We start from the raw sequence: 72089 nt of genomic DNA, 5'->3' as shown, positions 1-72089 counted from the left end.
TCCCTAACCTGTCCATCACCTTCCTCTGGTGCTCTGGTGGAAGGGGTGGGCAATTGGGTTCGGGTGGGAGGAAGGGATGGGGAGATTGGGGTGGGGTGGGAGGATGGAATGGAAGAAGTGGGGAGATTGGGGATGGGGAATGGGTGGGGAGATGGGGGTGTGGGAGGATGTGGTGGGAAGGGGTGGAGGGATGGGGAGATTGGGGTGAGCTGAGAGGATGGGATGGGAAGGGGTGGGGAGCTGGGGATGGGGAAGGGGTGGGGAGATGGGGGTGTGGTGGTAGGATGGGATGGGAAGGGGTGGAGGGATGGGGATGAGGAAGGAGTGGGCAGGTGGGGTGGGAGGATGGGATGGATAGGGGTGGAGGGATAGGGTGGGGTGGGACGATGGGATGGGAAGGGGTGGAGGGATGGGGTGAGGTGGGATGGGATGGGAAGGGGTGGAGGAATGGGGAAGGAGTGGGGAGATGGGGGTGGGGTGGGAGGATCTGATGGGATGGGGTGGGGAAGGAGTGGAGGGATGGGGTGAGGTGGGAGGATGGGATGGGAAGGGGTGGAGGGATGGGAAAAAGTGGGAGTATGGAGGTGGCAAAGTGGTGAGGTGTGTTATTTTTTGCAAATCCAGAAACTAATCAATGCATGAGCTTCGATTTACTTTCCCTTAGTGATCTGTGCACATATGACGCAGTGACGTGGTGACAAATGCAATTTACATACTTCTTACATATAATTGTAATGAATTATGTAAACAAACAAAGAATGCTTAATCAAACAATATATTTACAATATTATTCGACAGTAAATTTTAATTTGCCCCATTCAGGCCTAAGGAGTTAAGCACTTGAGGGGTAGTGTCCTTCTTGACAAAGGAGTCACTCTGCTTGCCAGGTGAGACTTGTGGCTGTGAAACAATCTCAGGTTCAGGGTTTTCCTCATGGTGGTTCTAGGAGTTGACTTTGGGACTACAGGAAGTGGTTCTGACTGCTATGGACACCTTTCCTCTCTAACAATTGACTTTGCTCTCCTCAACCGCTGGATGACATCAGATCTCCAGATGACATCAGACACAATCTCCACTGTGTAGGAGAGTGGTCTGGTTCTGTCCTTAATCTTTCCACGTACCCACTTTTGATCATCTCTGTTCCTCACCAGGACAGCTTGTCCAGGAGTGAAACATCAACCTCCTTGTTAGAGTAGCCCTCAATTTTCTCTCAGCTGTTTGTCCTGCATACTGCTTCTGAGATTGGGTTTGAGGAGATCTAAGCATGACAGCCAGGGATGACCCAGGGACAGGATGGCTGGTGAGTTGTTGGTTGTGGAGTGTGTTGCATTGTGATATGCAAAGAGGAAATTGGCGAGCTTCTGATTCAGTGTCAGTGTAGTGTGTTCATCTGACATTGTTCACAGTCTGTTCTTCAGACTCTGGAGAAATCTTTCTGCTGAGTCATTTGTAGCTGGGCATAAAATGGGTGCAGATGTAATATGTCTTATTCCATTCATTTTTAGGAATGACTGAAACTGTTCCACAACAAATTCTGGTCCATTGTCACTGACTAAGTGTTCTCAAACACCAGTCCTTGAGAAAAGGTTTCTCAACCTATCAGCAGAGTGTGAGGCTGTTGTGCAAGCTAGTGGGAAAGCATCTAGCCACTTGGTAGCTGCATCCACTACTACCAAGAAATTTGTGCCCGTAAGTGGCCCTTCAAAATCCACATGAATCCTCTGCCAGAGCAATGCTGGCTATTGGCAGGGATGGAGAGGCTCTGTCCATGGCATCTTCTGGACGTGTTGGCATTCTGCACAGTGTATGGCAAGCTGTTCAATCTGTGCTCTATTCCAGGCTGCCAAACAAAATTTTGAGCCGACCCTTTAATTTTGACCACTTCTAGATGACCGTCTTGTGGCTCCTCCCACACTTTACTTCTCAGCTTGGATGGTACAGCAACTCTCAATCCTCACATAAGGCATCCCCGCCTCCCCCCAATCAAGGATTAGTTTATCTCGTTGCTAGTAAAAGTTGGCGAACTGGGATTTCTGTTGCACATTCTAGTCTTTTTGGGTTGCCATGTAGACCTGAGACACCGTGGGGTATTCTCTAGTTTCCCTTTCAATCATCTCTGGTGTCGTAGGGAGATTTTAGATTTGCATTTGGAAGAATATAAAACCATAACATATAGGAGTGGAATTAGTCCATTTTGCTTTAGTTCAGTATCCTTCAAATGCCATTCAAACTTATTTTGTGGAATGAAGGAAACAGTTAAGCCCATGTCCAATTCTATTTTAATTAATTTGGAGTTCACTTCTGATGTAAGCCATATTGCTTGTCTCTTGCAACACACACACACAAAACACTGGAGGGACTCAGCAGGTCAGGCTGCATCTATGGAAAAGAGTGAACCGTTAATGTTTCGGGCCGAGACCCTTCAACAGGACTGTAAAGGAAGGAGAGACGTCAGAGTAAGAAAGTGAGGGGTAGGGGAGGAAGAAATACAAAGTGGCAGGTGATAGGTGAAACTGGGAGAGGGGGATGGGGTGAAATAAAGAGCTGGGAAGTTGATTGGTGAAAGAGATAAAGGTTGTGAAGAAGGGGGAATCTGACAGGAGAAGACAGAAGACCATGGAAGAAAGGGAAGGGGGGGAGCAACAGAGGGAGGTGATGGACAGGTAAAGAAATAAGGGGAGAGAGGGAAACAGGAATGGGGAATGGTGAGGGAGAGGAGGTGTACAAGTTCGAGAAATCAATGTTCATGCCATTATGTTGGAGGCTACCCAAACAGAATATAAGGTGTTGCTCTTTGAACCTGAGTGTGGCCTCATGATGGCAGCAGAGGAGGCCATGGACTGCGATGTCGGAATGGGAATGGAAAATAGAATTGAAATGGGTGACCAATGAGAAATCCCACTTTTTGTGGCAGACAGAGCAAGGGTGCTCAACGAAGGAGTCTCCTAATCTTCGTCGGGTCCATTACCTCTTTCTTCCCTTTCTTCTATGGTTTTCTCTCCTTTCCTATCAGATTTCCCTTCAGCCCTTTATCTCTTTCACCAATCAGCTTCCCAGCTCTTTACTTATCTCTGTCCCCCTTTCCTGGTTTCACCTATCTGTACATCTTTTTTCCTTACCCCCTTCTGACTCAGACTTCTCTCCTTACTTTCCAGTCCTGCTGAAGAGTCTTGGCCCAAAATGTCGACTGTTTATTCTTTTCCATAGATGCTGTCTGGCTTGCTGAGTTCCTCCAGAATTTTGTGTGTGTTGCTTTGGATTTCCAGCATCTGCAAGTTTTTTTTTTGCTAGTCTCTTATTAGTTTTCACTTTATACTTTGCTAGTCTCTTATTAGTTTTCACTTTATACTCTTTTCAGACTCTCTGACGGTGGTGTCTGAAAAGAGGATGCTGTCCAAGTTGCATGCCATCTTGGACAATGTCTCCCATCTACTACATAATGTACTGGGTGGGCACAGGAGTACATTCAGCCAGAGACTCATTCCACCGAGATGCAACACAGAGCGTCATAGGACGTCATTCCTGCCTGTGGCCATCAAACTTTACAACTCCTCCCTTGGAGGGTCAGACACCCTGAGCCAATAGGCTGGTCCTGGACTTATTTCCTGGCATAATTTACATATTACTATTTAACTATTTAATAACTATTTTATTACTATTTATTATTTATGGTGCAACTGTAACAAAAACCAATTTCCCCCGGGATCAATAAAGTATGACTATACATCTCAAAGCTATACAATTCTGTGTCACTCATCATTAACAGATTTTTCATCAACAACATGCAAACTAGTGCTCTTTTTGAAACTGTAGCTTGACTTTTTATCTTTTTCTCTTCTTCTCTTCCGTGTCCAGTCCATTTATTTTTGTCTGCTCAACATGCTCTTTGTTTGTGTCCTACTTTGTTGCATTTAAACCTGTATTGGTATGTTGTATGTGAGCCTCTGCCACAAAGGTAACACCATTTGTTTTGCCAGGCAGGCTTCTGTTTAGATGTTACAATTTTGTTCACACTCACTTTCATTCCTGACTGCAACTCAATTGTATCTCTGGCTGCTGTTTCTATTGATACCGCGATTTCAAACACACTTTTAAATGTGAGATGGCTTCAGTTAGGAGCCGTTTTTGAATGCTTTCTTGTAAGATTCTGCAAACTAAATGATCTCTCGGCGCATCATTAAACCCATCACCAAAATGACGATGCTCAGACGATTTCATCAATTAAGCTGAAGTGGGCTCCCTTTCCTTTTTATTAGATTAGATTCGACATGAAACCTAAAATATTCTGCAATCAACAATGGTTTCAGTTTAAAATTTCCTGCAATAAATTTCTTGACATCAGCAGAAATCATTTCAGCTGGTTTTGGTTGGAGCAGTTAACATCTGAGCAAACTGTGTGCTCTTCCATTAATTGCATTCAGCAACACTGACACTCGTTTTTCATTGGCTATTTCATTATACTGTTCAACCAATTCAGCATACATCATTCAGTTATTTGTTGTGCAATCAAAGACATCTATTTTTCTGATGTAACCTGAAATTTCTGCTTTTATTTATTTATTTATTATTAACACCCTATACTGTTTATGAACCAGTGAATTAAGTCCATTTTCTGCCTTTTTTTTAATTCATGGGGTCTCACCTCCCTTCTGAAGAAAAAAACTTGTAACTCCTGAAACTAATAAAAAAAAACATGAGCTGGGATGCATGTGTTTAGTTTCACTGCGCGCATATGACATAGTGGCATAATAACGTAAGCCATTCACATACTTAATAACCCATAATGAATTATGTAAGCAAACAAAATATTTATAATATTACTCAAATATTACTGAAATATTAAATGGGTGGGATGGGCTGAGGGAGGGGTGTGTAGGAGAGGGGTGGGGAAGGGAGTTGAGGGGTAGGGAAGGGGTTCGTAGGATGGGAGTGGGGAAGGAATGTGTAGGATGGTGTGGAGAAGAGGTATGTGAGATGGGGCTGGGGGTGGGGAAGGGGTTTGAAGGGTGGGGATGAGGTTGGAGAAAGAGTGGGAATAGGAGTGGGATGGGAGTGGGGACAGGATGATGGCATGAAGGTGATATAGGCATCGAGATGAGGTGGGGACGGGGTGGAGAAAGGGTGGGGTGGATGGGGAAATAATGGAGATGGAGGTGGGTGGGGTGTTGGACTGGGAAAGGGGTGGAGCATGGGGTTGGGATAGGCATAGGGGATGAGGTGGGGAAGGGTGGGGGTGGGGAATATCTAAGCATATCCAATTGCTAAAATGCTGTTTGTGACTTCTCAGAGAAATATGGATGTTTGCTAAACATATCTGATGTGTGTGAAGAAGATGTAAATCAATGGAGACAAATTGGAGAGCAGTAAAAAAGCAGAGTGCTGGAACTAAGAGATGCAGACCGTAGAAAATATCCAGGTCAATGGTCTTGACCAAAAAAATTCACTGTCCATTTCCCTGCACAGGTAGTGCCTGACCCACTCAACTCCTCTAATAGCTTGCTTTTTGCTCCATTTTCCAGTAGGCCAGCAGGCCGAGTAACACCCATGGAGAGGAAAACTGAAGAATTGCAATTTCATGTAACCATTCCAGCTCTGTCTTAAACCGCGTTGAGTGAAAGGAAGTGCAAGTGAATGGCTGCTTTGCCTGGCACATCTCCTTTGCTTTCAGGAAGGTGGTCAGGGAAATGTTGCAACTGCCACAGCTCTCACTGACACGCAGGAAGGGAAGTGGTTGCTGGCAATGGAAGACAGACCACAAACTCTTGTATTATTTTATTTTATTTAGAGGTACAACATGTAACAGGCCTGATGGCACAATGAGCCACCCACTAATTTAATCCTAGCCTAATCACAGGACAATTTACTATGACCAATTAACTGGTATGTCTTTGGACTGTGGGAGGAAACCCATGCAGTCATGGGGAAAATGTACAGACTCCTTACGGACGGTGCTGGAAATGAACTCCAAGCTCCGAACGTCCTGAGCTGTAAAAGCGTTGCGCTAACCGCCACGCTGCCATGGTGACCATCTTTGAAGGAATGGTCCCTCTGGAATACTGGGAGGAAGGGACAAGATATGCCTCGAGGTGGCCACTTGTTGAAGTAGGTCTGTTTTATGTGGAGGATGGGGAACTGTATCCTTGCTCCTGGAGGAAAACAAGGTGTTGGGAAGTAAGTGATGGAAGATTAACTGTATTAGTCGAGAGTAACATACATAAAATACCAGAGGAACTCTGCAGGTCAGGCAGCATCTATGGAAGGGAATGAACAGTCAACATTTCAGGCTGAGACCCTTCTTCAGAACCTGGGTTCCTCTAGCATTTTGAAAATGTTACTGTTAAACAGGGCTCTGTCTGCATCCTCAAATGAACACAGGAAAAATAATGCCCATGTCACTACTCTGAAGCTGAGGAAGAGAATCTCCAGCCCTCTGTAGCTCAGCATGTCTTGGAGTTCTACATATGAGAGAAAAGCTGGAAGTTATGTGCAGGACAGGCACTGAACTCCAATCTGACTCCACAACCTACAGAGTCACGTTCATGGCCTGTACGACTCATGTCCTCGGTATCTTCTGTATTTGCACTATTTGTTTTCTTTTGCACATTGGTTGTTTGTCAGTCTTTGACTTTGAACTGATGCGCCCACCACACCAGACATGGCCACTCAGCGCAGGATTGGAGTGGTGATGTGCTGAGAACAAGGGCCAGTGCACTTTGCATCAGGCCCCAGAGGTTAATGACAAGGAGGCACTGGGGTGATCCTGCCTGCTTCTGTGGCGTCACCAACACTTGGGAACAAGTTAGATGGAGGTAATATTCTCAGTTGACGGAGTCAGAAGGCTCCACAGCCCAGAAACAGGCTCTTTGGCCCAAGTCTTTGCTGACTATCAGGCACTTATTTACACAAATCTCAACGCATCTATGCTAACCTATTAGACCATCTACACTATTCACAATTGTCCATGCTACAACCGTACCCTTCAACTCCTCGTCTTTTCAAGTGCCTGTTCAAATGTTCCTCAACATAGTGATTGTATCTAATTCCACTGTCTCGTCTGGCAGCATGTTTCATGTGTCAGTTGCACACTGTGTTGTACACTTACCCCTCAGGTCTCCTTTAAAACTCTTCCTTAAACTCATTACCTCTTATTTTTTATTCCCTTAATATGGGGAAAATTCTATCTATCTACCTTTTCTATGTATCATATAATTTTATATACAACTGTCAGGTCACCCCCTAAGCCTCCGCTCCAGGGAAAAGAAGCCCAGCCTATCCAATCTCCCATAACTAAAGTCCTCCAATCCAGGCAACGTGCTGGTGAATTTTCTCCATGCTCACTCCAGTGCAAACACATCTTTACTGCGTGCAGTACTCCAAGTGTGGCTAAACCAATATTTTGTAAAATTGCAACATAACATCACAACTGTAATGTTTCATGCCTTTGCTGTATGAAGGCAAACCATATGCCTCCTTCACCCACTATCTATTTGTGTGGGCACTTCCAGGAAATTGTGGACTCGAACCGCAAGCTCATCTGTTCATCAACATTCCTTCCAGCCCTATCAATTACTGTGTCTCTTCTAGCACCTCCCAAAAGGTATCACCTTGCACTTGACAAGATTCAATTCCATCTGCTAATGCTCCACCCAACTTTCTGACTGATATATATCCTGCTGTGGCCTTAGACAAGTTCACAAAATTCATGTCATCTGCAAACTTACTAAACAGACCTCCGACATCTGCAGATGAATTGTTGATATTCCGTACTGAGCAGAAGTCTTACACACACACACACACACTCTCTCTTTCTCTCTCTCTCTCTCTCTCTCTCTCTCTCTCTCTCTCTCTCTCTCTCTCTCTCTCTCTCTCTCTCTCTCTCTCTCTCTCTCTCTCTATATATATATATATATATATATATATATATATATATCTGCACATGTGACAAGAAATGCAGGCTGAAGAAGTATCTTATGTTACTCATTTTCACACAAGTTTCATAAGAGTGAATTCTTATTCTGAGTACCACACTTATTGGTAGTGATTTGTGAATTCTGCAAAAGTGAAATTTTGTTATCCAAAATGCCTAATGTTGGGACGGTGGGGGTCACCTTTATATCATAAACAAGTGGCCCAGAACCAATCCCCAAAGTACATCACTGGTTACAGATTTCAATCAGAAAAACAGCCTCCTACCACCGCCCTGTGCCTCCTATCACCAACCCAATTTTTGGATACAGTGGGCCAATAGCCCTTAGGCCCCATGTGCCTTAAGTGTCAGGACTATTCTATAACGTGGGAACTTGTCAAATGCCTGATTAAAGTCCATTTAGACAATGTCTACATTGTGCCTTCATTAATCTTCTTATTTACCTCCTTATCAAGTCAAATTTGTGAGATTTCCCCTGCACAAAGCCATGCTATCTATCCCTGCGCTCCAAATGCACATACCTTAGGTTAGGCTAAATCCTATCCTTTTAGGTTTTTTTTCATTAATTTTCCCACCACTGAGGCCTGTGGTTACCTGCTTAACCCTGCTGATCTTCTTAAATAAAGGAACAACATTAGCTATTCTCAGTCTGTGGGTGCTTGTTTGTTGCTGGTGAAGAAGTAGACAGAAATTTCTGTCAGAACCCCAGCTAGTTCTTGCTCCAGATTCCCCATGTGACCCTCCATGAACTCACCATCTTCCACATCCTTCTCCCTGGCGAATACAGATGAGAAGTATCCATTTAGGATCTTGCCCGCATCACCTGGTCCCACACACAAATTACCTCTTTAATCTCCAAGGAGACCATTCTTTTCCTGACTATCCTATTGTTCCTGATATACTTATAGAATGCCTTGGCATTCCCATTAATCTTACTTACCAATGATAATCCATAATTCCTTTCTGCCCTCCTGATTTCTTCCTGAAATTCTGGGTCATACATTCCATATTTTTCAAGAGATGCCTACCTCTTCCATGGGCCTCCTTTTTCCCCGAACAAACATTCAAAAGTGTCCTAATCTTGCTATCTTTGCCTTTCAGCTATACTGGAACGTGCAGGTAGTGAATTCTTACTGATTCTCTCTTCAAACAGCTTCCATTTTTCAGCTGATACTTTACCCACAAGTATCGGCTCCTGATCTACTTTCAGCAGGTCCTCTTTTACGCTATTGAGGTCAGTCTTTCCCCATTTAAGATGTTAACTTGAAGACCAATCCTTTCCCTCAGTAAAGAAATCTGGAATTCAAGCTTTGCAGCTGAATGCAAGGCTGCTGTTTGGGGGTAGACGAGCCAGAATTGGAGGCATTTGGTGGAGAGAGTGAAGAGCTGGAAGGCTGATCTGGAAGTGTTTCATTTGGTCGTATGTGTGTAGAGTTTAACAACAATAAACTTGAATTTAAACATGAAAGGGTCCAATTGATCAGGGCAGGAGACAACAGGGAGTCATTTGAAAACAAGAATGAAGATTTTGAAATCAAGGCCTAACTTAAACTAGGAGCCTGTGGTGTCATCAAGCACAGTGAAACGGTGCAACTTAGGTCCCATTGTATTTTGGGTTACCTTGGAGCAAGGAGTTGTCCAGGGCAAGGAGGTTGGAGATAATGAGAGGGGAGGCAGGGGTCGAGGTTTCCACCAACTGATGAGCTGGGGCAGGGGCAGGAGGAGGATATTGGTGGACCGTGTGCTGGAGCTGACCTGTTCATCAAAACTCACACTAAAGTTGGTTCCGATCAATTTTCCTCACGTCCCAATTGACTTTTAACTTTTAATTTAATTTTTTGATTTTATTGAGATACAGCGCGGACTAGACCCTTCTGGCCCTTCGAACTGCGCTGCCCAGCAACCCCCAATTTAATCAGGACACGATTTACATTGACCAACCGGTACATCTTTGGACTGTAGGAGGAAACCAGGGCACCCGGAGGGAACCCATGAGGTCACGAGGGTGGGGGTGGGGGGGGGCGGAATAATATACAAACTCCATACATGCAGCAGCAGGGATTGAACCTGTGTCACTGGTACTGAAAAATGATGTGCTAACCAGTACGCTGCTGACCACTCGAATTGTATCCTGCCCCAGATTGTATCAGTCACAGAAGTGGAAGCACTTTCAATGGCCAATTATCCGAAAAACCCACATGCCATTGGAAGTGGGTTGAAACTGAAGCACCAAGGGAAATGTGCAGACTCTGCGCAGACAGCACCCGAGATCAGGGCTAAACCCGGTCTGCTGGAGCTACGAGTCAGCAGCTCTACTACTATGTCACTCTGCCACCTAACTCCAGGACTCCAAACAAACTGGTTTAATCTCGCGCGGTTTCCAGGGAAGGAGAGGAGTCGGGGTCTGGGGAATGGAGTCTGTGGCGGGGATTGGCGGTGATCATCTCAGTATCCAGTACATCATTACGTAAGCAATATAATAATTGTATGATGACTCACCGTGAGATCCCTCGTTCCTCAGCAAACAGATTCCAAGTGCATACTCTGGATTCAGCTTGTGATTTAAGGAGGCTTATTGTCGCTCTTCAGTGCAGGAGTATAAAGGAGAACAAAACAGTTGGATCCCGAAGCAGCACTGAAAAAACATGAAGGACACAAGAAAAAGAAACAAAAAACACAGTAAGTATAAATATAAAAGCAACCCTGTAAAACACAATGTACAAGTTACATACACAGACTGATTGTATAGACATAAAGTGATGAAACGTCGTGGTGGCGGGTGGATTAAAGGGTTAATCTGCCTCACGCCTTGGAGGAAGAATCCATTGGCAGGGATGGGTGGGGTCTCTCGTGATATCGCTGGCTTTTTCTGGTAACATTTTGCATACATTATCGGTTAATAAAGTGGCCACTGGATGTATGTTCGTGGCCTTCTGCTGCTGCAGCCCATCCACTTCAAGGTCCGACGTGTTGTGCGTTCAGAGATGCTTTTCTGCACACGACTTTGTAACGCACGTCACCTTCCAGCCTTCATGAACCATTCTGGTCATTCTCCTCTGAGCTCTCTCATTAACAAAGTATTTTTGACCTCAGAACTGCTGCTCACTGGATTTTGTTTTTGTTTTTTCACACCATTCTCTGTAAACTCCAGAGACTGTTGTGCAAGAAAATCCCAGAAGATAAGCAGTTTCTGACATACTCAAACCACCCTGTCTGGCACCAACAACCATTCCACGTCAAAGTCACTGAGAACACATTTCTTCCCCTTTCTTATATTCAGTCTGAACAAATGAACCTCTTGACCATGTCTGAATGCTTCTATGCATTGAGTTGCTGCCACATGATTGGCTGATTAGGTATTTGTATTAACGAGCAGGTGCACATAGGTACCTAATAAAGTGGCCACTGTGTGTAACCTCCTTGATGGTGGGTAGGCTGGTGACGGTGATATGTTAGGCAGTTTTAACTACCTGTTGTAGAGCCCTCTTGTCTGCTGCAGAGTAGTTTCCCTACCACACAGAGCATGTTAGGCTGCTCTGCACTGCACATTTGTCAAAGACGATGAGTTTTGCTGTGCGTAGACCGGCTCTCTTCAGCCTCCTCAGAAAATAGAGGCTGTGCAAGGTAGGTATCTTGCCAGTGCATGACAAGAAGGGAGCCGCATTGTCAGACATACTGCCTTTCCATTGAGTTCTTAATCCAAGTCTCTTTCCACCTGCTGAGGAAGTTTCGTTTTGAAGCAGGGCAGCGGGGTTATCTCCAGTGAAACTATATCTAACCCTCAGCTAACGTTACTGAAAGTGCTTATTGGAATGATCGTTGATGACTGGAGCTTGCTCGGTGCACATTAGGTGCCATGCTTCCCCACAAGTGCGACGCTCTTCAAAATATTTACTTAGTTCATCGTAAAGCATTTTGTGAAATCCCAAGGCTGCAAAAGCACTGTCAGAAATGCATGTCTTTTTCCTGGACCCACACAGTCATTCTGGTAGGTCTGAACCTCGCTCATCCCACAGGCTCAGTGCCTTCGGTTTGTCAAGGCACTAACTGCTGAGCAGTTACATACCAAGCTGTGGAAGCAGCTGAACGGTGAACTGAGAGACTGTGTGTAGTGATGGAATGCCCTTAAAGGTTAAAGACACAGGAAGATAAACAGGCCTCTTTCTTTCTGATCTTCAAAAAGAAATGCCTACATATCCCCTTCATACAAATACTGATATACTGTACTCTTCTCCCACAGCCATCTTCGCTCGCGCGCACACACACACACACACACACACACACACACATCTCACATACATACACACCATTTTCTCTCTTGCACACCCACAGACAGACACAACCTTGCACAATCACTCTCTCTCACACATGCACCCAGGCTTCCCCCTGCTGAAGTCCACAGTCAATTGCTTGGTCTTGCTGACATTGAGTGTACGATTGTTGTGACACCACTCAACCACCCGATGCTGCTCACTCTTGTATGCTGCCTCATTGCCACTGAGGTTCTACCAGTGACAGTGGTGTTATCAGTGAATTTATAGATGGTGTCTGAGCTATGCTGAGCTACAGACTCATGAGTGTAGACTAGAGCGATGAAACACTATGCATTCAAGTAGAAGATGGACATACTTGGTCACATATGCTCACTAGGTCTCTCTGACAGGCTTTGTCTCACACACATAAAACCACAAAGACAATGCCATCACTCACACATACAAACCCTCCCTCTCTGTCACTGACATGTATGACCCTCTCTCTCATATGCAGATACACAGATACATATCCACACATTACTCTTGACATGCACACTGCACTCTCAATACCCCCTCTCTCCCACAGTCCCATGCACTCTCTAGCACAAACAAACACACACACTAGCAAGCAGTATCCTTTCTCTCTCACCACCTCCCTTTCATACACCTTTGCTGATGCACACACATCTCAGTCTCTCACACCGAAGTCTTCTCTTACTCATTCAGTAACTCTATTTCTTACACATATCGTTTCACTCTCAGTGGTACTTAGAATCTACTACACTCTCACACTAAGATTTCTTATGCACCTCACACATATATAAAAACACACACCAACCCCTTAATACACACGCTCTCCCTTACACAGTCACACTCTTCGCACTTTCCTTGTTCATTTACCTTCTCTCTCACGGATACATTTACATGACTCCCTTTTACAATCTGTCTTAAACACAACCTCTACTTCCTTAGGAGTCTGTACAGATTTGGCATGACATCTAAAACTCTGACAAACTTCAATAGATGTGTAGTGGAGAGTGTATTGACTGGTTGCATCACAGCCTGCGATTGGAACACCAATGTCTTTGAATGGAAAATCCTGCAAAAGGTAATGGATTCGGCCCATTACACCACAGCAAAGCCCTCCCAACCACTGAGCACATCTACATGAAACACTCTTGTGGAAAAGCAGCATCCATCATCAGAGATCCTCACCACCCAGGCCATGCCCTTTTCTCACTGCTCCCATCAGGTAGAAGGTACAGGAGCCTCAGGACTGGCACCACCAGGTTCAAGAACATTTTCTACCCCTCAACCATCAGGCTCTTGAACAAAAGGAGATAACTACACTCATTCTATTTCTGGTGTTCCCACAGCTGATGGCCTCTCTTTAGGGACTCTATCTCATTATCTCATGTTCTCAATACTGATTGCTATTTATTTATATTTGCATTTGCACAGTTTGTTGTTGTCTGCACTCCGGTTGATCGTTCATTGATCCTGTTATAGTTACTATTCTATAGATCTACCGAGTATGGCCACAGGTCAATGAAAATTGATCGTTTATGGTGACATATACGCACTTTGATAAAATTTACTTTAACTTTCTCAAGTTCAAGGCAAGTTTACTGTCATATGCCCATATAAATCCCAAGAAAATGATCTTTTTTGCAGCAGCAGCACACTACATTACAAACATCACAAACAGAAACTTAAATTAACATGAATTATATCTAACTTACACAACAAAATAAATGTTGCAACACTAGTACTAGTTGAGAGTGGAGAAAGAAATATATATAGAGCTGGTGGTAGAGTTTTTCTGGGTTGATTCATGAACCTGTTGCCAGTAGAAAAGCAGCTATGTTGAACGCTGGGGTGTGGGTCTTCAGGCTTCTGTACCTCCTACCTAATGGTAGCATTGAGGTATGGCATGGCATGAATGGTGGGGGTCCCTGATCATGTTCATCACCCTCCTGGGTCATTGCCTCTTGTAGATGTCCTCAATGGTGGGCAAAGCTGCCCCCATGTTGGAGGAACTCGCTCTCTTACACACGCGCTCTCTCTCTCACACACACACACACACACACACACACACACACACACACACACACACACACACACACACACACACACACATACAGCCACTCTCCTGAGATAACCTGTAGCCGGCTGGCAGTGTTGAGTGAGTCCTTGAAACCGGATGGATCCACTAATGAGTTCCATCCCTCTAACAACTTCTCTTCAGCTGTCCTGATCCTCGTCGCTCAATAACACATGGATTGGACGGCGTTTCTGATATTTAACCGAACCAAAAATACTTGCAGATATTGGAAATCTGGTTGTCTTGTTTCCTTCCCGGGCGCTGTCTATGTGGAGTTTGCACATTCTCCCTGTAACCTTGTGGGTTTCTGTTGGGTTCTCAGGGTTCCTCTCACATCCCAAAGACATCCGGTTTGGTGGTTTAATTTTCATTGTAGATTAACCCTCCATGGCTGGTGGAAGAATCATTGAACAATAGGAGGGCAGGTGAGGGAGAATAGGTCAGAGGGAAATCAGTGCAGGAATGGGACTGATGAGATAGACTCAATGGCCAAATAGACTTCTTCAATATTTAGGAAAACATACTCAACTTCTCTTCCTGCCTCTTTCACATTCCCTGCTTTCCCTTTGCCCTGATCTGACTGCAGGTGTACTGTAAAGAGCATTCTTAACTGGTTGCATCATCACCTGGTCTGGAGAGGTCACTGCACAGGATCAGTAAAAGCTGCAGAAAGTTGCAAACTCAGTCAGCTCCATCGTGGGCACTAGCCTCCCAGCATCAGGGACATCTTCAGTAGCTGATGCCCCGCTAAGGCAGCATCCATCATCAGTGAGGAGCTACAGGAGCCTGAAGGTGCACACTCAAAAGTTTTAGGAACTGCTTCTTAAGACCATAAGACGTAGGACAGAATTAAGCCATCTGGCCCATCGAGTCTGCTCCGTCATTCAATCATGGCTGATCCTTTTTTCTATCTCCTGCTCAACCCCAGTTCCCGGCCTTCTCCCCGTAACTTTTGATGCCCTGTCCAATAAAAAACCTGTCATACTCAGCCTTAAATACAGTCAACAACCTGGCCTTCACAGCTTCACGTGGCAACAAATTCCATAAATTCGCCACCCTCTGGCTAAAGAAATTTCTCTGCATCTCTGTTTTGAAAGGGCGCCTCTCTATCCTGAGGCTGTGCCCTCTTGTCCTAGACTCTCCCACCATGGGAAACATCCTTTCCACATCCACTCTGTCTAGGCCTTTCAACATTCGAAAGGTTTCAATGAGATCCCCCCTCATCCTTCTGAATCCCAGCGAGTACAGACCCAGAGCCATCAAATGTTCCTCGCATGATAACCCTTTCATTCCTGGAATCATCCTTGTGAACCTCCTCTGGATCCTCTCCAATGCCAGCCCAACTTTTCTAAGATGAGGGTCCCAAAACTGTTCATAATACTCAAGCTGAGGCCTCACCGACGCCTTATAAAGCTTCAGTATCACATCCTTGCTCTTGTATTCTAGACCTCTTGAGATGAATGCTAACAAGACATTTGCCTTCCTCACCACTGACTCAACCTGCAAGTGACTCCCAAGTTTGTCTGCATCTCAGATTCCTGGATTTTCCCCCCGTTTAGAAAATAGTCTGCACGTTTATTTCTACTACCAAAGTGCATGGCCATGCATTTTCCAACATTGCCACTTTCTTGATCATTCTCCTGATCTGTCTAAGTCCTTATGCATCCTACCTGTTTCCTCAACACTACCTGCCCCTCCACTGATCTTTTGTATCATCTGTAAACTTGGCAACAAAGCCATCTATTCCATCATCTAAATCATTTATATACGGCATAAGAAGAAGTGGTACCAACACTGACCCCTGCGGAACACCACTAGTCACTGGCAGCCAACCAGAAAAGGATCCTTTTATTCCCACTGCCGCCAGATTTCCGAATGGAGGATGAACCAGCCCATGAATACTACCTCACTGTTTTTGCTCCCTTTTTGGCTACTGACTGTACATACATGTACACATATGGTGGCCATTTTATTCTGTACAGGAGTGGAACCCCGTGTGCTCTTCTGCCATTCACTTCAATGTTCAGCACGTTTCGTTTTCAGAGATGGTCTTCTGCACACCACTGCTGTAACATGATGTAGTTGGTTATTCGAGTTACGGTCACTTTCCTGCCAGCTTGAACCACTGTGGCCATTCTTCCCTGACCTATTTTCCTATTTTATTATTATTTGATGTATTGCATGCAAACTAATCCCTCTAACATGGAGTCTAACAGGAGGCAGATCCAATGGCCTGCAGCGAATATGACTTCACTGTGAAAGCAGTTTGATGAAGATGTTAACCAAATTCTGGAGGCAACGGTGAAGGGAGGGGGTTGATAGACAGGACTGGTCAGCAACTGCCAGCAGGCTGGATGGAGAACGAGTTGTCTCCCAGTGGAGGTTGGTTGTAGGGGATTTGCAGCCCGTTCCTTACAGCCTTCAGCATTTTGGGCATCGAGGAGAGAGGAAGAGGAGAGCCATCCGCAGTACCACCAATGCGGCAGAGAGGGCCTCAAGATGGCTGTGGCTCAAAAGAGGGGAACCATGGAGTCATAAGTAGTTAGCCATCTGGACACAAGCTGGGGTCTAATCAGCCCCGGCTGGGTCACCTGGAGGAGGTCGTATGATGTTGAAAGACCCGAAACACTCGATGATTCCAGGAGCATCACTGAGGATGTGTCCAGAAGCATCAATAGATGTATGTACACAGCATTGTACTGCTTCCACAAAACAACAAAAACTGACGAATAAGGTCAGGGATAATAAACTCGATTCTCATTCTCCACCCTTTGCCCCCCACAGCCTTGCCTGCACCGAACCAACCCCTTCCTTTCCTTTTCGAGGTGGAAGTGAAGCTGAGAATGGACCATTTCGACTCATGAAGACTCTGCTGATTGACAGTGACTCCCTCCCGTCAGTACCACAACCCACTCCTTGCCCCCACAGTCTACCCAACGACCCTCTCTGTTTCGCCAGGGCAAAGCTCTCGGCATTTTCAGGAACCCCCCCCCCCGCCCACCTCCGCGTAAGCAGTCTTTAGCGGTCGAAGTCGGAGGTGATATAAAACAACAGATTTAGTTTCTCTCTCGTTCTGTCGCTCTCTCTCTCTCGCTGTACAGTAGCAGCTTCCTGCTTCAGACCCTGGTGTCGGAGCTGCGAGCCGGGTTTGAAGGAGGCTGCTGCTGTGCAGTCGGAGGCTGCCGGACAGAGAGCGGGAGGGCGGCAACGTCAGGCACCGATAATGTCTTCCAGGACGCGGGAGACCTGTTACTCCTGCGGCGCCTCTCCGCTGCCCCCCCAGCAGAACCACGACACCTCCTTGGCCACCGGGGCTGCGAGCGGCGCTGGCAGGGTGTAAGTGCAGCCGGCTGCAAGCCGTCAGAGATGGGGAAGCCGTGGTGGAGCTGGTCGGCAGCGCCGGCAAGAGGTGTGGGAGCGGACGAAGGAGAGAGCGAGAGGGAGAAGAAATGGGCTGAGCTGTTCCAGCGTTTTGACACGAATAAGGATGGACAGGTGGATATAAAGGAACTGGGAGAAGGCCTCAGAGCCATGGGCATATCGATGGAAGGCAACACTGAGCAGGCACGGTATTTTTCATTTCATGATTCCCTTTGTTTCGGATTTAGACTTGTTCGGTGAATCCAACCGATTTTATTGCTCCCCGTTTCGAGGATAGCGGTCTGGTGCGCAGTCGATATCAGCCCGTCCCACGGCATGGGTCTGTCCGAGTGGGAGGTCCGACGGTGACTGACGGGAGGCGATATGGGGTCAGCATTAGTACAATGCTCTCCGATACTGTCGCTTCCTCTTTCATACACGGGACGTCTCAGAATTAGCTGACCTCACCGGGGCAGAAATCATATGACTGAGACGTCGACTTCTGTTACATAGACACACTGCGAGCTGGGACAGACACATTACACACACACACACACATTTTGTGTAGGACATCCAGTTAGTATTTTGCACACGTGGTCTGTGTGGGACAGTTACACACACGGTCAGTGCTGAGACAGTTCTTTACACACACTGTCAGGGTGATAGAGTTGTGTTGTGTACACGGTCGGTATGGGGACAATTCTGTCATACAAACCGCCAGTGTTGGTTCAGTTGTGTTCACGCACGCTCAGGGCTGAGATATTGGTGTCACACACACAGACGGTTGGGATTATGTTCCACACGGTCAGTGTTGGGCCAGCTCCGTTACACACAGTCAGTGTTGGGCCAGTTCTGTTACACGCGGTCGGTGCGGGACTCTGTTACACGCGGTCGGCGTGGGACTGTCTGTTACACCGCGGTCGGTGTGGGACTGTCACACGCGGTCGTCTTGGGGCTGTCTATCACACGTGGTCGTCGTGGGGCTGTCTGTCACACGCGGTCGTCGTGGCACTGTCTGTTACACACACCAATAATGGCCTCTGATCCACACCCTTCGAAAGTATTTGACATCCTGTGCTTGCTGGACCGAACTCTCCTTCAGCTCGCTGTTTGGAAGAGTAAACTCGTCACCTCCCGTTCTTGCCCCGGACTCTACATACATGCACTGCCTGCAGTCCTATCCCTGACAGCTGTATGACTCACACCCTTGCTCCTGAGCTTGACCTGGAGTTTCGGGTTAGTTATCTGTGTTGTTGCTAAGCTGGCATCGCCCCGTCTCTGTTGCATCTCTGACCAGCCTCCCTTGTTCTCAAGCCCCTGACCAGGAGGCACCTTGATCTCTCTTTCCCAACATCCAGCCCGCCTTCCTTGCATTGTTCATTACCATGGCTGTGTAAGAGGCCTGCAGCATGCCCTGGGATGTGTAATACCTGGACTAATGGTCGTCTCAGTAATAATGCATCAAATGGGGAAGCAGTTTGAGTGTTCTGAGAACTCTGAGTGTTCTCCATCCGGAAGATGACCAGATGGGAAGATCTATTTCTACCGCATCCCCGACATAATTAGAGTCATTTGATGTTGTGGTACTCACTGAGATTGGCAATTAGCTTGCAGATGTTTCATCACCAATCGAAGTGACATCCTGAGGACAAAGTTGTTTGTGTTTCCCTCTGGGAGTGCTCGCGAAGTTATCAGAAGGGAGCTGCATGTCTAACAATTCTCATGCCTGCTTCGTGTTTGCCTGTGCCAGAACCTCTGTGGTGTCCCAGTTAATGTGGTGGTGTTCTTCTCGATCTTCATGTACCAAGACCAGCGACAGTAGATCACGTCTCCGTTCTGCCAGTTGGTGTCCCTGCAGACAAACATGAGCCAAAGAAACAGGAGCCAATAGAATTCAAACGTCAGCTGAAGGGAGACCAATCAGGACCAAGACAAGCGAACGGGGGCCAATATAAATGCAAGCACCTCCAGGGAGAAACACCAACAGTGCCGCACTCGACTGGTGATGAAACGTCTGCAAGGTAATTGCCAAGATTGGCGAACACTGCAACATCAAACGTCTCAGCTCGTTACTAATATTCATCAGCATCCTCAAAAATTAGAGTCAATACATATCAAGTCTGGGTCTGTTGGATTTACTTGTTTTAGAGATAATTCTAGGGCTTCGGCTTCTGCAAGTTGAGCTGTATGATTCCCTAAAGGATATGCATGCAACTCATGTTGTTCAAATTCAGTTTCCAATATAAGGTTTATTCCTCTCTGTTTTGTGGATGTCTACAAAGGATAAGTTTTCAGTTTGTATACTGTATACATCCTCTGATATTAAATTGAACCACTGATATGGATTTCCATACTGGTGTGGAGATGGTACCAGGATTATGGGACATAATAATAATAGGAATTCTTGAATATGTTTGGTGAGTATGGCAGGTCCAGAAGACCTGTAACTTCCTAGCGTTCCCAGCATCGGCCACCTCTGAGTTGCTTCAGCATCAGCTGGAGGCGTGGTGCTCACTGCCTGCAAACTCTGAGTAGTCAGATGTCCAAAATCTTGATGGGCAGATTGTATTTGGAGAGCTGCAGCAACTCCCTGTACTGGAACTGTCCCGGTACTCTTCTTGTTATAGCCAATCTTTTCAATAATTCTAGTCCATGTTCCCAAGCATCTGTCCTCCGGGCTTCGTTAGCAACTGTAGGGTTCGCTAGTGTGGCCGATACCTCGTGTGAGCCTGGGAGGAAAACATGATACCCCCCCCCCCATCCATCAGGATTTAGGTATGGGCTACCAGGTTCTGTCACCTAAGCATATGGTTCGCACACAGGTACCTGGTTTCTATCTAAAAAGGGGCCAATTTGGTATCTCCGGGCGCAAATTATTGTCACATTGTTTGGATCCGGTACAAATTGTGGTGGTCTGAGTCCAGCAGGTCGTACAGCAGGGTTTAGCCCGCCTAATATGTTCGACCCCCTCATCATTCCAGTCTCTGACTTGAGCCATAAAATATTCATCATGTTCAATCTGAGGAGCAATCAACATATTATCCCATATTTCTGATAAATTATTAATACCTTCATAATATCAGCCGGCATTTGCCTGAGCACTTACTGGAAACCAGGATGTTAACCATTTTGTAGTGCTGTGTTGGGTGCTCTAGCACTTGTCAAGAGCTTTCTGAGTTGGACTACTGCTAAATAATAATTCTTTCTAAAATAATACTTTTGTTATAATGTAACCATCTTGGGCGCCAACTGTGATGGTATTAGGTCTGCTGACCACACAGATCTTAAGCCCTATTGGATATAAATACTCATGAGCACCCTCAGTAAAGGGAGATGTTAGTATACCTACCCAATCTTCGGTTCCCTGTTTATTCCTCACTGCGAGTTCAGCTGCCAATACCCACTATTCAAGCGGTGAGACCTCCTCTCTTACAAGAAGAAGGTACTTCCAATTAACAAAGTAATTTATTTATTCTCAGTGACACAATTAAATCCAGACGTTTGAAACTTAGAGGGATTTCCATCTAAAACATTTTCGATTTCAAACCATTTCGTGACCACGAGTAATTTCAAAAAACCCAGAGGATTTCTAAAACACAGGCACAATTTCTATAAACTACAAAGACATACCCACAATGCAGATAAACGAACTGTCCATCGCAGAAATCAAATCCAGAAGAATGGATTCTAGTTCACCCCGTGTTTCTTACATGCTTCTTGGTGCATCCTACCCCATTCCAAATAAGCCTGAACTGCTTTCTGCATTTATACAGCTTCTTGCCACTTGGGTAACTTCACATGTGGATAATATATCCTCAAATACCATTTATACACAACCAGTTGAAAAGCTTTTTTGAAACACAAACCCAAGTTACCCACCGTAAATGCGGTAAAGCTAAATTCCTTGAGTACATAAAACTTACAACTTATTAATAGATCGGTTATTGATATACTAAGTATTTGTTTCCATCTGGTCTAAACACTTCTTTGGACTAATCAACTTAGTCAGTGTCGTCTGTTTTGAATAAGCCAAATTAAATACCCCAGTGTCTCACACTGCACCTCTTCAACTGTAAGGTAGGAGCTATGAGCCAGCAAAAGTGTGGTTCCATACAGAGCTTGTTTGCAAAGTTGTGTTTTTTTTTTAACTTCTAGCTGATTACTGCTTGCTATTTACATTTTAGGAACTGAAGACTGGCTCCTGCTTATGACTCGAAGCTAAACAAATATAGTGTTTAAACTCTCAAGTGGCAGCTACTGTGTTTAGAAAGCCGAGCTTGTTAAACAACCAAGAGGCCCACTGGACCCAGAAAGTGAATATCCATCATAGCAGTGGTCGATGGGATTTATTCTGGCTGGAAGTCTGTGATCAGTGGTGTTCAGCAGGGATCTCTACTGTTTGTGACATATACGATAACCTGGATGATGACAGACATAGGTGGTTGGGTTAGTAAGTCAGTTTGCAGATGATACCAAGATTGGTGGTGTAATGGATAGCGTAGAAAACTGGCAGAGGGTACAGTGGGATCCAGGTCAGTTGCAGATATGGGCGGAGAAATGGCAGATGGAGCTTCACTGTGCCAAGTGTGAAGTGCTGTACTCTGGGTGATCAAATGTAAAGAGAGGATACACTGTCAATGGCAAAACCATAACATCGTTCCTGTGCAGAGGGATCTTGCAGGCAGAAAGGAGTAGTTCAGTGGGGACTTATTACGAAGTTAACGAGTTCAGCACAACTTTGTGGGCCAAAGGGCCCGTTCCTGTGCTGTACTCTTCAATGTTGTATGTTCACTGTCAACGCAACCCTATTCCAGCCTGTAACCCACACTCTCTCACCAATTCACCCAAATTCAGCCACTCACCTACAGAATAGGGGCAACCTATCGGTTGACTGATTGCCAAATATCTTTGGGATGTGGGAGAAACCGAAGAGGGTGCAGAGGGTGCAAACTCCACACGGCCAGCATCAGAGGTCAGTATTGAACGAGGGACTCTGGTGCCGTGAGACGGTGGCTCCACACACTGAATCACTCTGCTGCCAGAAGCAGTGATGTCTGACCCTCGCTGAGGGGCCGGAGCACACCGATTCCTCAGGAGCTGCTTCTTGTCGGGGCTGAGGGCAGAATCAGAATTGGGTTTAATATCACGGGCATGTGTTGTGAAATTTGTCTCTGCGGCAGCAGTACATGGTACATAATAATAGAGAAAAAACATGAATTACAGGAAGTATATAGATAGGGCAAAAGTACAAATAAAAAAGTATTGAGGTGATGTTAATGAGTTCAATGTTCATTCAGAAAACAGATATCAGAGGGGAAGAAGCCGTTCCTGAACAGGTGAGTGTCTCAGAGAGCTGCTAACATGTGCTGGGAGACCTGCATTCCAAGTGCACTGTGCCTCAGCTCCAAGTCAGAGAGTTGCCGGTTCAACTCCCACTACAGACACTCAGGTACAAACTACAGGAATGATGTTGTCAGGGACGTTCTTAACACAGTGCCTCCCAGGCAGAGGGACAGTACTGAGAGAGTGTCTCACTGTCAGAGGGACGGTACTGAGGGAGTGTCACACTGTCGGAGGGACGGTACTGAGAGAGTGTCTCACTGTCAGAGGGACAGTACTGAGGGAGTGTCACACTGTCAGAGGGACGGTACTGAGGGAGCGTCTCACTGTCGGAGGGACGGTACTGAGGGAGTGTCTCACTGTCAGGGGGACAGTACGGAGGGAGTGTCACACTGTCGGAGGGACAGTACTGAGGGAGTGTCACACTGTCGGAGGGACGGTACTGAGGGAGTGTCACACCGTCGGAGGGACGGTACTGAGGGAGTGCCACACCGTCAGAGGGACGGTACTGAGGGAGTGTCACACTGTCAGAGGGACGGTACTGAGGGAGCGTCTCACTGTCGGAGGGACGGTACTGAGGGAGTGTCTCACTGTCAGGGGGACAGTACGGAGGGAGTGTCACACCGTCGGAGGGACAGTACTGAGGGAGTGTCACACCGTCGGAGGGACGGTACTGAGGGAGTGCCACACCGTCGGAGGGACGGTACTGAGGGAGTGTCACACCGTCGGAGGGACGGTACTGAGGGAGTGTCTCACTATCGGAGGGACGGTACTGAGGGAGTGTCTCACTGTCGGAGGGACGGTAATGAGGGAGTGTCACACTTACGGAGGGACGGTACTGAGGGAGTGTCACACCGTCGGAGGGACGGTACTGAGGGAGTGTCACACCGTCGGAGGGACGGTACTGAGGGAGTGTCTCACCGTCGGAGGGACGGTACTGAAGGAGTGTCTCACCATCGGAGAGACGGTACTGAGGGAGTGTCTCACTGTCGGAGGGACGGTACTGAGGGAGTGTCACACTGACGAAGGTACAGAGGTGATGAAGTGGTAGTTCTCTCTGGTAAAAAATGATAAGTAATATTATTTATTTTGGATGATTGTGCAGTGTTCTCTAAAGTGAGAAGTTGTGATCCGGATGTGAAAGTGTGCCCCCAGCATTGCCAGCTGCTGGTGTAAATGTCAGAGAATTTGTGTTCGGGGGAAGGGAGAATGTGAACGTGTCTGTTGTGCATGTTGTTGTAATCCCAGTGACTGCTCACAGATGGAGAATCACTTTACTTCCACTTTTAGCTGTGACCACTGCTCGACTGAATGTAAACAATCCCAGTACTGACGTTTCGAAATGTCATGCAGGCGGAATGAGAGGGGCTAACCCAGCAAATGGGCCTACAATTTAACTCTGGTCACACAAGGAGCCGCACTGATTGGTTGAGGTCTCATGTTCACTGTGTTGTCATGTTCAAGTGGTGGATTTGGTTTACAAATTACTTTCTCTCAACCCGGAACTTCTCAGATCTACATCTTTGCACACAGGAGCATAGGTGGGATGAAGTAATTGTGTTTTCATACGGTGACACAGAGAGTAGGGCTGCTGCCTCATGGCTCCAGTGACCGAGGTTCAACCTTAACCTCTGGTGCGATCGTCACAGAGGTTGCACTTTCTAATTTTGACCCTGTGGATGTGGCTTGGGTGCTCTGGTTTCTTCCGATTCCCCAAAGCCGTATGTGTTGGTCGGTCAATTAACCACTGTAAATCAACCTTAGTGTGGAGATGGGTGGGTGAATCCGGGATGAGCTGTTCAAGGTGTGGGAAGGATAACATGGATTACTGTATAGGGGTGCTGCCGGTGTGGGCTACTGTGTATTGGTGAGACCCGGCGTAGATTGGGAGACTGCTTCGCATCATCTGCAACAAACAGCAGACCACCCATTTCAATTCTACTCCCCATTCCCATTCCAACATGTCAGTCCGTGGCTTCCCCTACTGCTGCGATGAGGCCACACTCTGGTTGTGGCTTCACCTCATATTATAAGCAACACCTCAATTGTATTCCATCTGGACAGCCTCCAACCTGATGACATGAACATCGATTTCTCAAACCTTCGGTAATTACCTCCCCCTCTTCTCCTTTACCACCAACCGTTCCTGTTTCCCTCTCACCTGCCCATCTCCTCCCTCTGGTTCTCCTCCCCCTTCCCTTTCTTCCATGGTCTTCTGTCCTCTCCTATCAGATTCCCTTTTATCCAGCTCTTTATCTCTTTCAACAATTAACTTCCCAGTTCTTTGCTTCACTATTCTCCCTCTCCCAGTTTCACCTATCACTTGCCATCTTGTACTTCTTCCTCCCCTCCCCCCTCCCACCTTCATATTCTGACTTCTTTCCCCCTTCCTTTCCAGTCCTGATAGAGAGTCTCAGCCCAAAACGTCGACTGTTATTCCCACCCACAGACGTTGCCTGGCTGGCTGACCCCCGGCACATTGTGTGTACTGCTCTGGATTCCCAGCATCTGCAGCATCTCCGGTGTCTCCTGTGTGTGGGTGTTCGACAGTCGATGTGGATCCAGAGGGTCGAAGAGACTGTTGGCATGCTGAAGGATGCTCTGGTATATCACAGCGACTTGTTGAACAGCTGCTGGTCCACGCCTTGGGATTCTGGAGAGGCTGTTACAAAAACGTTTCTGGAACATTGGGGCAGCAGGGTAGCGTAGTGGGCACAATGTTTTACAGTACAGGTGACTTGGGTTCAATTCCCGCCATTGCCTGTAAGGAGTTTGTACGTTCTCCCCGTGACTGTGTGGGTTTCCTCTTGGGTGCTCCGGTTTGGTCTCACCTTCCAAAGACGTACCTGTTGGTCAGTTAACTGGTCATTGTAATTTGGGGGATTGCTGGGCGGCGGGGCACAAAGGGTGTACCCTGCACTTTATGTCAATCAATCAATCAACAAAACATCCACTGGAAGATGGACGGGCAAATGGGAACTCACCAGCTTGAAGCAGAGGCCGTCACACTCAGATCGGATCAGATGTTATGTCTCGAGGCTGGATTATCACCTCCCAACACGTTCTCGAGCCCCAGCGTACCTCCAGTCCGTGGTGCCGTGAGGTTCAGGGGGAAGTTTTGGTACGGCGGTGCTGAGATCACGGCAACAAGAGGATGCAGATCCGGGCATCGCACTGAGCTTGATCGGTCAACAATGGAGGCACGGCCCCAGTGACCCAGAGGAGAACCGTCTGCTCTCAAAGCTGAAAAAGAGTGGAATAGGAGAGAAGGATAATCTCCCAGACAGGTGGTCTCTGAGGAAACATCTGCATCTGCCACTGGCACATTTGTGACCCTGCAAATTCCGGGATTTTCTCTGGATTTATAAATATACAATATATATGGAAGCAGTTGCCTTTGGACTGAGGGACCATGAATAACAATGAGATTGGCAGGACATAAGCACAAGAAATTCCTTTTGAAGGGTCTCCGCCCGAAATGTTGACACTTACTCAGTCATATGGATGCCGTCTGACCTGCAGAGTTCCTCCGGTATTTCGTGTGTGTTGAGAGTGGGAAGCCTCTGTCTCTGATTGATGACTTCGTTATTGATCACGTTGATCAGCGGCTTGGAAATGGACATTTGGCAATCAGATGTGCCGGTCTCTCTCAGCCAGCCCTCTTGCCTCCTCTGCTTTCCTCTTTCTTCTTTTCCCGGGTTTTATTGATTTTCAGGAACTGGATATCATCGACAAGGTCAGCAGTTATTGTTAATCCCTGCTGGGCCCTTCTGAAGGAAACCTCCTTCTCGGAGCATTGCGGTCATTCTGGTGAAGGCACTGGTGGTCAGGGGCCTCCAGGACACGGCCCAGTGAAGTGGTCAGAGCAGTGTGTGACCTGGAGGGGAAGCTGCAGGCGGTGTTGGTCACCCTGTCCGCCTGTGCCCCCGAGCAGTGGAATGGGTTTCAAGTTCAGTTTTATTGTCATTCATACTGTATGTTTGTATACTGCCAAATGAAACAACGTTCCCACAAATCAACGCGTGCTGTGCACAACACAGTACATATAACTCACACCCAACACATTATGTAATAGTACCGCAAATAAATTAATAAATAATCAGAAGCATTTATGACACAAGCCAAAAAGTAAACAGTATAACACTGCTGGTGCTTCAAATGAGATGAAACTCGGGTGGTGGCGGGGAGTTCAGTCATCTTACAGCCTGGAGGAAGAAGCTGTTTCCCATCCTAACAGTCTTGTCCTAGTTTTACGGTACCTCCTGATGGTGGTGGGGCAGGGGGTGGGGGAACAAATAAATTGTTGGATGGATGGGAGGGATAACTGACGGTGCTCAGGGCCCTGCGTACCCAGTGCTCGTGATAAATATTGATACTCTCAGCAGCCCTCTCAATCCTTCGTTGGGTCTCGTGGTCAGACGCCTTACAATGCCCGTACCGGACAGGGATGCAGCTTGTCAGGACACTCCTGAAGGCGCCCTGTAAAATCTGGTTAGAATGGGAGGGGTGAGCCGAGCCTCACTCATCTCAATCTCCCCAGGAAGTGGAGGCACTGCTGTGCTTCCTCGGCTAAAGAGCTGGTGTTGAGGGCCTAGGTGAGATCACCTGTTATGTGCTCTGCAGTGTCAGGGCGTTGATTAAGGCATTTACATGGCTTGCCTGCTCAAGGTGACAACCAGGAAATTTGTGAATGGGGATTTCCATTGGTAGTGCCATTGACTGCTTAGATAGGTGCTTTGGCTCTCTCTCGTTGAATATGGTCATTGTCTGACACTTTGCGGCACTAATGTAATTTGCCACGCATTAACCTGTGCCCAAACCATTGGGTCTTTCTGGATGCTGGCATAGCTTGCTTCACTTGCGAGTTGTTGTGTGTGGAAGTAGAACGGAACATGGTGCCATTCGGTCACCTGCTCATTCCCCTGCTCCCTCACCTCCATTCGGGGCTGCAAACAGTCCTTCCAGGTGAGGCAACACTTCACTTGCAAATCTGTGGGGTTCATCTACTGTATCCGATGCAACTCCTCTACATTAGTGAGACTCAACTTAGATTGGGGGTGTCAGGGCGCTGAAGCAGGGAGCCAATCGCAGGCCCAGTACTGTACACACAGTGATATTAATTGAGTAACAAATCCCAAGGTGCAAACAAAGTCAGTGTCAAAGTTCATGCAGAGGTCAAAACATCCAGAGAAATCCAAAAACCAGAATCGGGAAACAGGCAGAGTCAATATTCATTCAGATAGAGTACAGTTACAAATGCTGGAAAGGCTCAGGAAAATTCACTGGCACAATCTGGCCACAAACAGGTGAAAATATAGGACTGAAATACACTGAGCACAACCAGAGAGGCAGATGATAGGTGGAGCACAATGAGACACAGGTGGCAGCAATACAGGTAATAATGAGAAACAGATGAGAGATGGAGTACTCAGTAATACAGGGGCCAGAGTAGAGCAGGAGCAGGGACAGGAGCACATGGCAATACAAAACCACAGACTGACGGCTAGGGGGAAAACACACAAAAAGACAGTTCAACTGGAGGTACTGACCCGGGGGACCGCTTTGTTGAGTACCTTTGCTCCATCCACAACAAGCAGGATTTCCAGGTGGCCAACTATTTTAATTCCACCTCATATTCTCAGCCCAAGGCCTCCTCTCCTGCTGTGGTGAGGCCATTCTCAGGTTTGAGGGACAACACCTCATATTCTGTCTAGGTAGTCTCCAAATTGATGGCATGAACATTGATTTCTCAAACTTCTGGTAATTATTCCCCCCCCGCCTCTCCTTCCCTCTTCTTCCATTCCCCATTGGCTCCGCTTTCACCTGTCTATCATCTCCCCCAGTGCTCCTCTTCCCATGGTCCACTATCAGATTCCTTCTTTGTCAGCCCTTCATCTTTCCTCCCAGCTTCCCACTCCATCCCCTTGTCCCACCCATCTGGCTTCACCTTTCGCCTTCTAGTTTGTACTCCTTCCCTTCCCTGCTCCTTCTTACTTCTTCGCTCTCCCTTTCCAGTCCTGATGAAGGATTTCAGCTCAAAACATTAGTTGTTTGTTCCTCTCCACAGATATTGCCTGACATGCTGAGTTCCTCCAGCATTTTGTGTGTGCGTGTGTGTGTTACTCTAGATTTCCAGCACCTGTAGAACCTCCTGTGCTTGTGTTCATCCCTTTCTTCCTGTTTCCTCGTAAACCCTTACTTCCTCCCTCAGTGCTATCAATCTTCCTCTAACACATGTCATCAGCTGTGAAGAAGTTGCTCTGTGTGTGGACTCAGGCAAAAGTTGAACTAATTCAAGAACTAACGTCCATTTTACGCTCACGAGGTGGGGATCAGACGGTACCCAAATCGTTCGATTGTTCGTTACGTGCCATGCCGTGTGAGGAGCTCCTTCGCTCTGCTAGCCCACAGGTCATCCTTAGGCAAGGTGTAGCACCTGGTCAGAACCCCTCACCACCTCCGGATCAGGGTCAAGTGAAGCCACGGGAGCAGCTGGTGCTTTTCACAAGTCCTGGTTATGGGATCACTGATGCCAGGCAGACAATCTCTGAAGAGTATTGATAATGGCCGGAGTCTCCCATCTCGTAAAGACAATGCCAGGAGAAGGCAATGACAAATCACTTCTATGGAAAAATTTGTCAAGAACGTTTGTGGTCGTAGGACCGTGATGCCCACGTAAGCCAATAGGAGGCATGAAAATATTCTAAGGGTTGCCGTGGTCTCAATGGGGTAAATGGCAGGGAGAAAATATGAGAAATTGAAGCAGGGTTTCGATCAAAAAAGTCGACGTATTGTCTCTCCTCCCCCCACCCCTGATATTGCTCTATGTACAGAATTCCTCAGTTTCTCCATATTTCATCATCTGAGGCAGCGACGCCCCCAAATGGCAATGTATGGTAATTGCAGCATCTGCAGATTTTCTCCAGTTCAGGCACTCTGATGAGGGTCCAGTGCCCATGTTTAGGCCTTTGGCAGATAAGATTTTGTTTTAAAACAGCAGCAGACATTCTGTGAGATTAAAATAATGCTGCAGGTTCTTGAGCATTTCAAGTTCAAAATGCTGTAAATTATAATCACAAGAGATTCTGAATGTGCTGGAAATATTGAGCAATGCATGTGTGTGCATACACACACACATACACACTCACACACATACACACATATACACTCACACTCACACACACACACACATACATACGCACAGACACACACACACTCTCTCTCTCTCACATGAAAATGTGAAAGTTTGTAATTGGAAAGGCTGGGTGAAATAGAACCTGGTTTATTCTGAGATAATGTATTCCTGTGTAGAGAGAGCCTTTCCTTACCGAAGAAACTAGATTTGTAAATCAAAGATATGAACCCCAAAGGATCAAAGGGGTCATAGTAAAGGTTAATAAATCAAACCCTTATAAATTACAAGTACAGTAACCGAATCACATTGAAGAATACGTAGGCCAGAGAGATTTAGTTTAATTTGCCATTGTGTTCAGTACTGATGAGAAGACTAGAACTGGAGGTCTTAGGTTTAGGGTGAAAGGTGAAATATTTAAGGGGAATCTGAGGAGGACTTCTTCATTTGGAGGGTGGTACAAATGTGGAACGAGCTGTCAGCAGAATTGGTGGACGCGGGTTCAACTGGCACATTTAAGAAAAGTTTTGATGGGTACATGATGAGAGGGGTTTGGTCCTGGTATTGGTAGATCCAACCAGGCACAGGTGAGAAGGGTTGAAGGATCTGTATCTGTGATATCCTGTACCTGTGCTGTACTGTTACAGAGTCACAGAAAAGTACAGCACACCCTTTGGCCCATCTAGTCCGTGCTGAGCCATATACACTGTCTACTCCTATCGAACTGTTTGTGTTCACCAGGCTGATATCTATTGTCTTTGTTGACAACCATTGTAGCCTAATAGGTTATGGTAGTGTAGGGGTAATTCTGGGGTGTAGAAACCAGGACTATCAATTGAGGGACGTGGGTTCAAATCCCATCACACAGCTGGAGAGTTTATTTATAGAGTGCACAAATGGCCCTTCTGGCACAACAGCCAGTAACCCACCTATTTAATCCCAGCCTAATCATGGGACAATTTACAGACACCAATTAACCTACCAACCGGTATGTCTTTGGACTGCGGGTGGAAAATGGCGCACCCAAAGGAAACACACGCGGTCACATGGAGAACATACAAACTCCTTACGCGGGCATCGGAATTAACCTCCGAACTCCAGAAAGCCAAGCTGTAATAGCATTGCGTTAAACATTACGCGCCATGGCGCCCGAGTATGAACTTATACATTTAGCGAGGGGGCTTTGGTAACCGCAGAATTACTGACCTGAGAAGGAATCCTGCCATCCTTACACAATATGACGAGCAGAGACTGACAGCTTCAGGGATGCAGGTTCGATCCTGACCCCGGATGCTGTCCATGTGGAGTTTGCATGTTTTCCCCGTGACCATGTGGGTTTCCTCCGGGTCCTCCAGTCTCCTCCACCTCCTGAAGACCTGGGTATGTGGAATGTTAATTGCCCTTACAGTGTGGGTATGTGGAAGAATCTTGGGGCATTTCAGTATGGCAGTGTGTAAGCAGACACTTGATGTCATTACGCACACTCAAGTTGGTGGGCCAGTTTCAAGGTTCAAAGTTCAAAGTAAGTTTATGACCAAGGTACATATATGTCGTCATACACTACCCTGAGATTTATTTTCTCGCTGGCATTTGCAGTAGAACAAAGAAATACAATAGAATCAATGAAAATCTACACACTAAGACTGACAAGCAACCAAGGGGAAAAAGGAGACAAACTGCAAATACCATAAATAAATAAGTAGATCGAAAATCAATCAATAATCAGTCAATAAATAAATAAGAACAGAGAGCACGAGTTGTCGAGTCCTTGAAAGTGAGTCCTAGGTTGTGTTCAGTGATCAATTCTGATATGTTTTGTGAATAATGCAAAGAAAGGCACAGGACTCCGGGAATGGGGGGATAACTTTGTCTTCACTTTAAGCGAAGCCTGCACATACCGCGCGGTAGCTTGATGCAATTAACGTATTTTACATAGAACCTGTAATGAATTATTTAAATGAACGAGAACGCTGAATCAAACAATATATAAAAAAGATTAAATGCACAACAAGTTCAGTGTTAAGATGAGTGAAGTTGTCTGCACTGCTCCAGGAGCCTGATGGTTGCAGGGTAATAAATTCCTGAACCTGCTGGTGTGGTACCTAAGGCTCCTGTACCTCCTGCCTGATGGCCAAAGCAAGACGAGAGCATGGCCTGTATGGTGGGGGTCCCTGATGATGGATGATGCTTTTTTTGTGGCTCCATGATTGAATTCTGTGCCTCTGTAATTACATGTGACTCCAAAGCCACCGTTATTAATGATGGATAGTGAATAAAGGATAGAAGATAAATGGTGACATTTGCCAGTGGCGTGCACATCCTGAAAGCAGCCAGTAGTGTCGTGCACTTTGAGGCGAGTGGTCCCGGGTTCAAATCTGGCCGGCTCCTTGCTTGCTTCTCGTCTGTGCCAGGCTAAGCGTCGAGCTAGCAACTCAGCCTCGAGAAAAACAGACAAAAAACGCGCAGAAAAGAGCAACATCCTGAGTGTGATTTAAAAGCGCATTTGGCTGGGTGTGAAATCTTCTCGATCCTTCCGTAGAAGTTACTTATGTCTCACTTCTCTCCAACCCTCTGCTCATTCCTCCCAGGAGATCCTCCGGTCGGGGGACACGAATCAGGACGGGCAGCTGAACCTGACCGAGTTCACGGAGTACCTGCGGCAAAACGAGAGGAAGCTCAAGCTGATGTTTAAAAGCCTTGACCAGAACGATGATGGTATTTATGACATCAACTGCTCTCAGTAGCTCCAGTTAACTATAGTCAGAGGGACATACAGCATAGAACCTGGCCCTTTCGTCCACTGAGTCCATGTGGACCACAAACCAACAACACTAACCTGTGTTCCTACCAACTTCCCCCCACCCCCAGTTCTCATACCTCCCACCTGCACTAGGGGCACTTTAGGGCGATCAATAAAGACCATAAGACACAGGAGCAGAATTAGACCATTTGGCCCATTGAGTCTGCTCCATTATTTCATCACGACACATCCATTTTCCCTCTCAGCCCCAATCTCCTGCCTTCTCCCCGTATCCCTTCATGCCCTGACCAATCAAGAATTTATCAACCTCTGCCTTAAATATACCCAATGGCTTAGCCTTCACAGCCGCCTGTGGCAACGAATTTCATTCTCTGGCTAAAGAAATTCCTCCTCATCTCCATTCTAAAAGGACGCCCCTCTATTCTGAGGCTGTGTTCTCTGATCTTAGACTCTCCCAACAGACGAAACATCCTCACCAAATCTACTCTATCGAGGCCTTTCAACATTTGATAGGTTTCAATGAGTTTCCCCCTTCACTCTTCTGAATTCCAGTAATACAGACCCAGAGCCATCAAACACTCCTCATATGACAAGCCTTTCAATCCTGGAATCATTTTTGTGAACCTCCTTCGAACCCTCTCCAATGTCAGCACATCTTTTCTTGGATAAGGAGCTCAAAACTGCTCAGATTATTCCTAGTGAGGCCTCACCAGTGCTTCATAACCTCAACATTATATCCTTTAACCCACTGGCCTGTATGTCTTTGGGGAGGAAACAGGATTATCCATGTATAAAGGGAGAACATGCAATGGCCACAAAGACAGCAGCCAAGGTCAGGATTCTGAGATGGCTCTGGGCAACGTAGTGATTCACTGCTCAGAGTTTGTTGTTTTTTAGGTTTTGTTTCAGGCTGTAGAGGTAGTTTTGGGGACAGAGAGGGGAGTTAGGGTTTAGAGAGAGGGATGTGGGGGAATTAGAGGGCAGGCCAGAGTCTAAGTCTTTACTCCATGTTGGAAGGCCAGTGTTGTGGGTGTGGGACATCCGGACACTGGGCTGGATGTTGATCTGGCAGAGCTGTGTCAGTGTGGGCCAGTGACAAGTCACGCCCAGGGTCAGCGAGTTGTCCGCAGGTTCTGTAGTTAGAGTTCCATGCGGGCAGGCGGAATGCGGTCGGAGAAACCCCTGGGTTTCTGAATTGGTGAGACCGGAGCTCGAGGCTAGTGTTTGGGCTCATTGAGTCTATCCAGAAGCAAGTCCAGAATTTGAAGCCAAGTGTTTGATGATTGGCAGATTCTTGGGGTCTCTGTTGAGCACCAAGGCCGGAGGGTTGAATTGGAATTTCCAATGTTGAGGCCCGTTGGTCACAGCCCGGAGTCTACTGGGGAGGTCGAACCCCAAAGTCTGCAAGGCTGAGTCCAAGTCAGAATCCACTGGAGGCTGGAGACCAAAGAACGTGGCCTGTCCTGGGGTTGGAGGACTCTCTATGTGCATGGGTGGGAGGGAGGAATGGGGCTTGTTTTGCTGTTGTTGTTTTGTTGCTTGTTGTGTTCTGCTGAGCACCGTGAGCGTGGTACGTTGGCGCAGGAATGTGTGATGACGGTCAGGGGCTGGCCTGAGCACAACCTGAGTGTGTGTTAATGCAAATGCTGCATTTCACTGCATGTTTCGGTCTACACGTGATAAATAAACTTGAGTCTTGAATCTCAACCTTGAACTTGGATTTCTGACGCTGTGGGGCAGCAGCACCCCCTGCTCTGATGCCCAGCCACTCTACTGACCCTGACCCAAACACACAGTGTTGTCCTTTTTCAAGTACAGAGGATCCCGGTTAATTGGGACACATCGGGACCAGTACATTTTGACCCTACAATTAAGCAGCTGCCCCATTTAGCCAAAGTTTCATGGAAGTAGTTAAAATGGTATAAAAAAGACAAACTATTGTTCAATTGAGTAACAAATTATGAACTTCAATGAATTACAGAACAAATTAGAACACTGTTGAAACTACTAAAGAACTATATATCTGTGGTGTTAGTTCCTAATAGTTATTGTTGGAGGAATTCTTCCTGTGTGCAATGCTGTACTCTTTTGAAAAACATGAACAAAATCAGTGCAGACACCTAGTGCAGGTCATGGACTGCCTTCATACAATTTTTGATGGTTGCATCCTCCAAATCTTCACTTTAATTGTAACATTCAAGATAAATTCACAAGTTCTTTGTGGCTCCTAACTTGTTGAAGGAGTGAACAACTTCCCTGGGTGTTTCTGGTATTTCTGAGCCTAAATGCTTGAAACCGCAGTGAACAAAACAGTTCTGAATTGTCTTACTGCTTATTTCTCAACAATTATCCGTGACAAGAATCGCTGCTTTTTGAACGCAGACACAAGTAACTGATGCTATTTGAGCAAGGTGTCGTGTCTAGCATCCACACAAGTGCTCCCCTCTAACGCTATTTGGAAACTGTTCGGCAACAGTCTCCTGTCCCAATTAAATGGCATGATGTTGCAAATAACAGGAGAGAGCCCTGGCTGTTTTCTTGATGTATACTTTTTCTTTAAGATTTGTCCCAAATAACCGATGGCTCAATTAACCAGAATCCACTGTATTTACCGACAGACGACACGAGAAGCAGAAAACTCAACAGGGTTCCAGTCCCATTCAGCCGATTGGTGAGGACATGGCTCATCACATCTTTGTCTCACTAACTGGATTTCACTCTGTGTTTCCTGATTCAGATCTTGCTTCTTATCCCCTTTCTAAGAATTCATCCTGGAGACTGGAACCACATTAACTGCCCAAGACAAACTGCTCCCAGGAATATTGATCAGCCTTCTTGAATGGTGACGGTCCTTGTGGTGAAGGTGTTTGCATGGTGCTTTTGAGTGTGGAGTTCAGGACTTGCCCCGAGCTATGATGAAAGAGCAGCTCAATATTTCCAGCAGTATGTAACTTGGAAACGTACCTAAAGATTGCAGTTTCTCCACAAAAACCAAGACACAGGAACAGGGACCTCCCAACCCTACTCTGCCATTCAATAGACAATAGACAATAGGTGCAGGAGTAGGCCATTCGGCCCTTCGAGCCAGCACCGCCATTCACTGTGATCATGGCTGATCATCCACAATCAGTATCCAGTTCCTGCCTTATCCCCATAACCTTTGATTCCGCTATCTTTAAGAGCTCTATCCATCTCTTTTTTGAAAGCATCCAGAGACTTGGCCTCCACAGCCTTCTGGGGCAGAGCATTCCACATATCCACCACTCTCTGGGTGAAAAAGTTTTTCCTCAACTCCGTTCTAAATGGCCTACCCCTAATTCTTAAACTGTGGCCTCTGGTTCTGGACTCACCCATCAGCGGGAACATGCTTCCTGCCTCCAGCGTATCCAATCCCTTAATAATCTTATATGTTTCAATAAGATCCCCTCTCAGCCTTCTAAATTCCAGTGTATACAAGCCCAGTCTCTCCAATCTTCCAACATACAACAGTCCTGCCATCCTGGGAATTAACCTTGTGAACCTACGCTGCTCTCCCTCAATAGCAAGAATGTCCTTCCTCAAATTTGGAGACCAAAACTGCACACAGTACTCCAGGTGTGGTCTCACCAGGGCCCTGTACAGCTGCAGAAGGACCTCTTTGCTCTTATACTCAATTCCCCTTGTTTGGAAGGCCAGCATGCCATTAGCTTTCTTCACTGCCTGCTGCACTTGCATGCTTGCTTTCAGTGACCGTGACTAGAGTGACTGTTGGTCTCCATGAGATTGTACGACACAGGAGCAGAGTTAGGGCACTCTGCCTCTTAAGTTTGAGTTCCGCTTTCTGCCCATTTCCCATAACCCTTGATTGTCCTGTGTTCAAAGTATATCTCTCCCTCAGCCTTAAATGGCTGAACATCTAGGGCAATGAATTCCATACTCATAGCCCTTCGAGACAAGAAATTCCTCTTCGTCTCAGTCTTAAATGAGTGAACTTTTATCTTGTGGCTAATCCCCGTGGTGTCAGAGACCTCTACCAGAGTGAACATCCTCACATCACCAATGGGCTGCAAATCTTACTGCATGAAGATCCCCTGTCGTTTTCATAAACGTCCAAAGAACAGGGGCACACTTTTACGGAAGACCTGCCAGGTACGCCATCAAGGCATCACACCCTGGCGGTGTACCTGGCAGGATACTGAAAACCTGTGCCAACCAACTGGTGAGAGTGTTCAAGGATATCTTCAACCACTCATTGCTGTAGTCAGAGGTTCACGCCTGCTTCAAAAGGGCATCAGTCGTATCAGGCCCCAAAAAGAGCTGGCTTAATGTCTTTCACCTGGCAGCTGTCACATCTGCTGTGATTAAATGCTTTGACTGGTGCTTACGTTACCTCCTGCTTGAGCTGTGGACGCACTGCAGTCTGCCAAGCACCACAACAGGTCTACAGCAGATGCAGTCTTGCTGGCTCTCCACCCAGCCTTGGACCAACTAGACACAGCAGTATCTGCATCAGGCTACCGTTTATCAATCACGGCTCAGCACTCAACACCATCATCTCCCCGGTGCTGATCAGCCAGCTTCAAAACCTGGGCCTCCGTATCTCCCTCTGCAACTGGACCTTTGCCTTCCTCACTGGCAGACGAGAGTCATTATGGATCGTTAATCTCACTTCCTCCTCACTGACGCTCAACACAGGAGCCGCTGAAGGATGCGTGGCCAGCCCACTGCGATACCCTCTCTGCACCCTTGACTGTATGTCCGGGCACAGCTCAGACGCCATCTACAAGTTCACAGCTAGCACCGAGTTGGTGGTAGGAACTCAGATGGTGAGGAGGGGGCTTCAGCCGCAAAATAGGCCAGCTGGTCGAGCGGCAACGCAACAACCTTGCCCCTAACATTAGCAAGACCAAGGACCGGATTGTGGACTTTTAGGAAGGGCGAGTAAAGGAACACACACCTGTCCTCAGCAGTGGAAAGGGGGAGCAGTTTCAAATTCCCGAGCATCAGCGTTTCAGAGGGTCAATCCTGGGCCCAACATACTGATTCAGTCATGGAGAAGGCACGACAGTGGCTATACTTCATTAGGAGTTTGAAGAGATTTACTGTGTAACCAAAGACGCTCGTAAATCTCTGCAGATGTTCTGTGGAGGATTCTGCACTGCTTGGTGTGGAGGCTCCGATGCCTGGGGTCGGAAGAGGCCGCAAAGGGTTGGGGACTCGGCTAGGTCCTTTCTGGCACCAGACCTCCCCACCACTGAGGATATCTTCAGGAGGCGATGCCTCAGGACAGTAAAACCCACCACGAAGGGCCTCTCACCGTCCAGGACATGCCCTCTTCTCATTACTACCATCTGGGAACAGGTACGGGAGCCTGAAGACCCACACTGAACAACTTAGGGACATCTTCTCCTCTTCCACCACCAGATTTCTGAATGATCCAGGACCACGACTTCTGCATCGTTTACTCTTGTATGGTAATTTATCATAATTTGTTATTCCTGCATTGCTGGCCAAAAATAACAAATTTCACTGTTAATTTCAGTGCCGGGAAGCCAAAAATAACAAATTTCACTGTTAATGTCAGTGCCAAAAACTCTGATTCTGATCTTTAACTCCTTTATCCCTGAATTCAACTTAGTGCACTCTCAGTTCACTGTCTCCATCCTTCCTTAACTAAGAAGATCAGACCTATATGTAGTGCCCCAAGTGTGACCTTGGCTAAACTTTGTGCAATTTTAGCAAGACCTCCCGACTTTTTGTATTTCAAAGCCTTTGCAAGAAAGCTCACGTCGTGCTTGCCTTTCTAGATACTTGCTATGTTCCAAGGTGTCAGCTGTGCTTGTCCTCCTGGGATCAGAGGAAACTTGTTTTTGCTCCATTTGAATGGTCTGGGCTGGGTGGCCTCACTGTATTTGTCCTGGCCTCCTACTATTCCTTCTTCAGCTTGAAAGGTGCTAGGATGGATGAAAGGGTTGAGGGCAAAGTCATTGCCAGGAAATACTCTGTGCCAACTGAAAGAGATTGGGGGGGAGAGGTGATAGATAAGATCGTGGTCTTGTAACCTATCGGCCAGAACTAATAATTCATGAGTTTACATCCTACCAAAGCACCTGGGGATTTTAAATGGCTCACGGCTCCATGAATTTGGATTTGAAATGGACCTGTCTGTGTGGCGTTTGCATCTTCTCTCTGAGACCACTGGGTCCCTCTGGGTGCTCTGGTTTAACTGGCTGCTGTGAATGGCCACCAAGGAGAGGTGGGGGGTTGAATCAGGTTGGTCAAGTGAGAGAGAACAGGTTGCAGCAAAATAACTGGGCGCCACAGTAGCGTAACAGTTAGCACCACATAATTACAGCTCAGGGAGTTGGAGTTCAGAGTTCAATTCCCACTGCTGTCTGTAAGGAGTTTGTACGTGCTCCCTGTGACTGCGTGGGTTTCCTCTGGGTGCTACAGTTTCCTCCCACAATCCAAAGAGGTACCGGTTGGTAGGTTAATTGGTCATGGTAAATTGTCTTGTGATTGGACTCGTGTGTGTTGCTGGGCGGTGCAAATCGCTGGCCGGAGTTTCTGTTTCGCACTGTATCTCTAAATCAGATAGAGAGATAAATAAGTTGGGGACTGTACCAGTTGAGGTTGCTCTGAGAGCCAGAATAGACTTGTTAGGCCAAATGGCCTCCTATATTGTAAGGAAGTATTAATATCCATTTGTAATGGTGACCATGAATTGTTGCAAGGACCCTCCGATTCACTGAGGAAAGGACTTGCTCTCCTTACCCAATCTGACTGATGGGTGGCAATGCAGTGACTGCTCTCTGTTTGGGATATTTAAAGAATATTGATACTGCCCTCACCCGCATCTCCTCCATTTCCCAAACATCCATCCTCACTCCATCTTCCCGCTGCCTTAGCAGTGATAGAGTTCCTCTTGTCCTCACCTACCACCCCGTCAGCCTCTGCGTCCAATGCATCACTCTCCGCAACTTCCGCCATCTCCTCAGGGATCCTAACACGAAACATACCTTTACCTTCCCCTCCCTCTGCTTTCCGCAGGGATTGCTCCCTCCGCAATTCCCTCGTCCATTCGTCCCTCCCGACTAAACTCCCTCCAAGCATTTATCCTGTCACACGGCCTAAGTACTGCACCTGCCCACTCGCCTCCTCCCTCACCTCCAGTCAGGGCCCCCAAGCAGCCGGTCCTGGTGAGGCAATGCCTCCCCTGTGAATCTGCCAGGACTGTCTATTGTATCTGCTGCTCCCGTACATTGGCGAGACCCGTCGTAAATTGGGAGACCGCATCGTCCAGCGCCTCTGCGCCATCCGCCACAAGCGGAACTCCCTGGTGGCCCGACATTCTAACGACGTTACCCATTCCCCATTCTGACGTGTTGGTCCATGGCCTCCTCTTGCGCCATGATGAGGCCACACTCAGGGTGGGGGGGCAACACCTCATATTTCATCTGCATAGCCTCCGAACTGATGGCATGAATATTGATTTCTCTTTCCGGTAAAGAAAATTTCCTCCCCGTTCCCTCTTCTCGACCCCACACTGGCCTCTTGCCTCTTCTCGCCCGCCTATCACTTCCCCGTTAGTGTCCCCCTCCTTCCCTTTTTCCCATGGTCCACTCTGCTCTCCCATCAGATCCCTTCCTCTGCAGCCCGCTACCTTTCCTACCCTCCCGGCTTCACCTACCACCTTCTAGCCAACCTCCTCCTCCCCTCACATTCTTATTTTGGCGTCTTCCCCCTTCCTTTTCATCTGTGAGAAGGATCTCAGCTGGAAACATAGACTGCTTATTCATTTCCATAGATCTGCCTGACCTGCTGAGATGCTTTAGTATTGTGAGTGTCTGTTGTTTTAAAGAAGGCATGTCTGGAATTAATTAAACTAAAATAACCAGAAATGCTTCCCATCTGGCCTGCTTCAGCCTGTCTTTTCTTTCGTGTTGTGGTGCCTTTGACCAGGTGAAATCGACGCCTATGAGATTCAGCAGGCGCTTTTGAACCAGGGCATCACGATCACTCGCCAGCAAGCCGAGAAGATCTTGCTGAGGTAAGACGCGGAGCGCGGTGAGCCAGGGATCTCACTTCATGACGGTCCTCTCCCCATTCCATCTCGGACAATGCGGCTGTAATTGGTGAGCAATTCCTCACCCCCCCTCCAGTCGTACACCCCTCTTTCCCACCCCTCACTTGGCCCAACTCAACAATATTCTCGTTCTCGGCACTTACCGTCCCCATTGAGAGAAAACAGGCAGAGATCGAGTGGGAAACGGAGACTTTATCCCAGGGTGGAAAGGGCATAATTTAAAGGTGTTGGGAGGGAAGTAGAGGGGAGATGTCAGAGGTGATTTTTACACATAGAATGGTGTGTGCGATGTAATTCTGTGTGGGGGTGGGCGGGTAAAGGCAGATACATTGCGGACATTTAAGAAACTCCTGGATAGGCACACGGGTGATGGAAAATTGAGCAGCAAAGGGTAAGGGTTAGGCTGAGCTTGGAGTACAAACCCTGCCTCCCTTCATCTGGTAGCTGTGGGAACATTTCTATCCAACCAAGAGAACTTTGTGTTCCATCTGAGAGAGAGCAACCCTCTGCACCGACCTGCTAGTCCCATTCGATAGAGCAGCTCTCTCTCTGACACTGAGACGCTCCCTCGGTACCGTCCCTCCAACAGCGAGACACTCCCTCGGTACCGTCCCTCCGACAGCGAGACACTCCCTCAGTACTGTCCCTTGGACAGTGTGCCTCTGCCATTCCTCATCAGTGTTTTGCTCCTTTGTTGATAATATGAAACTGTGTTTTTCTCTTCTCTCAGCACAATGACGTGATGAAATACAACGCAGTTACAATGGGGCGATACATTGGTGTAGCGGTTAGCACAACGCTTTACAGTCCTGGCAACCCAGGTGCAGTTCCCGCTGCAGCCTGTTCTCCGGGTGCTATAGTCTCCAAAGACCTAGTGGTTGGTCGGTTATTTGGTTGTTGTAAATTGCCCTGTGATTAGGCTCAGATTAAATTGGGGGATGCTGCTTGGCTCAGTTTGAGGGGCCGGAGGGGCCTATTCCTTGCTGTGTCTCAATCAATGAACACAGAAACTGCATCCTATCATTACGTCTCCATGTCTCGCCCATCCCCAAATCAGTCCCCGAAGACTGGATGGAGAGCTCAGTATGCTGTTGAAATGTGTCAAGAAATGACCCCTCAAGTCAAGAGGTTTCTTTCAGAAGACTGAATTGATTCACAAAATCTGTGAATAAAGTGGACGTGAAAGTCAATCTTTCTTCTCATATACGTACGTAGCGGAAAGCCATGTAACATATACACAAAAATGATTCCAGGATTGAATGGCTGGAACACTTGATGTCTCTGGGCTTATGTTCACTGGAATTCAGAAGAATGAAGGGTGTCCTAATTGAAACCTATCGAATATTGAAAGGCCTTGATAGAGTGGATGTGGTAAGGATGTGTTCTCTGGTGGGAGAGGACACAGTCTCACAATAGAAGGCATCCTTTTAGAATGGAGATGAGGAAGAATTTCTTTAGCCAGAGAGTGATGAATCTGTGGAATTCTTTGCCACAGGTGGCTGTGGAGGCCAAGTCTTTATGTACATTTAAGGCAGTGGCTTGTAGGTTCTTGATTGGTCAGGGCATGAAGTGACACGAGAAGGCAGGAGATTAGGGCTGAGAGGAAAATTGGATCAGCCGTGGTGAAATGTTGGAGCAGACTCAATGGGTCGAATGGCCTAATTCAGCTCCTATATCTTATGGTCTATATGTAAGTGATTGATAAGTTCATAGCCTAAGGTAGAAGGAGATGAGTTATACAGCTCTCGTTACATGCTCTTGCGGTTCAACTCTTTGAGTGATTATGTAGAAAGTTTGAAGTTAATAACTCATCTCCGTCTACCTTAGGCCACGAACTTATCGACCACCCCTGCTGTGGACCACTTTCTGGAGGTCCAAGACGCTGACTTCTACAAAGAAGGGATCCATATGCTCCACGACTGCTGGACTAAGTGTGTAAATGTAGGAGGGGACTATGTTGGGAAAAATAAAGGTGCTCGGTTTTCTAAAATTGACTCCTTCTACCTTAGGCCACGAACGTATCAATCACCCCTCGTATGATGTTAAAATATGTAACATGCATATATTAGTCATGCACATACAACAGTGTAGTTAGCTGAAGGAACCAGCTGCACAGATTGTAGTGATTCTGTGCCTCTTTGTATTTCCCTGTGTAGAGTGGACAAAGGTATCCACCCTCAAGGACATTACAGTGGGTTGGAAGGAGACATTGGCTGCAGAGGATGGAGCCATTGCACGATTGCTATCATTGACACTAAATTTTCTGAATGTTTCTCCAATTTCTCCCTCAGTATGGACAAGGATGGGACGATTACAGTGGACTGGACTGAATTTCGAGACCATTTCATCTTTAACCCGCTTTCTAAAATGGAGGAGATTGTGGAACACTGGAAACACTCGACAGTAAGTGCAATACCCAGTGTTAAAGATGCCCCCACATGTTGCTGGCCAAGTGGGCTTTCAACCTGAATTGCATTCCTGAGGATGTTACGAAGCATTCCACCCAGGCCCCCCCACCCCCAACACAGCTTCTGTCATTGGTCATCTGCCCATCCTCGTGATATCCTCTTCACTTCTTCATGCTATTGGTTGTCTAACTTGACTGGCCATCCCTGTGTACCCATTTCCGGTGGCCCCGTGGATTTGTTATGCTTGCATGACGTGCCTTCACTCCAATAATGATTGGTCCAAAAGTCGAGAATATGTATTTCGATCCTTTATTGCCAATTAGCAAACGTATAATCTTGAAGCGACGAAGCTTAAGCGACCCCAAATGTAAGCTAAGCGTAATTAATCGTCAGCAAAAGATACGACCTCCGCTGGTCCCCAGCGACTGCAAACTGCGATGAACAAAGCACACGAATTCGTGACTTATTCCCTTTGCACTTAGCACACCCCCACTCGTGTGACTGGTTACCATGATAAACGCACAACACATAATACAATACAGATAGAGAGCAGATACATGGCCCCTATACATCCATTGGTCAGCTGACACGTCCATCACAATGTTGTTCTATTTGCCTCATTCATTCAGAAAATGATTCTCCAAACATCACTCCCATTCCGGCAGCCCTAATTCTCAGTCATTTTCTAAGCCAGTTGATGAAGTTTTTATTTATCCAGCTGTCTCCCTTCTGGTACTTCAATGTCCTTGAAGATAATCTTTGATTCCTGAAGACTTCAGTCCTGGAGGTTTGGCCACCTTGCTGACCTCTGACCCAAAGAGGCCATAGGAAGTACCCAGTCACCACCTGTATGGGCATTGGTTCCACTTGCACTGAACTGACACTGAGAGCAGATTTGTTCACTGTCTCTCTCTTTAATAATCAATGTGTGACACCAACATTAGTTACTGTAACACAAGAGGAGGCTGCTCAGCCCATCAGGTCCATACTAACCCCCGACAGATTAATCCCATTATTCACCTCTTACTTTCCTGTGTTTCCCCACAATGTTACCTCTCTCTCGCATGCCCGTCAGCTCTCCTTTGGTTCTTTTTGCTATTACCCAATACCAAGGGGAAACTTGCACTGGCCAATTGATCTACCTTGGGATGTGTGCGGAAACTGAAGCAGTCGCGGAGGGAGCGTGCTTGCGCAGGTACAGAGAGTGCCTGAGGTCAGGATTGAATCGAGGATCTCGGAACTGCGAGGCAGCGACCCCCCTGTGCTGTCCTACTGAAGTGGGGCTTCAGGAGACCCGGAGTGAGCCACGGGCACACACTGAGCCAGCACGGACTAGCTCTGCCATTGTATGGAACCCCTTTTCTTGGTGAATCACAGATCTTGGCCTGTAGGTTGGAACCTGAGATTGAACTACTCTGTATTTTTAATAGGGTGTGAGTACGTAGAAGGATGCAGGAGGTGGGGATGGTGGGGGAGGTAAAACATGATATAAGATCAAACATCTTGAATGTCTTTGTGAACTAAAGGGGCCCATGAAAATAGTGGAAATCTGGAATATTAAAAATAACAGAAAATGCAGGTCAGGCAGCATCTGCGGAGAGAGAAAAACAGAGATAACATTTCGGGTTGATGTGTTGGTTGGTGATGAAGTACAGAAATGGGTCTCTGTGTCTCTCAGCTGGTCCAAATTTCTGGTAGGTGCTGTGTTGTATGACGTGGTCTTTGATCATGATTGTTCTTGGCAAGTTTTTCTACAGAAGTGGTTTGCCATTGTCTTCTTCTGGGCAGTGTCTTTACAAGACAGGTGACCCCAGCCATTATCAATACTCTCCAGGGATTGTCTGCTTGTTGTCAGTGGTCACGTAACCAGGACTTGTGATAAGCACCAGCTGCTCATAGGACCGTTTACTGTAGTTAAGCAGATGCTACAACTTGCCCAAGGGTGACCTGCAGGCTAGCGGAGGGAAGGAGCACCTTACACCTCCTGTAGTGGAGACCTGTCTCCACCCCACCACCCCGTAACCTTGTAATTGCCCCTAGGTGAGTGGAAGATTCTGGGGGGAGTTGAGGAAATGTGAGGAAAATAAATCAGAGTCGGTGTTATTGCAGAATGGGATCTCTCTGTGACCCAGAATAGACTTGATGACTGAAATGACCTCCTCCTGTTTTGAATGGAAATAGAACACAGAATGTAGAACAGTACAGCACAGGAACAAGCCATTCGGCCCACAATGTTGTGCTAAACCTGCTAAAAAGCAAATCAAAAACCCTCAAAAACTAATCCCTCCTACCTACACCATGTCCATGTCCCTCCATCTTCCTCACATCCATGTGCCTATCCAAACATCTCCCAAAAGCCTCTGATGTATTTGCCTCTACCACCATACCGGGCAGCACGTTCCAGGCATCCATGACTTTCTAAGTAAAAAACTTATGCCTCACGTCCCCTTTAAACCTACCCCCTCTCACCTACAATGGATGCCCTCTGGTATTAGATATTTATACCCTGGGATACAGACATGCCTTATCTACTCTATCTATGCCTCTCATAATCTTGGAAACCTCTATCAGATCTCCCCTCAGCTGCTGCCGCTCCAGAGAAAACAACCCAAGTTTCTCCAGCCTCTCGTGATAGCCCGTGCCCTCTAAACCAGGCAGCATCCTGCTAAACCTCTTCTGCACCCTCTCCAAAGCCTCAACACCCTTCCTATAGGGGGGTGACCAGAACTGTACGCAGTTCTCCAGATGTGGCCTAAACAGAGTTTTAAAAAGTTGCAACTTTCTAAATATGGAGATCAGTCTCGGTTATCTAAACACTGGTAGGAAGGGGTGACATGTAAATAAATTCCAGCCACAGTGTTGTATTGACCCTGATAATTGTGGCTAATCGTACTGCAATTCTATCCTCTTGCCTTTTGTCCAAATCCTTACAGTCTTTGCCTCAGGATGATCCCTCCGTCATGAGGCTAAAATCCACCTCTGTCTCTGGCAGCGGGAGGGGAGCTCCAGGTTTGGAACTGCTGGTGGTGTTAATTCCCTGCATGATAAAGATAAAGTGGACAGTTTCATTTCTATATCACCTTTTATATCCCTTTCAGGACTTCCAAAACCTTTCATTGCCATTGAAGTAGGCAGAACACACGCAGCAGAATCCTATAAACAGCAACGGGATCCACAGCAGATAATCCATTTTTATTGAGCTCAATGTAGGATAAATACTGGCCAAGACACAAAGGAAAGCTTGTCAAATCTTCCCCAGAATGGTGCATTGGGATCTTTTACACCCACCCAAGGGAGTAAGCGGGGCTTCTCTTTACCCTAAGGTGAGAAAGACCACAACTCTGTCCGTGTGGCTTTCCTTTGGTACGGATCTGGAGCGGTGGCCTGGACTTCTGCATTCAGGCCCCCAGCCTTGGAATTCAGCCACCAGTCTCCTGAGCTAGGCATGAGAGTCTGAAGCTGACAACTTCAGAGTTATGACTGCCTTATACCCCAACACTCAACCAGCTCAGGAGACACAAGAGATGCAGATGCAGGAGGAACTCAGCAGGTCATAGAAACATAGAAACATAGAAAATAGGTGCAGGAGTAGGCCATTCAGCCCTTTGAGCCTGCACCGCCATTTATTATGATCATGGCTGATCATCCAACTCAGAACCCCGCCCCAGCCTTCCCTCCATACCCCCTGACCCCCGTAGCCACAAGGGCCATATCTAACTCCCTCTTAAATATAGCCAATGAACTGGCCTCAACTGTTTCCTGTGGCAGAGAATTCCACAGATTCACCACTCTCTGTGTAAAGAAGTTTTTCCTAATCTCGGTCCTAAAAGGCTTCCCCTCTATCCTCAAACTGTGGCCCCTCGTTCTGGACTTCCCCAACATTGGGAACAATCTTCCTGCATCTAGCCTGTCCAATCCCTTTAGGATCTTATACGTTTCAATCAGATCCCCCCTCAATCTTCTAAATTCCAATGAGTACAAGCCCAGTTCATCCAGTCTTTCTCATGTAGCATCTGTGGGAGGAAAGAAATTGTCTTTGTTTCGGGTTGAAACCCTGCATCAGGGTTCCTTTCCCCCACCGGTGCTGCTACACTCACCAAATTCCTCCAGCAGATTGCTGTTCCAGATTACAGTCCTAATGCAGGGTTAGGACCCAAAATATCAACATTTCCTTTCCCCCCACAGATGTTGATGACCTACTGAATTGCTGCGGCAGATTGTTTGCTGTTGAACTAACTCAAGCCCCTTTAAATAGAAAGATGACTTACCTAAACTCTGCAAACTTGACTTACAGTTCTTGGACATCGGGGAGTCCTTGACCATTGTGGATGAATTCTCAGAGACGGAAAGAAAGACTGGGACCTGGTGGAGGCAGCTCTTGGCAGGAGCGATTGCCGGCGCTGTGTCCCGCACCTGCACGGCACCCCTGGACCGGATGAAGATCTACATGCAGGTGAAGTTGGGTTCGTGGCGAAAGGAACCAGAAGCAGGGTGGTCACAGTGGGCGGGCACAGTGACTAACACCGGGCACGGTGACCCCGAGGTGTGAAGCAGCTGTCCTGGATTCATTGATCTGAAACAAACGACCTAATGGAGCCACTGATCTGGAACTAGTGACCTAGAGCCAGCGATCTAGCACTGGTGATCTGGGGTCAACAATCTGGAATTGATATGGAACAAGTGATCTGTAATCAGTAATCTATAACTGGTGATCTGCAACCGCTAAATCTGGAGCTAGTAAACAGGAGTCAGTGTTGGTTTGTAAGTGACTGTATGAATCCAATGATCTGTGAATGCTCCAGTGGTGTTGATATGGATCTATGGATCTATCTATCCAATGCAATGAACGCGCACTACCCAATTATACCCATGTGACCTATTAAGCTGCTAACCCGTACGCAGTACCAGGAGGAAACCCACACAGTCATGGGGAGAACATCCAAGCTCCTAACGGACAGTGGCAGAATTGAACCAGGGTCGCTGGCACTGTTATCACGTTACGCTAACCTCTACACAACCATGCTGTCCCTAGAGGTCTGGGTATGGTGATCTAGACCGCACAATCCAGCCAGGGTCGGGTAGTCTTTTGGGGAATCAGGATCTGCTGGTCAATGTCCTATGATCTGATTCCAAGGATGTGGATTCTGTGAGCTGGGTCCGTTCGTCTGAATCTGCCAAGCTCGGTCCTGTGATCCGGCTCGACATCGCTGCCCCCTCCCTCTGCAGTAAGTCTTGGCACCAGGGTACGTGGGGTCGTCATCTCAGGCTAAGCCACTGCTCGTTCGATATGTTGACTGCACTCACTCCAGAGTACAGGAACGTTAACAGCCCTGGGTAAGGATCAGTCGCTCTCTTTTCTCCAGGTCTTTGCGGCTAAGCGGAAGTTGAACCTGGCTGGTGTTTGGAAGATGATGGTGGCAGAGGGAGGATACTTATCCCTGTGGCGAGGGAATGGGGTCAACGTGCTGAAAATCACCCCGGAGACTGGCATCAAATTCATGGCCTATGAACAGGTACTGCAAGGGGTTTGAGAGAGTGGAGACTTTGGAGATAGGAGAGGAAGGGAAAGGGTGATGCAATGGACTTGGAGAAGTAGGGAAGAGTATTTGGGTATTGTGAGCAGTTTTGGGCACCTTGGTTAAGAAAGGATGTGTTGGCATCGGAGAGGGTCCGGAGAAGGTTCACGAGAATGATCCTGGGAATGAAAGGGTTAATGTGTGAGGAGTCTTTGATGACTCTGGGCTTATACTCGCTGGCGTTTAGAAGAAGGCAGGGGTTGCCAGTGGGGGTGGGGGGAGGATCTCATTGAAACGTATGGAATATTGAAAGCCCAGATAAAGTGAGTGTGGAGAGGATATTTCCTGTAATGGGAGAGTGCAGGACCAGAGGGCACAGCCTCAGAAAACAAGGACGTCCCTTTACAGCAGAGATGAGGAGGAACTTCTTTAGCCAGGGGGTGGTGAATCTGTAGAGTTCCTTACCATAGACAGCTGTGGAGGCCAAGTCATTGGGTATTCTAAAGCAGATGTTGATAGGTTTTTGAATAATAGGGGTATAACATGTTGCGGTGGGGACGGGGACGGGGAGGCAGGAGAATGGGATTGAGAGGGATAGAGGGATAATAAATCACCCATGATGGAACAGCAGAACAGACTCGGGCCGAATGTACTAATTCTGCTCCTATGTCTTAAGCAGTAGGGGATGATAGACTGAGTGAGATGTGGTATAAGAAGGGTGTGTGAAGGGGGGAAGGAGGAGGAATAACAAGATTTGTAAGGTGCAGCTTAGAAGGGTGTGTGGGGACCCTTCCAGAGGGATAGGGGAAGGAAGGCAGCAGGAGTGAGGGAGGCAGAGGGATTGTGGGGAGAGGAACTCTCAAATAATTTCACCTTGAGATCTTTCCATCACATAAGATCTGTAAGCATTTTGTTTCCTGTTGCCCTTACAAAGCACAAAGTAAGTTTTATTATCAACATACGTATATGTCACCATATACAGCCCTGAGATTCATTTTCCTGCGGGCATACTCAGCAAATCTATAGAATAGTAACTCTAACAGGATCAATGAAAGATCAGCCAGAGTGCAGAAGACAACAAACTGTGCAAATATAAATAAATAGCAATAAATGAGAGCATGAGATAATGAGACAGAGTCCTTAAAGTGAGATCATAGGTTGTGGGAACATCTCAATGGATGGGCAAGTGAGTGTAGTTATTCGCTTTGTTCGAGAGCCTGATGGTTTAAGGGTAGTAACTGTTCTTGGTGGGTGCTGCAAGTCCTGAGGCTCTTGTATCTTCTACCTGATGCCAGCAGCCATCATGTAAAAGGTGCGGGAGTGCCAGCTAGTAATCCTGTAATCTCCTGTCAACACTGTCAGTGGGCAATGCTTCGTCTGGACCATAAGCACCCAGGCCAATGCCACGATACAACCGTGAGACCGCCAGTTAGGTCAGATGAGACGTGAATGGAAGACCTCATCTGCTCTCTTGGTGGGGTCGGGAGGTCGTGGCTGGGAAGAATAAGTGATCCCATAGTTCTGTTTAGAACAGGAGGTTTCCTGTGGGCCTCAGAGCCAGCACTTGTGGATTGACAAAGCTGATAATTGTATTGTTATCCGGTTACTTTTTTGTGGGCTCTTTCTGTGCACATTTAGGCCACTGTGTTTCCTGAGGTCACAGCAGGAACCACCCTCCAAATGTATTTATTGTCAATAAATCTGGGATACCCTGAGTTTTTCCAGAGACTTCAAGGCTGCAGGTCAATGTCTGATCGATGCACCCACCAGTTCTGTTAGTCAAGTCAAAACATTTCACAAATGCCCTTGAGAAGGACGCCTTTATCAGGGTGGTATAGGGGCTATTCAGCCCATCCTAGCTGTGCTGGCCCTCTGAAAGAATGCTCCACTCTCCCACTGTTCTTCTCTTCTATTCCCAATGAGTGAACTTCTGTCATGTGGCATCACGTAGGCAGTCTGCTGCTAAGGTTTTCTTCTTTATAACCTCAAAACAGTATAAGAAGATCTTCCTTGTCCAGAAGTCCACACTGGAGGTGCACGAGCGGTTCATTGCGGGATCCCTCGCTGGCGTCACCAGTCAGACACTCATCTTCCCGATGGAGGTAAGCAAGTTCAAGGGCCCCGGGAACTGAGTTCGGTAAAACTCCGAGAATCTGTCATCCAACCACGCAGGAATCCTGACAGTTCAGTGCCTGGCTCAGGAGGTAGTGTTTTCCATTGTGGTGAAGCTGCATTTGGAGAACTGTGGGCAGCTCTGGGCACGGCAGTACAGGAAGGACATGGAGGTTTTGGAAAAGGAGCAGGAGAGGTTGACTGGGATTGTGCTTGGATTAATCAGGTGCAGGGAGAAACAAGGCTGGACCAGCTTGGGACCAACTGGGATTCTGCTTGGATTAGAGATGCATTAGGAATAAGGAGAAACAAGGCTGGACCAACCTGTGTGGTTTCCTCCAAAGTGCCAGAGGTGGAGGGGCAACCGAACAGTGGTTTATAAATAAAAAGATGGAAGTCTCCTTCCCAGGGCAGAAATAGCAAATACTGGAACCCAGGGGTGAGTGGGGGAAAGTTTCAAGGAGATGTGCAGGGTAGTGTTTTTTTTACACAGGGAGTGATAGATGCCTGGAATACACCGCCGGGGCGGTGGAAGCATCACAGTCACATAGCAGTTAGCACAACGCTATCACGGTTTGGGACGCTTGGAGTTCGCAGTTCAGTTCTGCCGGTGTTTCTAAGATCTTGTCGTTTGTCAAGAGTTTGTAAGTTTGTATGTTCTCCCCGTGATCATGTCGGTTTCCTCCAGGGGCTCTGGGTTCCTCCCAGAGTCCAAAGATGCATTGGTTAGTAAGTTAATTGGTCATTGTAAATTGCCCCGTGACTGGGCTAGTTTTAAATAGGTAGGTTATTGGGCAGTGTAGTGTGGCTTGTTGGGCTGGGAGGGTCTGTTCCATGTCTTTTCTCTAAATAAACAGATGGACGGATGGATAGATAGAGGTGTTTAGACAGACGTGAATATGTAGGGGATGGAGAGATTTAGAACATGTGTCAGCAGATGGGTTTAGTTCAATGGCGTTATGATCATCACTGTAGTTCTATAATCTGGACTCTCAGGGGTACTGGTTCCTGCAATCCCTTTAAACTTCCCTGGTCCATGTAAAATTTAAAATAAAGAAGAAATTGAAATTTGTTGTTGGTATTGAATTACATCCAGTTTCTCTGAGGATTGCCACCTTGTTGTGGTGGAGAGTCTTGTAGGCTTGTGAGTCCCTGAGATCCAGAGAGCGAAGCTGCCTGGAGTTTAGCACCTGCATCAACCCGTGTGTCAGCCTCTCTGCATTAAACTGGGTCACACACGGGTGTTCTCCATTGAGGGAATCCACCCTAACATTCCAGAAATTAAGGATCCAGGTATGTTCACCTGACCCAGCAATAGACACCCCCTTGGGAGAACATCATACTGGACTCCGTCTGTCTGTCTAGGTACCATATCCGATGCAGACTTTGGTGACCATGGTTTTCCATATAGATCTATCCTTCATTTTTTGGATGATTTCCCTTTCCTCGATGTGTAGCCACCTGGCTAGGCTTTTGATGTACATAAGCCGAGGTCTTCCTCTAGGTTTGCTCCCCTCAATCTTTCCAGAGAGTATGAGTTTTTCTAGTTCATCTTTCCGCATGATGTGTCCCAGGAATCTGAGTTGTCTTTCTCTTATTGTTGGTGTGAGTGATCGAGCTGCTTGGGCTCTTCCGAGAACTTCTTCATTTGATGTGTGTGTGGTCCATGATATGCTGGACTCTAGTGACCGCACAACTATGTGCAATTGGAAGATTTGCAAATCCGGCACTAATAACGCTCCAAGTGTTCTGGATTAGCCGAGTTTTACAGTTATCAGGAACAATATTACAGAGACATACAACACAGAGACAGACCAGATCTATGCTAACCATCAACCACCAATTCACCCTAATCCTACACTGATCCCTTTAATTCTCCCCATTTCCACATCTCCTCCTGGATTCTCCAACTCATCTACATTGCTTGTGGCAATTTAACTTCCTAACCTGCGCATCTTTGGGATTTGGGAGGAAACTGGATCACCCGGAAAAGACCCACGAAGTCACAGAAAGAATGAGAATGAGAATTAGGTTTATCATCACCAGCATGTGACATGAAGTTTGTTAACTTAGCAGCAGCAGTTCAATACATAATATAGAAGAGAAAAAAAATATAATAAATAAGTAAATCCATTAAAGTAAATGTACAGTATTGAATAGATTAAAAAAACATGCAAAAACAGAAATACTGTATATCAAAAGAAGTGAGGTAGTGTCCAAGGGTTCAATGTCCATTTAGGAATCGGATGGCAGAGGGGAAGAAGCTGTTCCTGAATCGCTGAGTGTGTGCCTTCAGGCTTCTGTATCTCCTACCTGATGGTAACAGTGAGAAAAGAGCATGCCATGTGTGCTGGAGGTCTTTAATAATGGACACTGCCTTTCTGAGACACCACTTCCTAAAGATGTCCTGGGTACTTTTTAGACTAGTGCCCAAGATGGAGCTGACTAGATTTACAACTCTCTGCAGCTTCTTTCAGTCCTGTGCAGTAGCCCCCACCCTCCCATACCAGACAGTGATGCAGCCTGTCAGAATGCTCTCCACAGTACAACTATAGAAGTTTTTGAGTGTATTTGTTGACATGCCAAATCTCTTCAAACTCCTAATAAAGTATAGCCGCTGTCTTGCCTTCTTTATGACTACATTGATATGTTGGGACCAGGTTAGGTCCTCAGAGATCTTGACACCCGGGAACTTGAAACTGCTCACTCTCTCCACGTCTGATCCCTCTATGAGGATTGGTATGTGTTCCTTCGTCTTACCCTTCCTGAAGACCACAATCAGCTCTTTCATCTTACTGACGTTGAGTGCCAGGTTGTTGCTGTGGCACCACTCCACTAGTTGGCATATCTCACTCCTGTACGCCCTCCCATCACCGCCTGAGATTCTACCAACAATGGTTGTATCGTCAGTAAATTTATAGATGGTATTTGAGCTATGCCTAGCCACACAGTCATGTGTATATAGAGAGTAGAGCAGTGGGCTAAGCACACACCTCTGAGGTGGGCCAGTGTTGATCGTCAGCGAGGAGGATATGTTATCACCAATCTGCACAGATTGTGGTCTTCCAGTTAGGAAGTCGAGGATCCATTTGCAGAGGGAGGTACAGAGGCCCAGGTTCTGCAACTTCTCAATCAGGATTGTAGGAATGATGGTATTAAATGCTGAGCTGTAGTCGATGATCAGCATCCTGACATAGGTGTTTGTGTTGTCCAGGTGGTCTAAAGCAGTGTGAAGAGCCATTGAGATTGCATCTGCCATTGACCTGTTGTGGCGATAGGCAAATTGCAGTGGGTCCAGGTCCTTGCTGAGGCAGACTCCACGTAGACAGCACCAGAGGGACACGACTTGACCAAGGTCACTGGAGCTGATGTAGCAACTCTGTTAGCGCACCACTCTGCTTTCCTAAACTAGGCTTGGAGCACTGGAGGTTGAGGTCGCGGCTTGCTCAAATGCTGTGGCCTCTCGGGGTCCAAACAAAAGGGAAATTGTTCGTCCCTTTATGTCTTTTTCACAATCGCAAAACTCCGCTGGATATTAAAGAACACCAAGTACTGTACTGCAAGCCTAATCCCACCAGCAAGTTGCTGGATAGTGCTGGGGGTGGACTGTGTTGCAGCCACGCAGGAAAGAAGGGATCAGTGACGGTGAGCGGAGGCAGGTATGCGATCCAGTGGATGTTTTTGTTGCGACTGCAAGCCCTTTTTGGACATTGCTAATGTAGATTACCGCGAGTCCAATTTGCTGGTTCATTGGCGAGCAGTTGTAGCGTAGACCAGGCCTTCGTTCATGCCTTGGGGGTCACCTATTGCAGCTGCTGAGGAAGGGGACACTGGAGCTGGCTGTGTGTCACTGGCCAGGAGGCTGTCCACTCCCATCGGTGCTGCTGTCCAGTGTTCACTTGGTGACTGACAAGCTGGGTTGCCTTTGTCTGCGGCTGCCGGAACTGCTGTGGGCTGTTCTTACAGAATCGTGGCTTCAGGACAACATTCATGCTCCATCAGTCTACAGGCCATGACACTCAGGGACTTGGGCTAGATTATTACTTTTCTTTTGTAGCTGTATGTTTTTCTGCTGTCATAATTATATGTTCAATATATAAAGCTACAAAACCTGGGCCTCTGCACCTCCCTCTGCAACTGGATTCTCAGCTTCCTAACCAGAAGACCACAACCTGTGCAGGTTGGTAATAACATCTCCTCCTTGTTGACGATTAACACTGGTGCACCTCAGTGATGGTGCTTATCCACTGCTCTACTCTCTCTGTACCCATGGCTGTGTGGCTGGGCATGGCTCAAATGCCATCTGTACATTTGCCGATGATACACCATTGTTGGCAGAATCTCAGGTGGAGACAAGACGGCGTACAGGAGTGAGATAGATCAGCTGGATGAGTGGTGTTACAGCAACAACCTTGAGGTCAATATCAGCAAGACCAAAGAGTTGATTGTGGACTTCAGAAAATGTAAGACGAAGAAACATGAACCAATCCTCATAGAGGGATCAGAAGTGGAGAGAGTGGGCAGTTTCAAGTTCCTGAGTGTCAATATCTCTGAAGATCTAACCTGGTCCCAACATACTGATACAGTTATAAAGGCCAGACAGTGACTATACATCGTTAGGAGTTTGAAGAGATTTGTTTTGTCACCTAAAGCACCCAAAAAGTTCTACAGATGTACTGTGGAGAGCATTCTGACAGGCTGCATCACTGTCTGGTATGGAGGGAGGGAGGCTACCACACAGGATTGAAAGAAGCCACAGAAAGTTGTAAATTTAGTCAGCTCCATCATGGGTACTAGCCTCTGTAGTATCCAAAGCATCTTCAAGGAGCAATGCTCAATGCTCAGAAAGTCGGCATCCATTATGAAGGATCCCATCACCCAGGGCATGCCCTCTTCTCATTGTTACCATCAGGAAGGAGGTACAGAAGCCTGAAGGCACACACTCAGTGATTCAGGAACAGCTTCTTCCCCTCTGCCATCCGATTTCTGAATGGACAGTAAACCCATGGACACTACCTCATTTTAAAAAATTATTTCTGGTTTTACACTATTTTTAATTTAACTATTATATATATTTACTGTAATTGTTTTTTTCTCTGTATTTGTCATGTATTGCATTGTACAGCTACTGCAATGTTAACAGATTTCACAACATATGCATGTGATATTAAACCTGATTCTGATCTGTGCTGTGTGCGGTGACTGTCAGTTTTGTGTTTTGCACCTTGGCTCTGCTTTCGTTTGGCTGCATTCATGGTTGAATGATGATCGAACTTGAACTTGAAAAGCTTAATCAGTTGATGTTCTTTTGAACAGGACAAGGGGGTAGAGCTTTAAGTTCAGGGCAGGACATCTATCAAAGAAGTTAGGACATGACAAGGTCAGGGAAGATATGACAGAAGTGCCCCAGTTCACATGCCAAAGTTCTTATTGTAAATGTTTACTGGTTTAGGTTCTGAAGGTCAGGATGGGCCTGCGAAAGAGTGGCCAGTACATGGGGATCTTCCACTGCGCTCAGAACATGATGAAGAATGAAGGGCTCCGCGCTTTTTTCAAAGGCTATGTCCCAAATGCTATTGGCATCATTCCGTACGCTGGGATCGACCTTGCCGTCTATGAAGTAAGTTTCAGAAGGAGGGAAGCATTGGGGCAGGTGTGAAGTTTCCCCTGTGTGTCTGTGAGCCGGTGTGCATGCTGGAGGCTCAACAATCTCAGCAACGTCAGCAAACACTGACGTGGTTCCTTTCGCCATTGACAGAGGCCAATCCTTCAAAAGATAGTGTCCATACAGACTATTTATTTATTTATTGAGATACAGCGCGGAGTAAACCATCCCGGCCCTTCGAGCCACGCTCCCAGGATCCCCCCGATTTTACCCCAGCCTAATCACGGGACAATTTATAATTGACCAATGAACCTACATAGAACATAGAACAGTACAGCACAGTACAGGCCCTTCTGCCCACAATGTTGTGCCGACCCTCAAACCCTGCCTCCCATATAAGCCCCCACCTTAGATTCCTCCATATACCTGTCTAGTAGTCTCTTAAACTTCACTAGTGTATCTGCCTCCACCACTGACTCAGGCAGTGCATTCCACGCACCAACCACTCTGAGTAAAAAACCTTCCTCTAATATCCCCCTTGAACTTCCCACCCCTTACCTTAAAGCCATGTCCTCTTGTATTGAGCAGTGGTGTCCTGGGTATGTTTTTGGACGGTGGGAGGAAACCGGAGCACCCGGACGAAACCCACACGGTCACGGGGAGAATGTACTATCTCCTGACAGGCAGTGACGGGAATTGAACGTGAGCCGCTGGTACTTTAAAGCGTTATGCTAACCACTATGCTACCGTGCCACCCCACTTTGGGAATAAATGAGCTTTCATTGAGTGCTTGTTACCTGGAATCCAGATTCGATGGCACGGTTCATTTTGACGTGGCACAGTCAAAAATAAACTTGGACGGAGGGAAGTGCAGTAACGGCAATCTTCAGGTCATTTTGCCCTGCTCTGAGCGGTAACTTTCTCATTTCATGTACATGATGTACTTCTGCCGTCAGATGTGCATCAGATAATGTCAGAGGGGACACGAGAGGCTGCAGATGCAGGAATCAGGATTGCATTAGGTGCTGCTGGGGGGTACTCAGCCGGTCAGGCATTCCAAATGAAGAGTCTTGACCTCAAACATCTCCATTGCCATTTCCTTCCACAGATACTGCTCGACCTGCTGAGCTCTTCCAGCAGTCCGTGTTTTGCATCAAATGATTGCACACCTTGTTACCAGGGAGACTGGTCCGCCTTGCACCGGGAATGTAGAATATGGCAGTGCACTCCAGGCCATTCGGCCCATGATGTTCTGCTAACCCTGTAACCCATTCTAAGATCAATCCAACCTTTCCTTCCAACATAACCCTCCATTTTTCTACCACCCACGTGCCTGTCTAAGAGTTTCTTAAAGTGCCCTTAAAGTATCTGCCTCTACCACTGACCCTGGCAAGGGGTTACACGCACTCAGCACAATCTGTTAAAAAAAAATTACCTCTGACATCGGCTATATACTTTCCTCCAATCACCTTAAAATGATGCCCCCTTGTACGAGCTATTTCCATCCTGGGAAAAGTCTCTGCCAATGCAATCCATCTTCTTCTTCTTGGGTCCTTACCTCCCAGTGGATCATAGGCCATTGATGACCTCCGGTCCCCATCGTCCAAAGTCGATGGTATGGTTGGAGTTCGCCAATGTTTCTGTCATCCATTGTATCCACTGTACACGGACTTGCTTCACCTGAGCAGTGTTGGCTGGCTTTACCCATTTCCACCTCTCATGACAGGGACATGAGGTTGGACCTTGAGAGGCATGGAATCCGTCTATGTCTCTTTTAATCTTGTACACCTCTGTCAAGTCATCTCTCGTCCTCCTTCGCTCCATAGAGAAAACTCTTAGCTTGGCCAATCTGTTTTCATAATACATGCCCTCCAGTTCAGGTAGCATCCTGGTAAATCTCCCCTGCACCCTCTCTAAAGATTCCACATCCTTCCTATAAGGAGGTGAGGAGAACTGAACACAAGACTCCAAGTGTGGTCTAACCAGGGTTTTATAGAGCTGCAATTTTACCCTGTGGTTCTTGAACTCAATCCCTGACTAATGGAGGCCAACTTACCATATACAACCCTATCAGCTTCTGCGGCAACTTTGGAAGATCTAAGGACCCCAAGATCCGTCTTTTCCTCCACACCACTGAGGATCCTACCATTTACCTTTTATTCTGCTTTCAAATTTGACTTTCCACTTCACACTTCCAGGACGAACTCCGTCTGCCACTTCTCAGCCCAGCTCTGCACCCTGTCAATGTCCACTGCAACTTACCACAACTCTTTATGCACAACTCCACCTACCTCTGTGCCAGCAGCGGACTTACTAACCCACCCTTCCACTTCCTCATCCAAGTCACATAAAAATCACGAAGAGCAGGGATCCCAGAATAGATCCCTGCAGAGCACCCCGGTCACTGATCTCCATGCAGAGTATACTTCATCTACTAACGCACTCTGCCTCCTGTGTGCAAGCCAGTTTGGAATCCACACAGCCAAGTTTCCCTGGATCCCAAGCCTCCTGACTCTCTGAATTAGCATACAATGGAGAATCTTATCAAACGTCTTACTAAAATCCATATACGTCACATTCACTGCTCTCCCCTCATCAATGTGCGTTGTTACATCCTCACTGAATTCAATCAGGCTCATCAGACATGATCCGCCCCTCACAAAGCCACATTGACTATCCCTAATCAGACTACGCTTCTCCAAATTCTCCTAAATCCCATCTCTAGGAATCTTCTTTAATAATTTGCCCCCATTTTCCAAGATCCAATCCTGCCCACTCTGTTATGGTATGCACCCAACTGCACCGGCTTCCAGGGTGTAGATGCTCTGATTCTCCGGGGTATGGATAGCTGGCACAGCCCCTTTTAAAGATTTGGGCCTGCCCCGCTAATTGGTGACCATGTTTGGCTGCCAGGATTTGGGTATTTAAAGATCGCCTGAACTCAGATTTGGTGCTCAATTGTCAGCTCAGTTTTGCTTTGGTCTGCAATTGCGTTTGGCATTTCTGTCTCATTTGGATTCTTGTCTAGTCTTGTCAGGTTCTCATCGAGCGTCTAGTCAAGAACCTTCTTCTCGTCTCAGTCTCGAAATGGAGTCTCGGTTCCAGTCTTGGGTACTCCAGCACTTGAGTCCTTAACATCCTTGTCTCTGGTCATATACTCCTCCTTCCCACTCATCCCACCATGACCAATAACTTGGCTAGAATCATGCAACCCTGGAAGCACTGACCACCCTCTACAGGCTCCACAGATGAACCCCAATCACCCATCTGGGCCTCTGACTATTTGCCTTTCCTCCACCAGAACCCCCACTCACTCTGTTCCAATCTCCCAGAAGTGGCCTCAGTCACAACGGGCACGTGTCAGGCTGTGGACTCTGTGGTGCAGTGGATGCATTGCTTTCCCCATGCTTTCTCAAAGATTCAAAGGTTCATTTAATGTTCAGTATCCAACCTGAAATTCTTACTCTTCACAGACATCCACAAATCAAGAACCCCATAGAATGAATGATAGAAACATTGAAGCCCCGAAGCTTCTCCTCCTCCCCTCACACAAGCAGCAGCAAAGCATTGACCCCCTCCTCCCCTTCAGCTGCACCAAACCAACCCCCCCAGCATGCATGCAACAGAAGAAGCAACCCCCCCCCCCAAACCTGACTTGATCCGAGTCCATCAAAGCTACTGTACATAACCCAGCGCTTGGGTATCTCAGACAGGCGCTCTCTCTGTCTGTCGAGGGAGAGAGAGGCTGCTCATGTAACAACGAGAGCGGAGACCAGCAACTCGCTGTTGCGATGTTGCAACTTCCCCAAGCCTCACAATTCAGAGGCTGACAGGCTCTCAAATCTCCATCGAAAAAGAGAGGAGGGTCGCTCGAGCAGAGGGGCCTACCTCCGACAGCAGCCAGCGACTAGTAGAGACACTTACCTGTGGCTCTTTTGCCAATCACTTCAGTTCAGTGCCCTTCTGTTACCAGGTGGAAGTTCCTTATCCTGAACTGAACTCACTTTGCTTCTGTGATGGTTTGTCGCTGTGTTCCCTCACTGAGGTTGCTGGCTCGCGGTTTTCATGGAAAGAAGTTTCACACCGCAGAATGCGAGGGTATTCGATGAATGAGGGGGCAGGAAGGTTCGACTGGGGCTGACGGTGGCAGCTAACATTTTGTTGTTCTGATGGAGGCACACTGTGTTCCTGAAAATACCAGTCAAGGTCCTCGATTCCATCTGATGCGACAGGAGGTGGAATGTTATAGTCATACTTTATTGATGCCGGGGGAGATTGGTTTTCGTTACAGTTGCACCATAAATAGTTAAATAGTAATATGTAAATTATGCCAGTAAATTATGAAATAAGTCCAGGACCAGCCTATTGGCTCAGGATGTCTGACCCTCCAAGGGAGGAGTTGTAAAGTTTGATGGCCACAGGCAGGAATGACTTCCTATGACGCTCTGTGCTGCATCTCGGTGGAATGAGTCTCTGGCTGAATGTACTCCTGTGCCCACCCAGTACATTATGTAGTGGATGGGAGACATTGACCAAGATGCATGCAACTTGGAAAGCATCCTCTTTTCAGACACCAACGTCAGAGAGTCCAGTTCCATCCCCACAACATCACTGGCCTTACGAATGAGTTTGTTGATTCTGTTGGTGTCTGCCACCCTCAGCCCGCTGCCCCAGCACACAACAGCAAACATGATCGCACTGGCCACCACAGACTCGTAGAACGTCCTCAGCATCATCTGGCAGATGTTAAAGGACCTCAGTCTCCTCAGGAAATAGAGACGGCTCTGACCCTTCTTGTAGACAGCCTCAGTGTTCTTTGACCAGTCCAGTTTATCATTTGTTGTCATGGGGATGTAAAACAACGCAGGCGATTGGAGCAGAAGGCGGCTGGTCAGCCCCTGACTCACCCCAATAAGTTTAGTACTGATTCCGTGTCCTCTGCTTTCCTGTTCCTCTGATTCCCTCCGCTCCCTATTGCAAAAGTACCTGGAATCTATCAATCTCAGCCTTGAGCATACCCAGTGACCGAGCTCCCACTGTCCTTCGGGACAGGGAAATCCCAAAGATTCACAAATGTCCCCTTATCCCACAGGACGTAGGAGCAGAATTAGGCCATTCAGCCCATCGAGTCTCTCTGACTGCATCCCAACCCTAAATGGTTGATTGCTAATCCTGAGACTGTGACCCTATTCTAGGCTCCCTTATCCAAGGACACAGCCTTCTGGACAGTATCCCATCTTGTGTGGTCGCTACTGAAGCCTGGGCAGTATGAAATGGAGAGCAAGCTGTTGCTCATGCTTCATGCTTCCCCTCTCCAAGCCACAGATGAGTCCAAAGGAGAGCAGAGACTGATACAGTTAGGCAGCAGTGTTGCTGCAAAAGTTGCCGGTCAGCGTTGAACCCAGCATTGGGCTACCTTAGGGACTCCAGCTCCGGAGTTTTCCTTGGGGGTTTGCTCCCAAAGCCTTCCCCATGAGTGGGTATAGCCAGAAGACAGCAGACATTTGAGATCAGAGTTTTTCTTCTCCTAGATAAGCTGCCAACCAAGGCTGACGAGCCCCATCTGCCGGAAGCGACTGGTTTTAAGATGCCAGTAACCCATCAAACTTCTCAAAACCTTATGACCTAATGAGATCACCTCTTTTCCTTCCAAACTTCAATGAGAATCATAATTTCCCTAAATGAGCCATATCAGGAACAAAGGCAGTGGCTCTCTGGAGCAGATATATACAGTACTTTAGGTTCAGAAAGCAAAGCTGCGCTCAGTAATCTAAGAATGATCTTATTATAACTCTAGAGCCCTATAGCAAAGATGTCCTTCCCATAGTGCCTCAACATTTACTGCCTCAATGTAATGGGCTTGGTTGTGTCGTGAAATTTAACTTTATGGCAGCAGTACAATGAAATACATGATAAATAAATAAAACTAAGTTGCGGTAAGTATATATATGTCTATTAAAAAGTTAAGTTAAAATAAAAGGTGCAAAAAAAATTAAAAGGTAATGAGGTAGTGTTCATGGGTTCAATGTCCTTTTAGAAATCAAACGGCAGAGGGGAAGAAGCTGTTCCTGTATCGCTGAGTGTGTGCCTTCAGGCTTCTGTACCTCCTTTCTGACAGTAACAATGAGAAGAGGGCATATCTGGGATGCTGGAGATCCTTAATGATGGACACATCCTTTCTGAGGCACTGCTCCTTGAAAATGTCTTGGATGCTGTCGAGTCTCGTGCCCGTGATAGAGCTGACTAATTTTACAATTTTCTGCAACTTATTTCGAACTTATGCAGTTGCACACCACTCCTCCCCCCGCCACCGCCATACCAGACGGTGATAAAGTCAGTCAGAATGCTCTCCACTGTACAATTGTAGAAGTTTTCAAGTGTTTCAGTTGACAAACCAAATATCCTCATGCTGCTAATGAAATATAGCGGCCATCTTGCTTTCTATGTAGCTGCATCAATATGCTTCATCCAGGTTAGGTCCTCAGAGATACTGGCACCAAGGAACTAGAAATTGCTCGGTCTCTCTGCCTCTGATCGTCTATGAGGATTGGTTTGTGCTCCCTCATCTTACCCTTCCTGAAGTCCATAATCAGCTCTTTGGTCTTGGTGACGTTGAGTTCAAGGTTGTTGCTGCGACACCACTCCACTAACTGGTCTATCTCGCTCCTGTACGCCCTCATCTCCATCTGAAGTTCTCCCAACAATGGTTGTATCATCAGCAAATTTATAGAGGGCATTTGAGCTGTGCTTAGCCACACAGTCATGGGTACAGAGAGAGTAGGGCAGTCGAATAAACGCGCATCCCCGAGGTGCACCAGTGTTGACTGTCAGAGAGGTGGAGATGCTATTTCCAGTCCGCACGGATTCTGCTCTTCCAGTTAGGAAGTCGGGGTTTCCATTGCAGGGGGAGGTACAAAGGTGTAGGTCCTGTAGCTTTTCGATCAGGACTGTAGGAATGATGGTGTTAAACACTGAGCTATAGTCCCAGGATAAGGAGGCACAAAATGAGCCTCAGAATTCCTGAAGCAGGGAGAGAAAGAGAGAGTGAGTGTGTGTGTGTTGAATGGATTGACAGCATCTTGGAGGTACTGAAGAGAAATCCCCAGCTTCACTATTACCAGGGTTACCATGACGTCGTGGTCACCTTCCTTCTGGTTGTTGGTGAGAGAATGGCAACAGCCCTGGTGGAGAAACTTTCCACACATCACCTCAGAGCTGAAGTTGGGACAATTTTCTCCTTGAGCTGGCTAATTACGTGGTTTGGTCTCGTGCTTTCAGATTTCCGGCATGTAGTTCGGTTATATGACTTCTTCCTGGCATGCCATCCATTAATGCCAATCTATTTTGCAGCAGTGATCGTATTGTACCAAGGTCGTGCTGTCAATTCATTACCTCAATTTATGTCTACTGATACCTAACACAGGCACTTGGAAAGCAGAACAAAATACGCTGCCCAGCTTTTGAAAAGTTGCATTCAGCTGTCCCAGTGACTCTTCCTACAGAGTGACCCACGAAGCTGTCCCTCGCCTGCCAGCACTTTGAGGTCAAGGTGCAGACAGGGCATGATGGGTTGCCACGGGCAGAGGGAGTAAAAGCCCCAGCTTCTGTTACTTTTGATGGCTTTACACACTCCTCAGCAATGCCAAACTAATATGCTTTCTCTCTTTCAATGCCAGAGCGTCAAGAACCTGTACTTACAAAATTACGGAAGGGAGAGAACTGACCCAGGAGTCTTTGTCCTTCTTGGCTGCGGCACCATCTCCAGTACCTGTGGTCAACTGGCGAGCTACCCGTTGGCGCTCATTCGTACCAGGATGCAAGCTCAAGGTGTGTGTTCGGGCCAGTGTACGTGGATTCGCACAGCATCACCATCACCGTTTTACTGCGGAGCTCGGAGGCAAAGGGGCTAAGCCCCCATTCACAACGTCTACTTTCACAGACACCGGGGATTAAGGGAGTGAAAGCAAAGAGATGGAGACTTATTCCAGACAGATAGTTTCCTTCTTCAATGCCTGACTTTTGGGATTCAGAGTAACTTAATTTTGTAAGTTCTGAGATGCTGATGAGGTCAATGCGGGAATGACTGACTCTTCTATCAATGGGGCAAGTGGTTCCTGAAAAGGGAGGTGGGTAGGTTCACTGCTTCCACATGGCTTCAGTGTGTGCTCCTGAGGCACAACCTTAAGACTTTCAGAATTGCCCAGGTGCTTCTTCTCAATGAGCCAGAGTGGGTGTAAAAGTTGCACTATTTCAAGGAATCCTTGAGCATACCCTTGGGTCGTTTTCTGTACTATTTCCCACCCATTACAGACCTCTAATAGAACATCTGGAATGTTTTTCCTGCATCTGGTTGAAAATGCTGGAGGAACTCAGCAGGTCAGGCAGCATCTATGGAAAAGAGTAAACTGTTGACGTTTCGGGCCGAGACCCTTCATCAGGTCTGGAAAAAAGAGATTAGGAGTCAGAGTGAGATGGTGGGGGGGGCGAGAGAGGAAGGCGTGTAAGGTGGTAGGTGATAGATGAAACTGAGAGACGGGGAGGGGTGAAGTAAAGGGCTGGGAAGTCGAATGGTGAAGGGGGAATCTGGACTGAAGGCCATGGGAGAAAGGGAAGGGGAGAAGTACCAGATGGAGGTGATGGACAGGTAAGGAGATAAGATGACAGGGAGAAATAGGAATGGGGAACGGTGAAGGAGAGTGGAGGGCAATTACCGAAAGTTTGAGAAATCGATATTTATGCCATTACTTCCCTCTGTAAGCCTCAACCTGATGGCATGGACATTGATTTTTCGAACTTCCAGTAATTGCCTCCTCCTCTTCACCATTCCCCATTCTCATTCCCCTCTCTCATTTTATCTCCTTACGTGCCCATCACCTCCCTCCAGTGCTCCTCCCCCTTCCCTTTCTCCCATGGCTTTCTGTCCTCTCCTATCAGATTCCCCCTCCTCCAGCCCAGTATCTCTCTCACCAATCGACTTCCCAACTGTTTACTTCGCCCCTCCCCCTTTCGTGGTCTCACCAATCATCTACTACCTTGTACCTCCTCCTCTCCTCCTCCCACCTTCTCGCTCTGACTTTGAATCTCTTTTTTCCAGTCTTGATGAAGGGTCTTGGCCCGAAATGTCGACTGCTTACTCTCTTCCACTGGTACTGCCTGACCTGCCGAGTTCCTCCAGCATTTTGTGTGTATTACTTCAATTTCCAGCATCTGAAGATCTTTGAAAGGCTGGGCGAGCTGGGACTTTTCTCTTTGGAGCGAAGGAAGATGAGAAGCGAGTTGATAGAGCGTGTGTAAAATGATAGACTGGGTCCGTCTGCGGAGCGGAGAACGACAGGTGGCAGCACCTCAAGATGAGAGAGGGAGCGTATCCAGGGGTGGAGACAGGCGATGTGCTGGCAGCAGAGAGTAACAATATGCTGAGAGGAGAGAGCGACAGCATTCGGGGAGTGAGAGTATCAGGGGGTAGAGACTGAGAGTGCTCGGGGTGCCTATTGAAAGCACTAAGTAGAGTGGATGTGGAGGTGATGCTTCTTATGGGGAGAGGGCAGAAGAATGGGGATGAGAGGGATAATAAATCAGCCATGGTCAAGTGGTGGAGCAGACTTGATGGATCAAACGGCCTAATTCCTCTCCTGGGCATTGAGGTGTGGAGCAGAGTATTGTCAGTGTGCAGAGAATGACGATGTCCGTCTCTTCTTTCTCCAGCTGTTGTCAAAGGAGAGCCCGAGCTGAACATGTTGCAGCAGTTTGGCAGAATAGTGCGAGGAGAGGGCTGGTTTGGCCTCTACCGAGGGATGGCACCCAACTTCATGAAGGTGGTGCCGGCCGTCAGCATCAGCTACGTCGTCTACGAGCACATGAAACACTTACTAGGAGTCACCTCGAAGTAACTGGTTTCCTGGCATGATCCTCATCATCTCCAAACAAAGAAACAGCAGTTTAAAGGAAGCCTCGATCCAAGTCAGGAAGAATTCACTCCTTGGACCTCAACGGTCGACTCCTTTTCTACCACTGAGCCAGTTTCAGATCAGCAAAATGGCCTTTAGGTCTGCTCAAGGTATTGTGATAGCACAACCCTAATCCCGTCCCCACACAAACATTTTGCAGTGGGAGTCATTAAGTTATTGCCACAGAAGATTTGTCCTGGCAGAATAAAAGGCACAGACAGAGATTGACAATAGGACATGAGGAGAGGTTGACAATGGGACTCAATGCATTATGCATTCTTTGAGATGCACTTGATTTGCCACACTGCACGTTTCCTCTTTGTTTGGATAGCTTGGTAATGCATGAGATATCTATTGCTGAATGTATGTCAATACACTGTATGTATATAATAACAGCGTTAATAATTTAGTAAATGCATTTGCTCCAAATCTCTCACTGCTCTATGCTGAGCCTGTGAGACTGTTGCCTTGGTACAAGTCACTTCCTAGAATTCTAGTTTCTAACCTTTTTGACGCCCTCTCTGCTGTGATGTGCCAAGGGCATCAAACTTCTGTTGTGACATATCGCAACAGTTTACAGTGACGCGAAGCCCAAGCCATCCACAGAACAAAAGTTGACACCGTAGAGATCAGGGTGTGTGAACAGCAGCCAGGATTAGCTTAATGGGCGTACTGCAAGGGGGGAGAGAGGCGGAAGGTTTTAAGGGGGGAATTCCACAGCTCTGGGGCTCGGCAACTGAGGTCACCTGGTGAACTCCTCAGCTGTGTGTGGTTTTGGGTTGGAGTCAGGTAGGACATCACCTAACTTGTCATATTAAACAACCGTGAAACAGGAAGTGATGTTTATATCATGCACAAAGGGTGATCATGTGATATTCCCTGCATGGCCACCAGTCAACAGCGGCTAGCCTGCTGAACTTCGTCGGGGTTTCTGCAGATTCACTGGTGCGCACTGCTGCTGCAAGATACCAGTGAGGCAAGGCCAATTGCACAATTCCAGACATCCCACCCGGCAAAAACTCATTTCAGGGAGGTCTCAACCTCATAGAAGTCTGTGTCAATGAATTTATTAATTTTGCAAGACATCAGATTCACAAGTGTTTTGTGAGACAGCTGACTTCTGAATTCTGTCTTAGTGTGACGCACCATGCTGAATGCCCTTTCTACATCACAATTAGAATTTGGCAGCACCGAAAGCAGCTTCATCAACTGGCAGAACTCTTTGAATCTCAACTGCCCTGTGCTCACAGATTTTACTTTGGACAGCTTCCCCCAAGTATGTTTTATATTTTCTTTTTTTGGAGCACTCTGCCATGGCGCTGCAGGACACTAAACTGAACTGATGGACAATGAAAGAGAGAGGGAGGTCGACTGTAAAGCCCGCCCACAGAGAAAACTGATAGGTCTACTTAGCACAAAGAGAGACCAATCAGGATGCTCATTCTCTCGCTCTCTCTTTTTTGCTGGCTCTCTCGCTCTCTCGCTTTCTCACTCTCTCCCGCTCTCTGTCAAAAAAAAATCGATTTCAGGGATATTGTATATAATTTGCGGGCGTCAGGGAGCTGCTATCAATATGCGGGAGACTCTTGGAACTTCCGGGAGAGGTGGGATGTCTGCAGTTCTACCAGAACCAACAATTCAGTCTCCAAAACTCTCTGAAATAGAGAATTCCAAAGATTCACAACCTTCCAGTTTATCCCCATTTCCAACTGATATTTTATTTTCCAACGTGATTTTAAGGTGATTAGAGGAAAGTACGGTGGGGGAGGGGGATGTCAGAGGGAAATTTTATCCCACAGAGAGTGATGGATGAGTGGAACACATTGCCAGAGGTGATGGTAGAGGCAGGTGCTTAAGGGGCATTTAAGAAGCTCTTAGATAGGCATGTGGATGATAGAAAAATGGAGGGCTATGTAGGAGGGAAGGGTTAGATTGATCCTGGACTAGGTTAAAAGGTTGGCACAGCATCATGGGCCAAAGAGCCTACACTGTCTAATACTGTTCTGTGTTCTATGATACTCTTGCCCTTTGTTACTTCAACAATGAGGCCCTCTGTTGGTCAGAGTCGACCATGGATGTTGTGTCCCAACTGTCCACAAGATAGGCAAGCCAGGGCAGTACGATATGGACAGCAAGCTCCCCCTCTCCACGCAGCTGATACATCCAAAGCTCAATACAGTCTCGCACCAGTGATGTCGCAGGAGTTGCCAGGCAGTGTGGAACTCAATGTTACGACTGCCTTAGGGACTCCAGCTCCAGATATTTACTCAGGGTTACTCCTGAAACCTTCCTCATGAGTGGGTATAGCCACAAGGCAGCGGAGGTTTGAGGTCAGAGTTTTCCTTCTCCTAGATGACCTGCTAACCACAGCTGACGAACCCCATCAGCCTGAAGCAACTAGTTTTAAGGTGCCAGTAACCCACCTTTGCCCCCTCTCCTGTCAGGCAAAACGGTTGCACCGGGCTTAGTAGCTAAGCCACACATAAAGGCCAGGAGCTGGACTTGGTTGTCAGAGGCTATTTGAGATGCACGCCATTGGGAGCATTTAATGGGCAGTGGGAGCTTATCCCCGGTTCCACCCCCGGCTATAACAACCTTACAGAACTACTTAAACAATACCGTTCAGTTATAGATACCCCAAAAATTACATATACTTGCAGCATCTATTTTGATGATTTGCCTTAGAATCTTAAGCATTTCAATAGAATTATTTCTTAATATCAGTGAATTAATACCAATCTGCCTACTCTTTTCTCATTAGAAACTCCGTCATCTCAGGAACTAACCTGGAATTCAGGGTGGAGGAGCAGCACCCTGTATTCTGTCTGGGTAGTCTCCAACCTGATGGTATGAACATCAATTTCTCCTTTAGATGAACAATTCCCCCTTCCCCCACTTTATTCCCCACTCGACCTTTTTCTTCTTCTCACTCACCTATTACCCCTCCCTGGTCACCTCCTCCTTCCCTTTTTCCTATTGTCCACTCTCCTGTCCTGTCAGATTCTTTCTTCTCCAGCCCTTGAACTTTCCCACCTGCCTGTGTTCACCTTTCCCCTCCTCCACAACTTTTAATTCAGGTATCTCGCCCCCTTTCCTCGCAGTCCTGAAGAAGGGTCTTGGCCCAAAACGTCGACTGTTTATTCATTTCCATAGATGCTGCCTGATCTGCTGAGTTCCTCCAGCATTCTGTGTGTGCTGCTTTGCAGATGTTCTCGTGTTTTTATTGACATTTCCCTGTCTTTATGGAGAATGTTTCCTTAAATATCTGTTGCAATATTTATTGTCTTTTTAAAAATCTCTTTTCCCTTGTAATTGCCTTAATTTAAACTGAAGACAGCAGTTTCAGACCCAAGTTTCTCCTCAAAATGAATAGGAAATTCTATTATTTTATGATCACTATTCTCTAGAAGATACGCAAGAATAGGACCAATAATTCATTGCACGTGACCGAATTTGAAATAGCATATTTCCTGGTAGGTTTTGCAACACGGACTAATCTAGGAATCTGTTCCAATTACACTCTATTAACCTCAAGATTACCTTTGCCAATTCAATTTTTACAATTTAAATGAAGATTAATATTACGTGTACTAATTGCAGTCTCTTCCTTACAATGTCCTCAGTATTCTCTGCCTTATTAAATATATACATTTAGAGGCCCTATAGACGACTCCCACCAAATTTCTTCCCTTAGTTCTTCATATTTCTACCCCAAACGATTCTGTCTTACATGCCAAATTCATTTCTCACTATTGTACTAATCTTATCCTTTAATTGCAATGAAGGACATTAATGATCTATGATGCGGAGATGCATCCTAGGATGTGCTGTGGCAGATAATCAGTGATGTAACCGGGGTCATCGGGAATGTTCCCTCTAAGGTGTGTGCGCACACATCTTTTGCTACGAGAGCACAAAGGAATTAAAACTGCGCACAAAAGGTTGCCATCCTCTGCCTTGTCGGCATGTTAAGTATATTTCACGATTGTACGCAATCACATTTCCTTTTCCGGTTTCTGGTGCCGACAGTATTGACAGCATGGAGTTTGCAATGATTTGTCTGCAGATTTTAGAATTGGCTTATGTATACTGTTTTTATTGAAGGAATTATTGATTCACTATGTTGAATTCCAAAGAAGCAAAGGGCGTGAAGCACAAAAGAACTGCTAGTTCACTTAAGACAGAATGGCTTAATGAAACAGTAGAAACTGCTACACTGAAAGCTCATGAGGTCAGGAACATGCAGCTACGAGAAATATTTGTGTCATACAGAAACTGGTGTTACCTGCGTGTATTGTTGTGATGCAAAAGTTGCTGGAGAATTTGCAAGTGGGAAGAAGTGGAATGATATTTGGAAACTTGACTTTTTAATGCGTCATTTAGCAAGCAAATCACATATGGATGGTGTGCAAAAGCTCCAGCAAGAAAATCCTTCATTACCCACTACAGGTCTGCTACGTACATTTTGTGAGAGTGCAGATGAACAAGAGTGAAAGTGGTCAAACCCAGAGGAAATCAAAGTTCTTATTGACAGTTATATTATTTCTTTTAAACAATGAACAACAAACTAGACTTGGGAATTTATTGTCCTTAGAATAGCTTCAGGAATACTTCCACTTAAAAATTCAGTGCGCACGTGTTGTTGCCAATGGGCAAAAAATTGCACGGCACAAGATTTTTGCACACACTGGTCATTACAAATTAGAGGGGACATTGGGTGTTTTGAGTCTTTCAGCATCCAGGCAACCCAACCAGGCTTGAAAAGGCCCTGGCTTGTGCCCCAGCAGCACTGGTCCACGGGTTACATCTCTTGATCCATAGCCATCTGGAGACCAACTCAGCAGCCTCTGTGATGGTTCAGGTGGCTCTTTTCTTTGCAGCCACCCATAATGCTAAAGAGAGAGTAGGTTCTACACCGCAAGCAGCCAGCAAAACCTCTGCACCCCACCTCTATCGGCTCACATCATTCCCTGCACACGAAAATTCCAGCTACGTGGCAATGAAGAGTATATGTGCAGGAGCATTTTGATTATCGCATGGTCATGAACCCACACAGCTTAGAGGGAACAGTGGATGACTGAAATACTATTGATGCTGTCGTTGACAGTGAAGAAGATTATCAAAATGTCCTGATGAAAGTCTGAGCCTGAAATGTCAACTGTTTCCAATTGTAACCAATTTCCCCTGGGATCAATAAAGTATGACTATGACTATTATAGATGCTGCCCGACTTGTCGAGTTCCTCCAGCATTTTGTGTCTGTTTCTCAAAACTTACAGTGTGTTGAAAAATTACAGGGTTGTCTTGATCAGTTAGGAAATGGCATTGAATTCAAATAAGTGCAAGGTGTTGCATTTTGGGAATCAAATCATGAGAAGGCGTTTGTGAGAAGGATTAAGGAAAACCACAACGCTTTCTACACATGTGTGAAGAACAGGAGGATGATTAGAGAGAGGGTAGGACTGATAAGAGATAAAAAGGAAATGTCAGCTGCTCATTTCCATGGATGCTAAGTTCTTCTAGCATTTTGTGCATGTTGCATTAGAGGAAAATGTGGTGG

The 72089-nt window shown here is 46.8% G+C and overlaps 1 protein-coding gene across 1 annotated transcript; it reads left to right on the top strand.

Annotated features, from left to right (window-relative positions):
- The first annotated feature begins 17360 nt into the window (after positions 1–17360).
- LOC140191035 (mitochondrial adenyl nucleotide antiporter SLC25A24-like) lies at positions 17361–71813 on the top strand. Its single transcript, XM_072248085.1, has 10 exons — positions 17361–17848; positions 32705–32831; positions 40819–40906; positions 43234–43345; positions 47645–47803; positions 48714–48863; positions 50861–50968; positions 56431–56598; positions 64260–64410; positions 66289–71813. Exons 1-10 carry the CDS (start codon positions 17651–17653, stop codon positions 66471–66473), a joined length of 1446 nt encoding a protein of 481 aa, XP_072104186.1. The 5' UTR covers positions 17361–17650; the 3' UTR covers positions 66474–71813.
- Positions 71814–72089: the final 276 nt, after the last annotated feature.

Source organism: Mobula birostris, chromosome 32 (genome assembly GCF_030028105.1).
Source record: "Mobula birostris isolate sMobBir1 chromosome 32, sMobBir1.hap1, whole genome shotgun sequence".
Taxonomy (NCBI): domain Eukaryota; kingdom Metazoa; phylum Chordata; class Chondrichthyes; order Myliobatiformes; family Myliobatidae; genus Mobula; species Mobula birostris.
The sequence above is the reverse complement of the archived record's forward strand: the minus strand, read 5'-3'. Positions and strand labels throughout refer to the sequence as shown.

What these genes read in the sequence shown, in the direction of transcription:
- LOC140191035 (XM_072248085.1), top strand. Translation starts at nt 17,651, where the DNA reads ATGGGGAAGCCGTGGTGGAGCTGGTCGGCAGCGCCGGCAAGAGGTGTG. An exon ending in TGGAAGGCAACACTGAGCAG is followed by an intron (nt 17,849 to 32,704) that starts GCACGGTATTTT and finishes CATTCCTCCCAG; the next exon opens with GAGATCCTCCGGTCGGGGGA. An exon ending in AACACTGGAAACACTCGACA is followed by an intron (nt 43,346 to 47,644) that starts GTAAGTGCAATA and finishes CTTGACTTACAG; the next exon opens with TTCTTGGACATCGGGGAGTC.